Source organism: Pseudophryne corroboree, chromosome 1 (genome assembly GCF_028390025.1).
Source record: "Pseudophryne corroboree isolate aPseCor3 chromosome 1, aPseCor3.hap2, whole genome shotgun sequence".
Classification (NCBI taxonomy): domain Eukaryota; kingdom Metazoa; phylum Chordata; class Amphibia; order Anura; family Myobatrachidae; genus Pseudophryne; species Pseudophryne corroboree.
The window spans coordinates 264,670,905-264,742,993 of NC_086444.1; positions in this window are offsets into that span (position 1 = coordinate 264,670,905).

Genomic DNA, 72,089 nt, shown 5'->3' on the forward strand with positions numbered 1-72,089 from the left:
CTGACAAGACGGCCTCAGCCGAGGCTCAGATTTCGATCCTTAAGCAAGGGCGAAGGCCAGTTGAGGTTTACTGTACGGAGTTTCGGAGGTTGGCCCATGATACCCAGTGGAATGACCCAGCCCTGAGACACCAGTACCGAAGAGGTCTTTCTAACCAGATAAAGGACCAACTGGTACAACATCCCTTGCCTGATAGCTTGGATCAGCTCATGCAGTTATCCATCCGGGTGGATAGACGGCTGAGAGAGCGTAGGCTTGAAAGGGAGACTGAGATTTCCTTCCTTCCCAAGGGAACCTCAGACTCTGAGGAATTTTCCGAGGAGCCTATGCAGATTGGGGCTACCCGCCTCTCCTCGCGTGAGAAGATGCGGAGGAGACAGCAGGGGTTGTGTTTGTACTGTGGGAATAAAGGTCATGTGGTAGTATCATGCCCAGAAAAGCCGGAAAACTTCAGGGCCTGAGGGTGATGGGAAATATCCTGTCAGGCCAGAAGTCAGAATTTCCCAAGAAGACTTTTATCATTCCGGTGACCTTGAAGATCCTCGGTCAAACTGTCAAGACTGAGGCCTTTGTGGACAGTGGGGCCGACGGGGTTTTTATGGACCGCCAATTCGCCCTGAAACACTCTGTTCCCTTAGTACCCTTGGCATCGGAAATTGAGATTTGTGGGTTAAACGGGGAACCATTATCCCAAGGTAAAATTACCTCTTGCACTAGCCAGATTTCTTTGTTTATTGGAGCCACACACTCTGAAAAATTGTCCTTTTATGTGACTGTCTGTACTTTTGCCCCATTGGTGTTGGGGTTACCCTGGTTAAGGGCCCACAATCCTCAATTTGACTGGGTCTCTGGGGAGATTCTTAGTTGGAGTACTGATTGTTTCAGGAGTTGCTTGAGCCTTCCAGTCAGGTTCTCGCAGCTAAGTTTGCCAGGATTGCCAGGGTGTTATGCAGATTTTGCGGACGTGTTCTCCAAAAAAGTTGCAGAGGTACTACCTCCCCATCGCTCCTATGACTGTGCCATTGATTTGTTGCCAAATGCTAAGCTTCCCAAGAGCAGGTTGTACTCCCTGTCACGTCCTGAGACTCAGGCTATGGCAGAGTACATTCAGGAGAACTTGGCTAAGGGATTTATCAGACCTTCACAGTCTCCAGTTGGGTCGGGGTTCTTCTTCGTGGGTAAAAAGGACGGTTCGTTGCGACCCTGCATCGACTTCAGGGAATTGAACCGTATCACGATTAAAAACTCATACCCACTGCCTCTCATTTCGGTCTTGTTTGACCAGCTTCGTACTGCCACCATTTTTTCTAAGATTGACCTACGCGGTGCGTACAATCTAATCCGAATAAGAGAGGGGGATGAATGGAAGACTGCCTTTAATACCCACTCGGGGCATTATGAATATTTGGTGATGCCTTTTGGGCTCTGTAATGCCCCGGCAGTCTTCCAGGATTTCATGAATGATGTGCTCAGGGAATATTTTGATAGATTCTTAGTTGTATACTTAGATGACATCCTAATCTTCTCCCATTCCCTGGAGGAACATCGGAAGCATGTACGCTTAGTCCTCCAGAAACTCAGAGACCACCGGCTTGGGGCGAAGCTGGAGAAGTGCGAATTTGAAGTTCAGCAAATCGCATTTCTAGGATATATTATCTCCCCAGAAGGTTTCCAAATGGAGGGTTCCAAGGTACAGGCAGTCCTGGATTGGGTGCAGCCCACTAGTTTGAAGGCGCTTCAGCGTTTCCTGGGCTTTGCGAATTTTTATAGACGATTTATCGCTGGATTTTCGTCTATAGTGGCGCCCTTGGTGGCACTCACTAAGAAAGGGGCGGATGTTGCTCACTGGTCTTGTGAGGCTAAAGCGGCTTTTGCCCGTCTCAAAAGGGCATTTGTTTCGGCCAAGGTGCTGCGACACCCAGATCCAGAGCGTCCTTTTGTGGTGGAGGTGGATGCCTCTGAGATGGGTATTGGGGCAGTGCTTTCTCAGATGGGAGTGTCAGATAATCGCCTTCATCCCTGTGCTTACTTTTCCCGTAAATTTTCGCCTGCCGAGATGAATTATGACGTGGGTAACCGGGAATTGTTGGCTATTAAGGATGCACTCGAGGAGTGGAGACACTGGCTTGAGGGGGCTAAGTTTGTGGTCTCAATTCTCACTGACCATAAGAATCTGGCATATTTAGAGTCAGCGAAGCGTCTCAATGCCAGGCAGGCACGATGGGCTTTGTTTTTTGCTCGCTTTAATTTTTTGATAACATATCGCCCTGGGTCAAAAAACATCAAGGCTGATGCGCTCTCGCGGAGTTTTGCTCCAATCCAGGAGACCACCGAGGAGCCGTTGCCCATTGTTTCCCCATCATGTATTAAAGTGGGCATTACCCAGGACCTCTTATCATTAGTCCTTAGAGCACAGGAGCAGGCTCCTCCAGACCTTCCGGTAGGTCTTTTGTTTGTGCCTCCTAGGTTAAGACAGCGAGTGTTCCTGGAATTCCATGCCAAGAAGTCTGCAGGTCACCCGGGTATTGCCAGAACTCGGGAGTTGCTATCTAGGGCGGTGTGGTGGCCCTCGGTGGCTAAGGATGTGGATCAGTGGGTTCGGGCATGTGACATCTGTGCCCGAAATAAGACTCCTAGAGGGGTTCCTGTTGGCCCACTACATCCACTCTCTATCCCATCTAAGCCATGGACCCACATTTCAATGGATTTTGTGGTGGACTTGCCCAAATCCTCGGGGATGACAGCCATCTGGGTTGTCGTTGACAGGTTTTCGAAGATGGCGCACTTCGTTCCACTGGTTGGGCTGCCATCGGCCAGACGCCTGTCTGAATTATTTATGCTGCATGTTGTGCGTCTCCACGGGTTGCCACTTGATGTGGTCTCTGACCGCGGATCCCAGTTTGTGGCCAAATTCTGGAGGGCATTTTGTTCCGATCTCCAGATTTCTGTCAGCTTGTCGTCGGGCTACCATCCGCAGTCTAATGGGCAGACTGAAAGGGTGAACCAGTCCTTGGAGCAGTTCCTCAGGTGTTATGTCTCCAAGTGTCAGACTGACTGGGTTGCTCATCTGTCCATGGCGGAGTTTGCCTATAACAACGCGGCTCACTCTGCTACAGGGATCTCTCCCTTCCTTTGTGTGTATGGGCATCATCCTAAGGCCAATTCTTTTGACCCCCTGGACTCCACGCCTGGTGGTTCCTCTGTGGTTTCGGTCCTTAGAGGTATTTGGCGGAAAGTGAAGAAAGCCCTTGTGTCTGTGTCATTAGTGACCAAAAGGGTTTTTGATAAGCGGAAAAGACCCTGCAGCTTCAAATTAGGAGACTTCGTCTGGTTGTCTACCAAGAATTTGAAGTTGAGACAGCCATCTCATAAGTTAGGCCCCCGGTTCATCGGCCCTTATAAGATCACCAGGGTTATCAATCCGGTGGCATTTCAGTTAGATCTGCCCCGTTCTTTGGGTATCAATTAAACATTTCATTGTTCCCTTTTAAAACGGGCGATTAGTAATCCTTCTTCCAGTGGAAGACCTTCCCCTCTTCTGATACGTGGCCAGAGGGAGTTTGTTGTTGAAAGGATTCTTGACTCCAAGGTGGTTCGGGGTCGGCTGTCATTTTTGGTGCACTGGAAGGGGTATGGCCCGGAGGAGCGGTCGTGGGTGCGCAGTTGTGATCTTCATGCCCCCAGACTGATACGCTCTTTCTTCTCGCAGTTCCCCGATAAACCCGGTGGTAGGGGTTCTTTGACCCCTCGTCAGAGGGGGGGTACTGTTAGGGTCTCCTGCCCTGTGCTGCCACGTCGTCATGGCAACCGGGAGACAAGTGCTAGCGGAGTAACCTGAGTGCAGCTGATACTCCGGTTCGGGTCTTTTGCTGTGCAGTGGTTATAGGCTCTGTGCATGGCAGGGGATCCGGTGCTGGTTTTTGTGCTCACAGTCTGTGAGGTCTGAGTGGGGCGTGGACAGCACCTGCTTTATAAGGCCTCTTTTCAGGGTAAGCAGATGCTGCTGAATCTTTGTTGGTTAGTCAGTTTCTGAAAGTTAGCCAGTACTGTGTAGCTTTGTATTTGTTTGTTGCTTACTGCAAATAGGCCTGGGGATTTGGTATTACACTCTGCCAATCCAGACCTAGCAGTAAGACTGGAGTCAGTCGTTTAGCTTGCTGGGGTTCTGTTACTACTCTGTGAACTTAGCAAGTTTGCGGCTGTATTCTAAGACTTGCCTGTCTAATCCTGTCTCACTGTGCTAGGTGTCAGGGGTCAGTTTAGTGGCAGTAAACCGAACCTGTGCACTGCAAGTGAGAATTAGGATTGTGGAGAATCTCCTTGTGTCTATCATTCCATCTCTGACCAAGGAGTTTACTGCCACACCCGTTGGTAACCCTTTAGGGTTTTGCTGTTGCCCTTAGCAACAGCATTTCGGGTTTTCTATGTATTAAAACACAACATCTTGCTTTTCACATCTGAGCAGTTCTAATACAAGGGAGATACCCAGTTCCTTAGCCTCTGGGCTTCTCTGTTCACGTTGTGTGTATTTTGTTACCCTACCACCTTCTGTGTACGTTATGTCATATTCCCTAGTCTGTCTGTGAGTCCATTTGTTTTGCATAACAGTTCAAACACCAGTACATTCCTGCAGGCACTGGAGTGCATAACAGTCCTGACACCAGTACTTTCCTGCAGGCACTGGTGTGCATAACATATTCAGCAGCCCAATACTCCTGTTGAAATTTTGTGGGAATATGGAGCATACCCCTCAAAATACGTTGCAACAGGTGGTTGATCAGGTGCAGGTCCTGACTCAAAAATGTAATGATTTGTCCATTAAAATGCACACCTCCCAGGCTGCTGGCGGAGCTCCCGCAGCAGCAGCACCTGCAGGGGTTAAGGAGCCGAAAGTAAATCTCCCGGATCGTTTTTCTGGAGATCGCTCGCAGTTCTTTTGTTTCAAGGAGAGCTGCAAGCTATACTTCCGGCTTAGGCCTCAGTCTTCTGGGTCGGAGATTCAGCGGGTGGGCATAGTGATTTCCTTGCTACAAGGAGACCCACAGGTCTGGGCATATGGGTTGCAGCCTGACTGTCCGTCGCTTAAAAGTGTTGATGCTTTTTTTATGGCACTGGGCATGTTGTATGATGACCCTGACAAGACGGCCTCAGCCGAGGCTCAGATTTCGATCCTTAAGCAAGGGCGAAGGCCAGTTGAGGTTTACTGTACGGAGTTTCGGAGGTTGGCCCATGATACCCAGTGGAATGACCCAGCCCTGAGACACCAGTACCGAAGAGGTCTTTCTAACCAGATAAAGGACCAACTGGTACAACATCCCTTGCCTGATAGCTTGGATCAGCTCATGCAGTTATCCATCCGGGTGGATAGACGGCTGAGAGAGCGTAGGCTTGAAAGGGAGACTGAGATTTCCTTCCTTCCCAAGGGAACCTCAGACTCTGAGGAATTTTCCGAGGAGCCTATGCAGATTGGGGCTACCCGCCTCTCCTCGCGTGAGAAGATGCGGAGGAGACAGCAGGGGTTGTGTTTGTACTGTGGGAATAAAGGTCATGTGGTAGTATCATGCCCAGAAAAGCCGGAAAACTTCAGGGCCTGAGGGTGATGGGAAATATCCTGTCAGGCCAGAAGTCAGAATTTCCCAAGAAGACTTTTATCATTCCGGTGACCTTGAAGATCCTCGGTCAAACTGTCAAGACTGAGGCCTTTGTGGACAGTGGGGCCGACGGGGTTTTTATGGACCGCCAATTCGCCCTGAAACACTCTGTTCCCTTAGTACCCTTGGCATCGGAAATTGAGATTTGTGGGTTAAACGGGGAACCATTATCCCAAGGTAAAATTACCTCTTGCACTAGCCAGATTTCTTTGTTTATTGGAGCCACACACTCTGAAAAATTGTCCTTTTATGTGACTGTCTGTACTTTTGCCCCATTGGTGTTGGGGTTACCCTGGTTAAGGGCCCACAATCCTCAATTTGACTGGGTCTCTGGGGAGATTCTTAGTTGGAGTACTGATTGTTTCAGGAGTTGCTTGAGCCTTCCAGTCAGGTTCTCGCAGCTAAGTTTGCCAGGATTGCCAGGGTGTTATGCAGATTTTGCGGACGTGTTCTCCAAAAAAGTTGCAGAGGTACTACCTCCCCATCGCTCCTATGACTGTGCCATTGATTTGTTGCCAAATGCTAAGCTTCCCAAGAGCAGGTTGTACTCCCTGTCACGTCCTGAGACTCAGGCTATGGCAGAGTACATTCAGGAGAACTTGGCTAAGGGATTTATCAGACCTTCACAGTCTCCAGTTGGGTCGGGGTTCTTCTTCGTGGGTAAAAAGGACGGTTCGTTGCGACCCTGCATCGACTTCAGGGAATTGAACCGTATCACGATTAAAAACTCATACCCACTGCCTCTCATTTCGGTCTTGTTTGACCAGCTTCGTACTGCCACCATTTTTTCTAAGATTGACCTACGCGGTGCGTACAATCTAATCCGAATAAGAGAGGGGGATGAATGGAAGACTGCCTTTAATACCCACTCGGGGCATTATGAATATTTGGTGATGCCTTTTGGGCTCTGTAATGCCCCGGCAGTCTTCCAGGATTTCATGAATGATGTGCTCAGGGAATATTTTGATAGATTCTTAGTTGTATACTTAGATGACATCCTAATCTTCTCCCATTCCCTGGAGGAACATCGGAAGCATGTACGCTTAGTCCTCCAGAAACTCAGAGACCACCGGCTTGGGGCGAAGCTGGAGAAGTGCGAATTTGAAGTTCAGCAAATCGCATTTCTAGGATATATTATCTCCCCAGAAGGTTTCCAAATGGAGGGTTCCAAGGTACAGGCAGTCCTGGATTGGGTGCAGCCCACTAGTTTGAAGGCGCTTCAGCGTTTCCTGGGCTTTGCGAATTTTTATAGACGATTTATCGCTGGATTTTCGTCTATAGTGGCGCCCTTGGTGGCACTCACTAAGAAAGGGGCGGATGTTGCTCACTGGTCTTGTGAGGCTAAAGCGGCTTTTGCCCGTCTCAAAAGGGCATTTGTTTCGGCCAAGGTGCTGCGACACCCAGATCCAGAGCGTCCTTTTGTGGTGGAGGTGGATGCCTCTGAGATGGGTATTGGGGCAGTGCTTTCTCAGATGGGAGTGTCAGATAATCGCCTTCATCCCTGTGCTTACTTTTCCCGTAAATTTTCGCCTGCCGAGATGAATTATGACGTGGGTAACCGGGAATTGTTGGCTATTAAGGATGCACTCGAGGAGTGGAGACACTGGCTTGAGGGGGCTAAGTTTGTGGTCTCAATTCTCACTGACCATAAGAATCTGGCATATTTAGAGTCAGCGAAGCGTCTCAATGCCAGGCAGGCACGATGGGCTTTGTTTTTTGCTCGCTTTAATTTTTTGATAACATATCGCCCTGGGTCAAAAAACATCAAGGCTGATGCGCTCTCGCGGAGTTTTGCTCCAATCCAGGAGACCACCGAGGAGCCGTTGCCCATTGTTTCCCCATCATGTATTAAAGTGGGCATTACCCAGGACCTCTTATCATTAGTCCTTAGAGCACAGGAGCAGGCTCCTCCAGACCTTCCGGTAGGTCTTTTGTTTGTGCCTCCTAGGTTAAGACAGCGAGTGTTCCTGGAATTCCATGCCAAGAAGTCTGCAGGTCACCCGGGTATTGCCAGAACTCGGGAGTTGCTATCTAGGGCGGTGTGGTGGCCCTCGGTGGCTAAGGATGTGGATCAGTGGGTTCGGGCATGTGACATCTGTGCCCGAAATAAGACTCCTAGAGGGGTTCCTGTTGGCCCACTACATCCACTCTCTATCCCATCTAAGCCATGGACCCACATTTCAATGGATTTTGTGGTGGACTTGCCCAAATCCTCGGGGATGACAGCCATCTGGGTTGTCGTTGACAGGTTTTCGAAGATGGCGCACTTCGTTCCACTGGTTGGGCTGCCATCGGCCAGACGCCTGTCTGAATTATTTATGCTGCATGTTGTGCGTCTCCACGGGTTGCCACTTGATGTGGTCTCTGACCGCGGATCCCAGTTTGTGGCCAAATTCTGGAGGGCATTTTGTTCAGATCTCCAGATTTCTGTCAGCTTGTCGTCGGGCTACCATCCGCAGTCTAATGGGCAGACTGAAAGGGTGAACCAGTCCTTGGAGCAGTTCCTCAGGTGTTATGTCTCCAAGTGTCAGACTGACTGGGTTGCTCATCTGTCCATGGCGGAGTTTGCCTATAACAACGCGGCTCACTCTGCTACAGGGATCTCTCCCTTCCTTTGTGTGTATGGGCATCATCCTAAGGCCAATTCTTTTGACCCCCTGGACTCCACGCCTGGTGGTTCCTCTGTGGTTTCGGTCCTTAGAGGTATTTGGCGGAAAGTGAAGAAAGCCCTTGTGTCTGTGTCATTAGTGACCAAAAGGGTTTTTGATAAGCGGAAAAGACCCTGCAGCTTCAAATTAGGAGACTTCGTCTGGTTGTCTACCAAGAATTTGAAGTTGAGACAGCCATCTCATAAGTTAGGCCCCCGGTTCATCGGCCCTTATAAGATCACCAGGGTTATCAATCCGGTGGCATTTCAGTTAGATCTGCCCCGTTCTTTGGGTATCAATTAAACATTTCATTGTTCCCTTTTAAAACGGGCGATTAGTAATCCTTCTTCCAGTGGAAGACCTTCCCCTCTTCTGATACGTGGCCAGAGGGAGTTTGTTGTTGAAAGGATTCTTGACTCCAAGGTGGTTCGGGGTCGGCTGTCATTTTTGGTGCACTGGAAGGGGTATGGCCCGGAGGAGCGGTCGTGGGTGCGCAGTTGTGATCTTCATGCCCCCAGACTGATACGCTCTTTCTTCTCGCAGTTCCCCGATAAACCCGGTGGTAGGGGTTCTTTGACCCCTCGTCAGAGGGGGGGTACTGTTAGGGTCTCCTGCCCTGTGCTGCCACGTCGTCATGGCAACCGGGAGACAAGTGCTAGCGGAGTAACCTGAGCGCAGCTGATACTCCGGTTCGGGTCTTTTGCTGTGCAGTGGTTATAGGCTCTGTGCATGGCAGGGGATCCGGTGCTGGTTTTTGTGCTCACAGTCTGTGAGGTCTGAGTGGGGCGTGGACAGCACCTGCTTTATAAGGCCTCTTTTCAGGGTAAGCAGATGCTGCTGAATCTTTGTTGGTTAGTCAGTTTCTGAAAGTTAGCCAGTACTGTGTAGCTTTGTATTTGTTTGTTGCTTACTGCAAATAGGCCTGGGGATTTGGTATTACACTCTGCCAATCCAGACCTAGCAGTAAGACTGGAGTCAGTCGTTTAGCTTGCTGGGGTTCTGTTACTACTCTGTGAACTTAGCAAGTTTGCGGCTGTATTCTAAGACTTGCCTGTCTAATCCTGTCTCACTGTGCTAGGTGTCAGGGGTCAGTTTAGTGGCAGTAAACCGAACCTGTGCACTGCAAGTGAGAATTAGGATTGTGGAGAATCTCCTTGTGTCTATCATTCCATCTCTGACCAAGGAGTTTACTGCCACACCCGTTGGTAACCCTTTAGGGTTTTGCTGTTGCCCTTAGCAACAGCATTTCGGGTTTTCTATGTATTAAAACACAACATCTTGCTTTTCACATCTGAGCAGTTCTAATACAAGGGAGATACCCAGTTCCTTAGCCTCTGGGCTTCTCTGTTCACGTTGTGTGTATTTTGTTACCCTACCACCTTCTGTGTACGTTATGTCATATTCCCTAGTCTGTCTGTGAGTCCATTTGTTTTGCATAACAGTTCAAACACCAGTACATTCCTGCAGGCACTGGAGTGCATAACAGTCCTGACACCAGTACTTTCCTGCAGGCACTGGTGTGCATAACAGTCGGAAGACCACTTGTACTACTTCCAGTAAGCAATTGACTGTCCAACAGTCCTTTGCGAGGAAGATGAAATATCACAGCAGTCATCCTGCTGCAAAGCAGATAACTCAGGCCTTGGCAGCCTGGGCGGTGAGAAACGTGGTTCCGGTATCCATCGTTACTTCAGAGCCAACTATAGACTTGATTGAGGTACTGTGTCCCCGGTACCAAATACCATCTAGGTTCCATTTCTCTAGGCAGGCGATACCGAAAATGTACACAGACCTCAGAAAGAGTCACCAGTGTCCTAAAAAATGCAGTTGTACCCAGTGTCCACTTAACCACGGACATGTGGACAAGTGGAACAGGGCAGACTCAGGACTATATGACTGTGACAGCTCACTGGGTAGATGTATTGCCTCCCACTGCAAGAACAGCAGCGGCGGCACCAGTAGCAGCATCTCGCAAACGCCAACTCATTCCTAGGCAGGCTACGCTTTGTATCACCGCTTTCCAGAATACGCACACAGCTGAAAACCTCTTACGGCAACTGAGGAAGATCATAGCAGAATGGCTTACCCCAGTTGGACTCTCCTGGGGATTTGTGACATCGGACAACGCCAGCAATATTGTGCATACATTACATCTGGGCAAATTCCAGCACGTCCCATGCTTTGCACATACCTTGAATTTGGTGGTGCAGAATTATTTAAAAAATGACAGGGGCGTGCAAGAGATGCTGTCGGTGGCCCGAAGAATTGCGGGCCACTTTCGGCATTCAGGCACCGCGTACAGAAGACTGGAGCACCACCAAACACACCTGAACCTGCCCTGCCATCATCTGAAGCAGGAGGTGGTAACGAGGTGGAATTCAACCCGCTATATGCTTCAGAGGATGGAGGAGCAGCAAAAGGCCATTCAAGCCTATACATCTGGCCACGATATAGGCAAAGGAGGTGGAATGCACCTGTCTCAAGCGCAGTGGAGAATGATTTCAATGTTGTGCAAGGTTCTGCAACCCTTTGAACTTGCCACACGTGAAGTCAGTTCAGACACTGCCAGCCTGAGTCAGGTCATTCCCCTCATATGGATTTTGCAGAAGAAGCTGGAGACATTGAAGGAGGAGCTAAAACAGAGCGATTCCGCTAGGCATGCGGGACTTGTGGATGGAGCCCTTCATTCGCTTAACCAGGATTCACGGGTGGTCAATTTGTTGAAATCAAAGCACTACATTTTGGCCACCGTGCTCGATCCTAAATTTTTAAAACCTACGTTGTATCTCTCTTTCCGGCAGACACAAGTCTGCAGGGGTTCAAAGACCTGCTGGTGAGAAAATTGTCAAGTCAAGCGGAACGTGACCCGTCAACAGCTCCTCCTTCACATTCTCCCGCAACTGGGGGTGCGAGGAAAAGGCTAAGAATTCCGAGCCCACCCGCTGGCGGTGATGCAGGGCAGTCTGGAGCGAGTGCTGACATCTGGTCCGGACTGAAGGACCTGCCAACGATTACTGACATGTCGTCTACTGTCACTGCATATGATTCTCTCACCATTGAAAGAATGGTGGAGGATTATATGAGTGACCGCATCCAAGTAGGCACGTCAGACAGTCCGTACGTATACTGGCAGGAAAAAGAGGCAATTTGGAGGCCCTTGCAGAAACTGGCTTTATTCTACCTAAGTTGCCCTCCCTCCAGTGTGTACTCCGAAAGAGTGTTTAGTGCCGCCGCTCACCTTGTCAGCAATCGGCGTACAAGGTTACTTCCAGAAAATGTGGAGAAGATGGTGTTCATTAAAATGAATTATAATCAATTCCTCGGTGGAGACATTCACCAGCAGCAATTGCCTCCAGAAAGTGCACGGGGACCTGAGATGGTGGATTTCAGTGGGGATGAATTAATAATCTGTGAGGAGGGGGATGTACACAGTGAAAGGGGTGATGAATCCGACGATGACGATGAGGTGGACATCTTGCCTCTGTAGAGCCAGTTTGTGCAAGGAGAGATTGATTGCTTCTTTTTTGGTGGGGGCCCAAACCAACCAGTCATTTCAGTCACAGTCGTGTGGCAGACCCTGTCGCTGAAATGATGAGTTTGTTAAAGTGTGCATGTCCTGTTTATACAACATAAGGGTGGGTGGGAGGGCCCAAGGACAATTCCATCTTGCACCTCTTTTTTCTTTCATTTTTCTTTGCATCATGTGCTGTTTGGGGACAATTTTTTTTGAAGTGCCATCCTGTCTGACACTGCAGTGCCACTCCTAGATGGGCCAGGTGTTTGTGTCGGCCACTTGGGTCGCTTATCTTAGTCACACAGCTACCTCATTGCGCCTCTTTTTTTCTTTGCGTCATGTGCTGTTTGGGGAGTATTTTTTTGAAGGGCCATCCTGCGTGACACTGCAGTGCCACTCCTAGATGGGCCAGGTGTTTGTGTCGGCCACTAGGGTCGCTTAGCTTAGTCAAACAGCTACCTCATTGCGCCTCTTTTTTTCTTTGCATCATGTGCTGTTTGGGGAGTATTTTTTTGAAGGGCCATCCTGCGTGACACTGCAGTGACACTCCTAGATGGGCCAGGTGTTTGTGTCGGCCACTTGTGTCACTTAGCTTAGTCACACAGCGACCTTGGTGCGCCTCTTTTTTTCTTTGCATCGTGTGCTGTTTGGGGAGTATTTTTTTCAAGTGCCATCCTGTCTGACACTGCAGTGCCACTCCTAGATGGGCCAGGTGTTTGTGTCGGCCACTTGGGTCGCTTTAAGCTTAGTCACACAGCTACCTCATTGCGCCTCTTTTTTTCTTTGCATCATGTGCTGTTTGGGGACAATTTTTTTGAAGTGCTATCCTGCCTGACACTGCAGTGCCACTCCTAGATGGGCCAGGTGTTTGTGTCGGCCACTTGTGTCGCTTAGCTTAGCCATCCAGCGACCTCAGTGCAAATTTTAGGACTAAAAATAATATTGTGAGGTGTGAGGTGTTCAGAATAGACTGGAAATGAGTGGAAACTATGGTTATTGAGGTTAATAATACTATGGGATCAAAATGACCCCCAAATTCTATGATTTAAGCTGTTTTTTAGGGTTTTTTGAAAAAAACACCCGAATCCAAAACACACCCGAATCCGACAAAAATTTTTCGGTGAGGTTTTGCCAAAACGCGTCCGAATCCAAAACACGGCCGTGGAACCGAACCCAAAACCAAAACACAAAACCCGAAAAATTTCCGGTGCACATCACTAGTTGTTTTACATTCATATTTGACATGACCTATATCTATCTGTTGTCTGTATTATTTCTATGCTTTCAGTCGTGTTATCGATATTTACTTTATACAGATACTTGACTTTATATGTTGGACATTCTGTTGTGACTGTTCCACTGTTTGTTATTGTATTTTCATTGTTCACTAGCATTATAAATAAATAGATTACAAAAAAAAAATATATAGGCAGTAGGAGTACCAAAATGAGGACTGCTAGATGGTGCTAGGAAAGGGGTGCAGGGTCAGAGGCGGAACTAGTGGCGGTAGTAGGGGGCATCAGCCAAAATCTTGCCTAGGGCATCATATTTGTTAGGTCCACCTCTGTTAGCATGCAACAAGCTGTAGTCTGCCTCATACAAAGTGCAGTATATGTAATACAGATGTGTCCACCCTGATCACATTGTGAGGGCGCATGAGTGACCGCATTGTGATTGCGACTAGCTGCCTCAGCCTGTAACCCATTCGTGGAAGCATACGCACCCATGCGATCCTGCGGATTGCGGGCATGCTAGTCATGGCAAATGAGTCATGTTTGCTGCGGCTTGAGCACTGACTCATATGTATGTCAGACATATAGAAGGCCAGCAACCACAGTAAGCTGTTGGATGCAGCAGTAGGGTCAGCCCATCTGAGCAGAAAGTTTCTTGATCTGGACACCATTCCACAATCCAAGTCCCCTGCTCTATGAATCATTGAATCAAGACCGGTAGTCTGGGGGAGCAGTAGGACTGGCCCTGGACATACAGTATGTACACATTCGTCCAATTCATACTTGCCTACCCTCCCGAAACCTGCAGGAGGCTCACGATTTTTAGGGTAGTCCCACGCAGCCCCATAAGTGTATGTAGCTCTCCTTCAACCTGCCTGCACCTGCCTGCTTCATAGTGAAGCGGCCAGGATGAGAATAAAGCAGAAAAAAACACAGCGATAATGTGAAGGTGGTGGGGCTAATAGATCCCCGGCTTCCCCCGGAGAGGAGGAGTATATAAAAAAAAATAGTCAGTATGGTCCCATTATACACTGGATAGTGCATGTAATACAGTATTACAATTTGATACTATAGATTAGATTTTGATGGCGGATAAGAACCACTTTGCCCATCTAGTCTACCCTAAACACATGTACCTGCACACACAGTTACACACCAGGGTTAATGTTTTTTGTTGGGGGGCCAGGTAACCTACCAGTATATTTTTGGACTGTGGAAAGAAACTAGAGTACCCGGAGGAAGCCCATGCAAGCACCATGAGAATATACAAACTCCACACAGTTAGGGCCCTGGTGGGAATCGAATCTATGACCTCAGTGCTCTGAGGCAGTAATGTTAGCCATTACACTATCAGTATTACCCATAGATGGTTTATAGTATATAGGCTGTAAGGGAGAGAGGCTAAAATACAAACTTTCTGAATCAGAGCAGCACACAATGCCATGGGCGTGTTATGGGAATGCCACATGTCAATGAAAGCAGCTTCGTACACAGATGCACATCTGCAGCCATAGGAGACTGTGGTCAGATGTAGAAACTGCACCTGCCATAGAGAGCTGGTGCAAGTTTCGATGGTACGACCGATGGTGGCGTACACTATAAGGATGCACTATTCAATATTACTGCATGTATAGACGCAGAATGTGGGCATCTCAGTACTTGCACATTTGGTAGACCAGGGACAGTTTAAAGAGGAGGGGGCCTGTGTGACGGCTCTGTGTGGTCTCCAGGAAAATGATGCCCATGCATATGTCTGCAGCCAGGGCCGGATTAAGCCTTGGAGGTGCCCGGGGCACTTAAAACAGGGGTGCCCCGATGGAAGGTGGGAATGTACATTAAATTGTGCATACCTCCCAGCATGTCCCATTCCGGGAGGGACACAATGCTCTCTACCTGGACTTCCCACTTAATATATGATTGGCGTCACCTGTGTTGAACTAATTAATAAGAAAGGTACTTTAACACAGGTGATTGCAATCATAAATTAATAAGAAAGTCCAGGTAGAGAGCATTGTGTCTCTCCTGGAATGGGTCATGGTGGGAGGTATGGATTGTGTATATTAAATTTAAACCAATGGTGTATATTAGTTTTAACTAATATTTTAATAATCCCTGGGTATTGTTTAAGGCTCCACCTAATTGAAATACAACTATTTTCAGACACCCAGGCAGGGAGGAGGAGGAGAAGCTGGGATCCCTGTGTCACTTACAGCTCTCTCCGCCCTTCTATCTCTCCTCTGGTCAGAAAGCTCTGTCGGTAGCTCATGAAACATGATACTCCTGTGTCTCTGCCTGTACTGCATACTGTCCTGCTCACATTCTGACTGCTGGTGACAGCTAAGGAAAGCTAGTGACGTCAGTGTGCTCTGGCCTGGGGCACCCCTGACAAAGGGAGGCCCGGGGTACAGTATGCCCTGTATCCCCCCTTTAATCTGGCTATGTCTGCAGCACCATCCAACATGGGACTCCAGAGAGTTAAGTATAATTATATGGGTGCAGCCATTATATATATATATATATATATATACATACACATATATATACCGCAAAAGTTCCAAAGATTTGGAGGTGCACTATCACAAAGAAAACTCTCGTATCGGCTTCTCATTGAATCACCAGTATTTTATTGTCGACGTTTCGGTCTGGTCACATGCCTTTATCAAGACAGGTGATGTAATGTGTCACATATTCAATGCTTTTGACAAATGAACGTAATCTGCAAATGGACAGTAATAACAATTACAAACAATAAGCCTCACCGGCCCCTATGGGAGCCAACTAATCACAGAAACAGACCCGCCACCAACATCCACCATATAGGTGATGAAAACTTCGAGTAAATAAATCGAGATCTCAAAGTGTGTCCACAATTACTTTGAGGACCTGCTGTTGTCCACACGTTCATGCAAAGGTCAAAAGGTCTCATACTGTTAAAATAGTACATGGATCAAAAGTCCATACTGCCAAAAAAGAACCAATAAAGAATTGCCATAGGTCACTATATGATTAACAAACCAATGCATGTATACCAGCATTCAACATAATTAGAGATGCTTATAAAATATTTTAAATACCTGGCTCTAGTGGCCTTGATGTATGGATGCAGCAGCTTAAGTAGTGAGGCTAACGAATGTAGCCATCCAACTACAGACAGAAAACCTATGCAAACAACAATAGCATATGTGTCTAATACCACATTTTATACTCATAAAAGCCTCACTCAAGAAAAATACTGTACAAATACTTACATCTGACAGGAGCCGCTAGCACGCACTGCTGCATGCTGCCTCACTGTCAGTGAGCTCTATTTAAACTCCCCAGACCGAAAGTGCCTTCCGTTTCCGGAAGTCACTATATTCAAAAATACAGACTCCAAATAACTACTCACTAGCCATCCCCCAAGCAAATAACATGGGTCAGGGCTCCCCCAAAGACTCAGCTATTACCGTGGGTCAAGTGCAGACAGCCAGTTAATACGGGGGGCGCTACACAACACGCACCCTTCAATTATTAACACTTCCGGGCGTGTCACTATGCGTTCCACCGATAATCAGCGGGGCGCGCTCACCATGTGTCGTCATGCGTTCCACCGCTAAACAGCGGGGACACGCTCAGCGGCGCACTGTCAAGGACTGTCTCTGTTACTCAAGCCATCAGCAGACTAGTACTTCCGTGCGTGTCAACACCCGGAAGTGCATGGCTATGCGTTCCACCTCACGTAGTGGAGACACGCTCAGCGAAACAACACCACTCAGTTTATAATCACTGTTAAATATGTGTGAACTATCGATCCCAATATTCAAGACAACCCAATCAATAATGTATACTTCAAATCTACAGAATACAAAAAACTGTAGCTACATACAATAGTGTGGAATTTAGGAACTCAAGATATTCATTAGTACTGGGTCAACCTATAGTCAGGCGTCCCATTTCTTTCCATGGACATCAAACAAACTCGTCTAAATTCCAGGATAAATGCGCTATACATATCAATTTTTCAACAGGATCTGTACTATGGAGTAGGTCCCCAAGGGGCCGGTGGGGCAATTACATAAGAGGTCCAAACATAACAACATAGTACATAACAACATACAAATTAAAAACACATGCCTGTACATGTGGGGTCCACGAGTACAGGATAAACCATCAATCCCTTGGGTGTAGGGAACACACGGCTCCCAGCCTTATTAAACACATTATATAGGATAAAGACAATCTAAATTCCTACGCTGGTGTTCCAATGAGGTCAACCCATCACAAAAAAATATTTAATGGATTGGCCTCATTGAGACCCCTAGGCGATACAGTGTCCAGAGTGTGGATCCAATAACACTCTCGTTGTCGAAGAGCTAAGGTGCGATCCCCTCCAGTCGCATTCGGGGGAATCCAGTCAATGAGTTTGCACTTAAGACTTGCCACTTGATGCCTGGCTTCTAAAAAATGATGGGCTACCGGCTTATCCGTCTGACCAGTAAGTATTGCCGTGTAAATGGACGACCTGTGATTGGCCATCGGGTCACGATATACCCGTATGGTGAGTACAACATAACACAAACCACATGGGCATTTTAGTATATATATATAACGAAATCAAGGCAGCAGTGCAAGTGGTATTTGAGTCGAATCACCTTTCCTGTATGAGGATGGTTAAACGTGGGTCCAATAATCATGGACCTACACGTAGTGCAACCTCCACAAGAGAAGCACCCCGGTTTGGCCCGCATCAAGGAGGTCCAGGGGGTCTTACTCTTCTCTTCATCGGGGAACATTCTAGGTCTCATAAGAATTTGTTTTAAGTTGGCCCCTCTCCTGTACGCCATCATCGGTACTCCCATCTGTCCAAAGGGCAAACTATCGTCTGTTTTGACGATGGGCCAATGACGGTGTAATGCCTTTCTCATCTGGGCTGAATTACCATCAAACTGTGTGGGAAAAACTAGACGCTCCTGAGTTTTTTTCTTTGGTCTAGTACCCATAAAGATCTGTTCCGCTTTTTGTAAACAAATGTGAAGCTGTTTATTAGAATAACCTCTCTCTTGAAATCGTGTAGTGATCTCTTGACATTGTTCATTTCTACATGTCACTTCTGAATTCAATCTCATTACCCTAAGGTATTGAGAGATGGGGAGACTCTCCTTTAAAGCAGGCGGGTGGTGGCTAGTGGCCTGTAACAACTGATTACGATCAGTGGGTTTACAGAAAAGCGTGGCGGTGAGCCGTGTCCCCGTGTTGATAAGGGTAACATCCAAAAAGTAAATTTCTGAATATGAACATGAGGATGTAAATCTAATAGGGCTAACCAATAAATTTAATTCATTAACCATTTGTTCAAATTCAACCTGTGTACCACTGCATAGTAGGAAAATTTCGTCAACGAATCTACTAAAAAAGACAATGTTCTGCCCATATCGGGAAAAATATGAGCAGCTTCGTACCATGCCATAAATAGGTTTGCATACGCAGAGGCCAAATTACACCCCATTGCAGTACCAGAGATTTGCATATAAAAGTCCTTTTTATACAAAAAGTGATTATTGGTTAGCACTAACTCTACTAATGCCAACAAAAATTCAGTGGGATAGCCAACACAGGGAGTCAATGCTCGTCATAACACTTCCACTCCTTCAGAATGAGGTATCACTGTGTAAAGTGAGCAAACATCAAGGGTCGCCAGTAAAGTTCCACTGGTCACCTGGATGTCCGACACACATTGCAAAAAGTCACCGGTATCTTTCAAATAACTGGGAATCAAATGGACCATAGGTTGTAATACGCTATCCAAAAAAATAGCCAGTGGTTGGAGTAAAGAACCTTCTGCGGCAATGATAGGCCGTCCTGGAGGGTTCGTAAGTGTTTTATGGATTTTCGGCAACAAATATATGATCGGGCATATATATATATATATCAATGCGCCCACGAATCTGTATCAGCATTTGCCCGATAGACAATAGATGCTGGTGAGTGTGAGTTTGCATTCACCTCTGAATCAGGCCCATTTTTCTCATATAATTAACAGTGTAATTTTATCTCCACCTCCTTCTTACAGATCCAAGATTTGTTGTATTCTTTTCCCATCCTGCCCACTTTATTACACAGTTGGAGGGATGCTGGAGAGCTGCATACTCATCCGAGGGGTGCGTGGGACTACCCTAAAAGTCATGTAACTCCCACAACTTTTGGGAGAGTAGGTAATTATTATTCTAACACCTCATGTTAAGAGGCCTTTCTCTCCATGCTGGCAGTTGCTCTCTGGTCCAGTGTGCTGTTTCTGTGCTTAGTTTCATACTCACAGCAGATGGTAGTAGTTTCTGCCACTGGGCATGTGTACCAGCTCCGTTCTGTCCCTTACACTGCATGTTGTGGCCACAGCTGCAAGAGCACTGCTGGATTTAGTATACAGGTCACTTTTGGTATATACATATACTGCATTATGTCCATAGACAGTAAAAACATTTCACCAACACACCCCTGACACACCCATAAGACACAGACAATCTCTGTGTGTCCTCTAAGACACCTCCTGTCACCGCCCAGGAACACCCACTACAATTTCAGTGCACTACTCCCTGCGTGTGCCTAAACTTACAACTGCGACTCTGCACGGATACAATCGGGATGCATGTGGGGTAATACTCAGATGCATACGCGGTAGGATAGCATCGCCCCACTATATCCGACATCAGCTCCGAAAGGACTGTAGAGTAGGTCCTGAGTAGGTCTTCCTGGTTGGGGGAGCTGCAGAAGGAAGATATGTGGACTTACCCGCAGTAGCTTTGGAGATCCATTTATCTAGTACATCTCCAAATAACGCCTCTCCTGTGAAGGGTAGGCCTTCCACGCCTTTCCTGGAGTCCGCGTCCGCAGTCCACTGGTGTAACCATAAGCCGCTGCGTGCTGACACTGCCATAGCAGTGGTGCATGCATTAAGCAAACCTACTTCTTTTATGGCTTCCACCATAAAGTTCGCAGAGTCCTGTATATGTTGCAGGAGTAACACAATCTCCCCTCTAGATAAGGAATCCTACACTTCAATAAGGTTACCCGACCATTTAGTAATGGCTTTAGTAATCCACGCACATGCTATAGTGGGTCTCTGAGCCACTCCAGCAGCTGTGTACAAGGATTTGAGTGTAGTCTCAATCTTACAATCAGCTGTGTCTTTCAGGGAGGCTGCACCAAGGGCGGGTAACACAATTTTCCGTGACAACCTGGACACAGATGCATCCACTATCGGTGGACTTTCCCATTTTTTCCTATCTTAAGGAGGAAAAGGAAAAGATGAGAGTAACCTTTTAGGGATTTGAAATTCGTTATCAGGATTAACCCACGGTTCTTCAAACAGGGTATTCAATTCCTTTGACACAGGAAAAGTGACTGAGGACTTCTTTTTTACATTAAAATAAGATTCCTCACACTCCTCTGTCACCTTATCAGGAATTTGTAGCACATCTCTGATAGCTTCTATAATAGCCTCTATTCTTTGTGACAGAGCAGCATCCCTCCCTTCTGAATCCACCTCCCCCCTCCTCCATGTCTGACCTCTCAGCGTCAGAGTCAGACTGCAGGATATGGGCCAGAGTTCATTTTTGTGGACAAATGGCAAGGGACTGAGACTCTGGTTTGGGTACTGAGTTCATAAACTCAGTCATAGATTGTCTTAAGTATTGCGTTTCTTTCTCATTGCGGGACAATTTATTAGAGATATTGGAAATAATTCCTTTGATGGAATCCAGCCACGCTGGCTCAGCCCCGCTAGCCTGGGAAGGTGCACTACACTGAGTACATAGTAGTGTCTGCCGTACATGAAACACACTTTTTGCCTGACATATTGTAAATGTGACAGCACACACACACACACACACACACACACACACACACACACACACACACACGAAAAGGTTAAAAGCACAATTAACCCACAAAGAGCTCTTCCAGGGAGACTCAGAGGTATTTCGGAGCCAGGACACAGCGCCCTTATTGCTAATGTCAAGCATAGCCGGGTCACAGACTAAGTACCCAGATTGGGGACTTAGTACACTAATAATCGCTTCTCCCCCAGCTATAACCTCCTGGTACTGCTGAGGTAATCTGGAGTCACACCGGAGGAGCTGCGCGTCCCTTTCAGTCAGCGTCTGTGTCCACTGCAGAGAGAAAATGGCGCTAGTGAGCTGCTGGATCCGCTCATAGTGAAGCACCGCCGCTTCAATGGCGCGCGGTCTTCCCGCTTCTTTTTTATACTGGCTGAGGTAAATTGTGCTTAAAATGGAAAGAGAACCGTTTTAAGGCTTTGTTTGCCAGTGTGGTTACTGTGTACAGTGTACTGAGAAGCAGTTGTCTACTGAGTCTGGAGACGCAATCCACCCTGGTTAGAAGCCGTACATCTACGTACCCTCATGCCGCCATAATGGCTGGTGACCTGCTAACTGGGACACCGACTTAGTACTCACCACTTTTCTGGCTCTGTTAGGGGTGGTGGCGTGCTGCAGGAATGTAAGCTTGCGAATAGTTTCTTCAGGAGCTAGTTTCCTCAGGAGCTAGTGTCCTGTCAGCGGGGAACAGGACCATTAACCCTTCAAGAGGTTGGCCCATTCCCCCCCCCCCCCCTCCCCCCCTAAGTCCCACAAAGCAGGCAGGCTGGTGCCATCTAGTCCTGCCTGAAAATAACAAACAGAAAAATAAATGCAGAAAACTCTTCAGGAGCTTCTATAAGCGTGACTGGCTCCTCCAGTCACATTTTCTAAACTGAGTCTGGTAGGAGGGGCATAGAGGGAGGAGCCAGCCCACACTATCAAATTCTTAAAGTGCCCATGGCTTCTAGTGGACCCGTCTATACCCCATGGTACTAAATGGATCCCCAGTATCCTCTAGGATGTAAGAGAAAATTTCTAGTCACCGCTGTGACTCAATTCTTGTTAGGATAAATTGCATACATTACTCATTAGCAGTACTATACTTCAATTAATGTCTGAAACAGCAAATCACAGGTTACTAACTTGTAAGGCACAGTAACAGTACATAAATCACATACAACCTCAAATGTTAAGGTTTGGGCCTAATTCTGAGTTGATTGCAGCAGCAAATTTGTTAGCAGTTGGGCAAAACCATGTGCCTTGCAGGGGGGGCAGATGTAACATGTGCAGAGAGAGTTAGATTTGGGTGGGGTGTGTTCAAACTGAAATCTAAATTGCAGTGTAAAAATAAAGCAGCCAGTATTTACCTTGCACAGAAACAAAATAAACCACCCAAATCTAACTCTCTCTGCAAATGTTATATCTGCCCCCCCTGCAGTGCACATGGTTTTGCCCAATTGCTAACAAACTTGCTGCTGCGATCAACTCAGAATTACCCCCATAATTACTAACTTCAAGTAGTTCAAGGCTTAAAATGTTCCAACACTAAGGGGGTCATTCCGAGTTGTTCGCTCGCAAGCTGCTTTTAGCAGCTTTGCACACGCTAAGCCGCCGCCTACTGGGAGTGAATCTTAGCTTATCAAAATTGCGAACGAAAGATTAGCAGAATTGCGAATAGACACTTCTTAGCAGTTTCTGAGTAGCTCCACACTTACTCGGCATCTGCGATCAGTTCAGTCAGTTTCGTTCCTGGTTTGACGTCACAAACACACCCAGCGTTCGCCCAGACACTCCTCCGTTTATCCAGCCACCCCCGCGTTTTTCCCAGAAACGGTAGCATTTTTTCGCACACACCCATAAAACGGCCTGTTTCCGCCCAGAAACACCCACTTCCTGTCAATCACATTACGATCACCAGAACGAAGAAAAAACCTCGTAATGCCGTGAGTAAAATACCTAACTGCATAGCAAATTTACTTGGCGCAGTCGCACTGCGGACATTGCGCATGCGCATTAGCAACTAATCGCTCCGTTGCGACAAAAAAATAACGAGCGAACAACTCGGAATGACCCCCTAAATTTGGCACAATGTCTAGGCTGTCCACAGGGTGGCACTGTGCGCAAAGTAATAACCAGTTTCTGCACTGTGCTTTCCATTTAGTATCAGTGTCTCAGATTAGTAAAGCTTGCACAGCAATGGTGAACTCCTGAGATAGTGTCAACGGACACCAGGTAAGTATTTGTAAGAAGTACGGTGGGTAACTTTAAATGCAACACAGCAACAATGGATAACAGTGCTAAAAGGTATTTGTATCAACAGAAAGGCAAGTCATTTAGCAGTGTAATGAGCCTCTATGTCCAGAAAGGTATTTGTATCCACGGAAAATGTAAGTCAAACGGAATAAAGCTGATCCGGGTAAAACGTCACTCCACACATGCAGTCACGTAGTGTAAGCCGGTGGGGTATAAACAATTCCGGCTTGCAGGAGGAGAACAGGGACTCACACAACTCCGTCTCTTAAAACTTGGTGAAGGAGTTAGCAAATATTAGTAATCACACTGGGTTTCTGTTTCAACACTATACTCGTTCAGTGCTATAAACCACTAGGCAGGCTCTGTTTAGGGTCTGGTGGGGTACTGTCAGGGTTTATCCCCGGGATTGGTGTTCGGTGAATACCGGACAGTCTGTTCTGGGGCAGTGGGCTGTTAAGGGCTGTGGTGTACTAATGTACCTGTATCAGTCGCTGGCTCCTGCCGGTCACCTCTCCTTGCGGCTACAGTCACTGCTCTCAGCTGGGATCCCTTGATCTGCCCCCTGTAGTGCAGCAGCGTCTCTCTCTCTTAGTGATCACGTGGCGGTGCTTTCTTCCTGCACCCGCCGCAGTTCTTATTCAGCGCCCACGGATGCCAGGTCTGCCCTCACCCGGAGTGTAGTGGAAACCGGCAGTGCTCGTCCTGGCTAGCCGCGTCTTCACCTACTCCCCCTAGTGCAGCCGCCGCTGGCTGCCTTGCACTTCTGCCAGCCGCGTACTCCAGCGCACACGCATGGGGCGGGCCTCTGCTCTCCCTCCCGCACTCCTCACCCGGCGCTGGTGACTGCCGCGTCTCTCCTGCTTTCCGGGTGCAGCTGCAGTGAAAACTCCTCACTCTGAAGCAAATAAATAAATAAAAAATAACAGTAAACAAGTACAAATGAGTCAAGTATAAGCATACATTGGAAACAGTGTACATTTTACTCTCTATACCTTAAAGGCGGGATGCCTTTCATGCTACATCCCTACCTTCTGGTTTCGACCATCGAAATGTCACTGTCGCTAGGAGCGGTAACTAGGCTAGGCCGATCCTGGCCCTCAACAGGCCCATTGATCATGGGGTCTGGAGCTACAGGCGGTGCTGGGTACAGTGGTGGTGGACCGCCCATAAACACTAAGAACTCCATGGGAACATGTAAGGGTATGCCCCCAGGGTTCCCTGCCCCTCTGCCACAGGTGAGTCTGTACTCTTTGGTGGTAACTCTACGGTACAGAGCTTGAGTTGGTCTCTGGGCACAATGCTGACTGGAGCTTCTGGGCCTTTACGGATCTCATAGGTATATCGCTCGCCCTCAGGAACACTGACCATGATGTATGAACAACTTTCCCACATAGCGTTGAGCTTGCTGGTACAGTGGTTACATTTCTTCCAGACAAAGTCTCCAGCTTTCAGTGGCTCAGGTCGGAGGATGGCATTGTAGTTCCTCTCTTGGCGATGCTGAGCGCTCTCTACTCTTTTCGTTACAATCTCCTGGGCAGCCTTTATTCTTTGCTGGTGCTCACGGACCCAGGTCGGTCTTTGGGTCAACGGGCAGAATCACTGCGGGGGCCAATTCCAGGTCTTGGGGTAATTTGCCTCATCAGCCGAACATGAGGTAGTACGGCATGAAGCCGGTAAAGCAATGTTCAGTGTTGTTGTAGAGATAGGTTAGTGTGGGGAGTACAGTCGGCCACTTGGTGTGGTCTCTGTCAGCAGGCTTCGGAGCATCCTGATGAGGGTATGGTTAACTTGTTCGCACAATCCATTCCCCCGCTGGTGATAAGCCATTGTTCGAGCTTTCTGGCAGCCGTAGTAGGAACAAAGTTCATGAAACAACTGCAACTCGAAGGCAGGGCCCTGGTCAGTCACGATGCAGTCTGGATACCCATAGGGTCTGGCAAAGTGTTTCAAAAACTGTTCGGCAGTGGATTTAGTAGTGAGGTCTTTAACTGGAATGGCTACTAAGAATTTGCTGTGATAATCCGTTATTGTGAGGGTATACAGGTACCCATTGGTGCTCGGCTCCAGTTTCACTGGGTCCAGGGTGACGATCTGTAGCAGATGATGGCTCTTAATGGAGTGCAGGGGATCTGTTTGAGTAGCATCGGGTGTCTTTTCTTTGTACATGGGACACAGTCACTGTACCATCTTTCCACATCTTCGCACTTACCCACCCAGAAATACAGTGTGCGCAGGATGGCTTCAGTCTTTTGGGTGCTGAAGTGTCCGGATTTGTCATGGTAAGCTATGCGTAAGAGAGCGGCTTGATCCTTAGGGACAATCGCTTGAGTGACTGGTTGGTGAGTACTTGGGTCTACGCTGGTACGCACTAGGATACCTCCTTCCAGGTGAATGCATTCCCTGTGTCGCAGTAGCTTGATTAGCTCCGGGTCAGCTTCGGCCCGTTGGGTCAGGGTCAACTGGCGTCATTGACACACCAGGGCTACGAGTTCTATCAGCACCAGGCTCCTTTGCTGTATCCCACTCCAATCGACAATGGGGGCGTCAAGTAGGGTGTTTTCCGCTCGTGACCCGATTGGCCTCTGCGCAACTTGTGCAATGGAGCTGCCACTTTGGCGAATTGTTCTATGAAGCGTCTATAGTAGCCCACACATCCCAAGTAACTTCGGACATCTCTGACGGTCTTGGGGACTGGCTAGTCCTGAACGTCTCTGATCTTTTCGGGGTCAGGCATCAGGCCCTCCATGCTGATGACATGTCCTAAATACTGGACTTTGGGCATGAGCAGTTGACATTTGGTCAGTTTAAGCTTCAGGCCACATTTGGTCAATTGCTGGAATACTTCTTCCAAATGTCGCAGATGGTCCTTGTAGTTTCTTGAGAAGATTATCACATCGTCAAGGTATAACAGGACCATCTCGAAATTGCAATGTCCGAGACAGTGTTCCATGACGCTCTGAAATGTGGCGGGGGCACTGCAGATCCCGAATGGTATCCTCTCAAACTCAAGCAAGCCCATCGGTGTAGTGAACACCGTTTTCTCAATGTCTGGTGAGGTCCAGTGTGGAGAAGTATGCTGCGGTCTTTAGAGCTGTCAGGGACTCCTCGATTTGAGGGAATTGATCCTTGTGGGTTGCAGCGTTGAGCTTGCGATAATCTATGCAGAAGCATAGACTACTATCTTTCTTCTTAACTATCACGAGTTGGGCGGCCCATGGGCTATGGCTTTCGCGGATGACTCCAGCCTTTCATTTCCACAATCATGTTCCTCACTGGCTGATACATAGCTGGAGGAATGGGTCTGTGTCGCTCTTTGATAGGAGGGGTCATCCCTGTGGGAATGCGGTGATACACCTTGCCAGCTTTTCCAAAGTCAGACGGGTGCTGACTGAATGCAGTAGCGTTTTGTCGCACAATCTGCAGCACTCCTTCCCACTTGTCGACGGGGGTGTCAACATCGCCGATCTGGATATCGGCCCACCATGGAGGTTATTCGCTAGTCAGCGATGTCTCTTCAACTGCCTCCCCTTGTTGAGCTGTGGTCACATCCTGTCCTACAATGTCTTGGAAGTTGATCCAACTGACTTTCGCCACTGGGCAGTATTTGTAGAGTCTGATAGCATACGAGTGTGGGTTCAAGAGGTGGATGGGTACCCTTCCGCGTACCACTTTGGCTAACATCCTCGCCACAGTGAACGGCTGTTGTCCATTCCACTCACAGGGTTCCACCAGCGCCTCGCAGTCTCTTCTTCCAGGACCAATTCTCGTTTTGCACCACAACACTTGTTCAGAGTTCAGTTTCAGTAGAACAGGTTGACAGTTGGTGATTCGGGACTTTCCAATCTCACCCCGACTATTAACAAACTTCCTTTGACCCTCTAGCAATTTGGCAGTCTGTTGCAGGGCCTTTCGTTCTATAGGGGCTGCTGTCTTCATCTCCTGCTGGAGAGCTTCGACTAGTTCCTCTGGACAGTTTCTCAAGATGTTCATGCCCAGAATGATGGGTGACAAGTGTACATTGGGCACAGTGGTGACGAGGTATCCCTGGCGGGTCAAGGCGGCTTTTGCTACTTTCACATCAGCTTCCCAGTAGCCCTGAAAGGGATAGGCTGTCCATTGCTGGCGAGCAGGTGGAGCCATGTAGCGGGTGAGAACACAATGGCGGCTTTGTCCCAGTGTTGAAGAAATTCCGTTAGCCAGATGGTAGAGACCTGTGATCCGCTATCCAAAAAAGCTGGTATCTTAATCCCATTGATACGTATATTCAGATAGGGGCACTCTCCCCTATCTGGGGTACTGTTAGGGTTTATCCCCGGGATTGGTGTTGGGTGAATACCAGACAGTCTGTTCTGGGGCAGTCCCTGAAGGAGCAGTGGGCTGTTAAGGACTGTGGTGCACTAAAGTACCTGTATCAGTCGCCGGCTCCTGCCGGTCACCTTTCCTTGAGGCTCCAGTCACTGCTCTCAGCTGGGCTCACTGCTGGAATCCCTTGATATGCCCACTGTATTGCAGCAGCATCTCTCTCTCTTTGTGATCACGCGGCGGTTCTTTCCTCCTGCACCCGCTGCAGTTCTTATTCAGCGCCCACGGACGCCAAGTCCACCCCCACCCTGAGTGCAGCGGTAGCCGGCGGTGCTCATCCCGGCTAGCCATGTCTTCATCCGCTCCCCCTAGTGCAGCTGCCGCTGGCTGCCTTGCGCTCCTGCCAGCCGCATCCTCCAGCACACACGCATGGGGTGGGCCTCTGCTGTCCCTTCCGCACTCCTCACTCGGCGCTGGTGACAGCCGCGTCTCTCCTGCTTTCCGGGTGCAGCAGCGGTGAAAACTCCTCACCCTGAAGCCAGGCACGCGTCTCCTCAGCACGCCACTGCTCTCTCTTTTTTGTAGGTCAGGTAGGCCGTGTCCTCCTTTCTGCAGCGCCCTGGCCCGTCCAATGGCTGTGTCCGCCTGGCTTCCCGCATGCTGTCCTCATGCTGGGCTGCTCTGGGTCTTAATGCATCTCAGCTCCCTCCGTGTCAGGCAACCGCAGCAGTACATTTTTTTTTAACCCTGTCAGTGCCTTTTTGAGAGTCTTTCAGGCAGCACTGGCTGCCATTTAGGGCTGCAATAGCATGCAGCAGGGGTACCCCAAACATGGGTATCACACATGCAGAGTCACAGTTGAAAGTTTAGGCACACGCAGGGGGATGTGCATGGACATTGTAGTGGGTGTCCCTGGGCGGTGACAGGGAGGTGTCTTAGTGTACACATAGATATGGTCTGTGTGTTATGTGTGTGACAGGGTGATAAAGCTAATTATTTATCTTATAACATTCACTATATATTGGTAAGAGACTCAGTACGCAATGGGCGTACGGGGTACCGTAAGGGTACGCACTTAGCGTAGCAGACGCTAGGCCGTGGTCGAGACGCACGAGCGGCACGTTCGCTCACGGCTTACGCTGGGTATCGAGCGGTCCGAATACCGTAATTCTACGCTACTAGCGTAGCGGACGCTGTGCCCACAAGAAGAACATGAGCAGCGCAAACGCTCACAGGATGACACACAGTAAACCTTGTATGCAACACAATGTAACGCTGATTAACCTCTATTATATAAAATCTGCTTGAGCGATTGAGACACTCCGAATACCCTTAGCAATGTAATGATAAACACACAATACCTTGTAAGGTTCCAAAACCTTTGTCTAGATGATTTTAGTATGTAAAAGGGGAAAACAGTTACAGCTTATACACTACAGCACTAACATGAAACACCTAAACAAAATAACTGAAATTATACAATATACAACAGCGTCTTAATCCTAAACAATAACAGAGAGAGAGAGAGAGTATGGCAAATACAAACAGAGAATAAGTTGGTTACAGAGAAAAACTTACACACTGGGGAATGATCGCTGCGCAGTCCTGGAACCAGCTCTCTAGTTAGTCAATGATGAAAACCGTTGTGGAGAGTAGACTGAGCTGGGCCAGGCTGGCTGTTCTTATATACACTACATACAGTACACTACAAAGGGCCCTACAATCTCATTGTTCATTGGACACAGGAATCTGTCTTCACATTATAACAAAAGGTCATAGGTTGATTCGAACAGGTGGGTTGTGACTATTTCATACTGCTCAGGTGGGAGGGAATCTCAGGATTCCCGCCGCATGGATAATGAACTGCAAATATAGTAAATGTCCATAAACTTCTTTTAAACATAACTATTCGCAGGAGCGATTAATCTCTTTCAAACCAATACCGGAATGTTTCTAATAATGTACTCTACCGTTGCATACTAAACACCACTGCTCAAAACCTGTCTGACCCTTTGTATCATGTAAAGAGGGATCTCTCTGTCCATGAACCAGTTACACTAAACAAACTTACTGATATTATTAAGGGGACCATAACCTATAAAATATACTATTTAGATTAACTATGTAACGATTGAGTCGCCCGCCAGACGCACACAAACTCTACCGTAAATGCGCATACCACGCGCCTGAGCGCACGACCGTGGAGGCGCCGTCACGCAACTGCGAATATGCGCACGCACGGGAGAGAATGTGCACGTGCAGTGGGCAAGCGCATGGGGTTAGTACAAGGCATCATAGGTCGCTATATTTTTCGACTTTGACAGTCCACCCTTTGGCAGTCACCAATAACTGCCACTTCCTAAACAGTTCAAACAGAAAAATATATGTCATCATGTAAATACCTTTTTATGATTGGGTAAAGGGAGGAGAGGAGAAGGTGGGAAAAGTATGACCTAGTGAGACAGTAAAAGCATGTGTGTATGAGATCCATGTTTGAGGGGTCATGTATCATCGTGCCGTACGTGTTCTAAATCAAGCTTCGAGGTATTGCGAAGTATACATTGAATCCTTCTTATCCCTTATCAAGGGTCTGTGGATGGGCTGTCAAACTCTACCGAGCTCTTTTCGGCTTTTGGTTGCAACAAATGGGGGAGCACATTTAGTTGATGATGCATGAAGGGGGGGGCGGAACATGTGAATGCTAATATGTGAGAATCACCTGTCGACTATGTGATATACTACCTGGAGTTTGTAGAGATGAAGATAAGAAACAATTGTTATAAATGCAGTCGTAAACTATGTGAGTTTAAATAAACAGTCGCCGATTGAGGTCTTGTCTGATGTCTTGTCTGATGTACATGTTGTCTGATGTCTCTCGGTGCTTTTGTTGTAAATAGCGAGCAAAAGCCGTTCCAGTGTCCATAAAATTACAGTCTCTAAAGTATTGGGCTTTCGTAAAAAGTCAAAGTCACTAGGGATATTGGGGGTCTGTGACATAGTTCATCAATGGTCTGTATAAAAGAGGTTGTCAAATTCTTCTTCCAAGCGGATGTCTTTGTACCTTGGAGGAAAACAAAGGAGAAACGGGTGAAAGAAACGGACCATGGAATAACATTTTCATCACAACATTGTCTCTATCGTTGGGTCATAAATCAAATTAGTTGTTGTTATTACAGTGTCCTCGCTCCTCAGACTCATCACTCTGGTACTACCTTTACACTTCGTTAAAGTCCGAACGCATCTAAATATCAGACCAACCAATATGACGACTCCCAGAATACACAAGAGAAATTTCCCTACATCCATTATAATACCATGGGCCCATTCTCCTAAACCAGAGAACCAATTTCGTGGGTTCAACCATGACACCCAACTGGTCAGCTCATTACCCACAGCAGCGAGTGTGAGATTGTGTTTCCTTCGGAACTCCCACTTCAATTGCAAAATGTCATCCATCTTTTGGTCTATGACCTCAGCCGGGTCCTCAGTGCTGTTTGTAATAAACGTGCAGCACTTTACTCCATATTGAGTTGCTAGGGTAACACAATACCCGCCTGTCACTGCTGTGAGGTAATTGAGAATCATCCTATGCTGAACCAGCTTTGTTTTGTAGGCTTGTAACTCTTTCCCAGTGTACCTGAACGTGTCGTCATACATTTCGGTGATATTGTCTAACAAGTTTGCTAGCGCAGATATATATCTATAATTTATCACTCCTCTGGCAGTACGAGTGATATCTAACGCGAGTAGGAATTGAATCCCGGTGGATTCATGGATCAGATCAGAGGCCGGATGCTCTGTCCTTTCAATCAGGTGCCGTTTAACGACGTGCTCGTAATGAGTGTGAGTATAAGGAGCTTGGGCACCGCGGTGAATGTCTTTCATTTTGTTATGAGATACAGTCATTACTTCAGGCAGTACTTTTCCAATGTAACACAATCCCTCTGAGTTTGGGGCAAGCCACTTATACGCCTTTCTCCCGCATATGAAATATGCATCATCGGGGAGAACATATGGGACAGAGTATGACATTACCATGTTACAAATTTTCCATGTGAAATCTCCTAACCCTAACTCTCCCATCTGTCTAGTACACGTATCAGGTTGTACGATATGTGCACAGTATCCTGGTGATACTTCTCCAACTCGCATGGTCCTACTTCCTAGAGTGTACCTATACCGGAAATATTTTCCACTGTTGGCTATCTGGCGTATAAGCTCTGTGTCTATGGGCATTCTATCGGCTCTATATGAAAATGTCATGGTTTGATTACTCCATGACACTTCCCAATTTCCCGGCTTTCGGGGATTGGAAATGTTAAAGCATACTAAGGACCTATCCACATGATATTGGTGGAGCTTCAAACTAGGAGGACTAGAGATATTAAATCTCTTGTCCACCGGCCTCCCACCACTTAACTCAAGTACCTCTCCTACAGTTAAAGGGAATGGTACTAGTCCTGATTTGCTATGACCTTGAGGTACTTGAGAGCATACCCAACAGTCTGTCTGGTTTAACACTTTACCCACTAAGGAGTGATAGTCACTCAATGGATGCCGGTCCATGTGGACATTAAAACTGGACTGACATTTCTTGATGCACCCATCCTCAACTATGTTGTCACAATGCCTACATATGCAGTTCTCTTCAGCTAACAATCCTTCACAATTCCTTCTATTGTCAATGCTACCAGATCGTTTTCTGATACTCACCTTTACTCGGTGATTATGTTGCTCTTGGAAAACTACGCCTCCATCCTGGTCATCAGAACCCATTCCAGATCCTTTCTCGACCTCCATGGTACTCTTACCGAAACAGACTGCTCTGGTCAACATCATGGTCAACAGGAAAATCCGGATCACAGTCTCTTGGGGCAAGTCCATCTTACAGGAGAAAAAGGAGAAAAATAAGAAGGGGGGAGGAAAATAGGAGGGAGATGGGAACTGGAGAAAATAACAAAAGGGAAAAAGAAATCTGGCTCGACAAACACCTCCGGTCTTATTATTCTCAGCGCTCAGGTGTCGTCTCAACCTTCCCGGAACAGACACTCTAGTGATACAACCTCTACCGTCTGTTCTTTATCACGGGACCTCTCTGGGTCAGCAACCTTTTTACAATGAGACGAATGGACCCAAGTCTCTCTCTCGGCAACCTTCAATGCTGTCGTGCTGGTCAATAAGACTTGATATGGTCCTTCCCATCTGTCAATAAGGCAACCTGAGCGTAGAAAATTCCGTATCATTACATAGTCCCCAGGTTCAATGTCATGACAATTACTGTCTGGCAACTCAGGAATCACCAACTTTAGATTATCATTCTGATTCCTCAATTGCTTACTCATCTTTACCAAATACTTTACAGTTACTTCATTGTTACATTTCAAATCATCCTGGGGGTTAATCATAACATGGGGTTGTCGACCAAACAGAATTTCAAAAGGAGACAGATTAAGAGGGGACCTGGGAGTGGTTCTGATGCTGTATAATACGATTGGCAAAGCTTCGGGCCACAACAATCCTGTTTCAGCCATTACCTTGCTTAATTTGTTTTTAATAGTGCTGTTTACTCTTTCCACTTTCGCACTCGCCTGGGGGCGGTACGGAGTGGGCAGCTTACTATTAATTCCCATCAACTTACACATTACTTGAAAATCTTCACCTGTAAAATGGGTACCCCTATCACTCTCAATGATTCTAGGGATACCGTACCTACACACAAATTCCTGCACAATTTTCTTTGCAGTAAACACAGCGGTATTTGTGGCTGCGGGAAATGCTTCAACCCAATTTGAGAACACGTCAATACAAACCAATACATACTTTAAATTTCTACAAGGTGGCAATTGTATGAAATCAATTTGTATTACCTGGAAAGGGCCATCTGTAGGAGGGATATGGGATGGCTCTGTTGGTATTGCCTTTCCGATATTCTTCCTCAAGCAGGTGAGACATGTCATCGCTCTTTTACCTGCATGGGAAGAAAATCCTGGGGCGCACCAATAAGCTCTTACCAACTTACACATTCCTTCTTTGCCTAGATGAGTCAGCCCATGTGCCGCTTCCGCTAGACTTGGAAGGTATGCTCTGGGTGCCACTGGCTTACCCTGTCCATCTGTCCAGAGTCCTGAGGACTCCTGGCCATATCCTTTAGACCTCCAAACTGCCTTTTCTTCTGGTGAACACAAATTTTGCATTTTATATAATTTCTGTGTGTTTACAGTATTAAATACCATCAGTTGTGTGCTGTCTGTCTGTATGGGGGTACTGACTGCTGATTTAGCAGCTTCGTCTGCTCGGCTGTTACCAAGTGATACCGGGTCTAGGCTATACGTGTGAGCTTTACACTTGATAACAGCCACTCTGTCAGGTTCCTGTATCGCTGTTAGAAGTCTTTTGATGTGGGCTGCATGTGCTACGGGTGTGCCAGCTGCCGTCATGAAATTTATGAGGCGCCATAGGGCCCCGAAATCATGGACTACTCCGAAGGCGTACCTAGAATCTGTGTAGATATTGGCTGATTTGCCTTTAGCCAATTCGCATGCTCTGGTTAGGGCAACCAGTGCAGCAACTTGTGCTGAGTGTGGTGGGCCTAGGGGTTCCGCTTCTATGGTAACTTGGTCATCTACGACTGCGTATCCAGTACACAAGTCTCCCGAGTCCGTCTGTCTGTGACAACTGCCGTCAGTGTAGAAAGTAAAATCTACATCTTCCAGTGGGTTGTCACTGATGTCAGGCCTTGCCGTGAAATTTTGGGTCAAATATTCCATACAATCATGTGTGTCATTTTCCTTACTAAATCCTCCTTCACCATCACTCTCATTCTCCACCCTTTGTGCCTGTCCAGGCACACCTGGGAGATATGTTGCAGGATTTAATGCACTGCATCTCCTTATGGTGATGTTTACGGGGGCCATCAACGCCAATTCCCATCTTGTAAACCGCGCTGATGAGACGTGTCTGGTTTGGGCAGAATTCAGTAAAGCTGACACTGCATGTGGTGTATGAATTGTGAGGTTGTGTCCTAGCACTACATCTTTGCTTTTACTTACTAGCAATGCTATTGCTGCAACGCTTCGCAAGCATGTGGGGAGGGATCGCGCTACCGTGTCTATCTGAGTGCTATAGTAGGCTACCGGCCTGCTGGCATCACCATGCTTCTGGGTTAAGACACCTGCCGCGCACCCAGCACTCTCTGTTCCGTACAGCTCAAAGGGTTTTCCATAATCTGGCATGCCTAATGCTGGTGCCTGCGTTAGGCACTGTTTAAGTCTCTCAAATGCCATCTCAGACTCGTCTGTGTGCGAAATCCAATCAGGTTTGTTTGATGAGACCATCTCCTGCAAAGGCAGGGCCAGTATAGAAAACCCTGGGATCCAGTTACGGCAATACCCACACATTCCTAAAAACGTTCTTATCTGTTGCTGGGTTTGTGACAGGGTCATGTCACGAATTGCTTGAATTCTATCAGCGGTGAGGTGTCTCAGTCCTTGTGTCAGACAGTGTCCCAAATATTTTACCTTGGTGTGGCATAATTGTAACTTATCTTTGGAAACCTTGTGTCCGGTGTCTGAAAGATGAAACAGGAGTTGTTTCGTATCTCTCAGGGACGATTCAAGTGAATCTGAACACAGCAGTAGGTCATCTACGTACTGTATTAATATTGATCCACTCTCAGGTTGAAAAGACTGTAAACAATCATGCAAGGTCTGCGAGAAAATACTTGGACTGTCAATGAAACCTTGTGCTAATCGAGTCCAGGAGTACTGAACTCCTCTGTATGTAAATGCGAATAAGTATTGACTGTCAGGGTGCAGAGGTACCGAGAAGAAAGCGGAGCAGAGGTCAATAACAGTGAAAAATTTGGCAGTGGGAGGGATTTGCATAAGGATGACAGCTGGATTTGGCACTACGGGGAATTGTCTCTCAACTATTTTGTTGATTCCTCTTAGATCCTGCACTAATCTGTAACCCCTCCCCCCACTCTTTTTAACAGGGAAGATGGGACTATTGGCAGTGCTGGACGTCCTTACCAGAATGCCCTGTTGTAGCAAGCGCTCTATTACAGGGTAAACTCCTAACTCCACCTCTGGCTTCAGAGGGTATTGTGGGATTTTTGGAGCTATCCTACCATCTTTTACTTGTACAACTACTGGGGCTACGTTTGCCATTAATCCAGTGTCTTGTCCATCCTTGGTCCAAAGTGATTCCGGTATCTGGGAAATCATTTCCTCTACCTTGGACGGACACCTATTTACAACAACAGTGTGTGACATTAATCTTGTTGGGGAATCTAGCATATCCTGCACTGCCTGAGCGTGGTTTTCGGGTATGTCCAAGAACACACCTTCAGGAGTACAATATATGACACATCCCATTTTGCACAGTAAATCTCTCCCTAGGAGGTTAGTCGGAGCCGATGCAGCCAGCAGAAAAGAATGCTTGGTATGCAACGGCCCTATCGTAATCTCTGCAGGTTTGTTTAAAGGGTAGTGTTGTACTACTCCTGTTACTCCCATGGCTGGAATTGTTTTACCAGTGGTTCTCATGCCCATGGTCGAATTTATCACTGACTTGGCCGCCCCCGTATCTACAAGGAAATTTTGAGATTTACCAGCTACATCAATTGTGACCTCGGGTTCACTTCCAAGGCTCGCAATTAATTTCACTGGCTGCAGACTACAGGTGTGGCCCCACCCCTATTGTATGTGGTGACCTCCCTGCATTGCACTGGCAGCTATTACCTGTGAAGGGGGTAAATGGGAACTATCAGAGACTTGCCAGTCTCTTCTTGGGGGATACCTTTTTGTTTCCCCTGCGTGTGGCTCATAACTCCGTCTCTGCAGTCCTTGATCCCAATTTCGTGTGTCATGTCGTTGTCTAGGGGGTTGATATGATTTTTGTGCATTTTTCAATCTACAGTCTCGTGCAAAATGTCCCTCTTTATGACAGTAATAACAAGTTACCACATTTGACTTACCCACAGGGGTCTGAGACTTATGCTGAGTTGGCCTTGTGGTAAGGGCCTGTATACTTACGGCCATCAGCTTATCACTCTGCGACTCCCTGTGTCTGGTGATGTTCCGATCATGATCAATAGCGGCCTCTCTCAAAGTAGCCACCGACAAACCTCGCCAACATGGTTGGGTGGTCTGTACCCTCGTCCTCAATACTTCCTTTAAACCATCCATTAACACAGATACTGCTACTTCTCTATGATTCACATTTGTCTTAATGTCTTCTATCCCTGTATACTTAGCCATTTCCTGCAGTGCCCGATGAAAATAATTAGCAGCTATTTCTCCCTCTTTTTGCTTGATGGAGAAAATTTTGTTCCATTTAGCAACAGCTGGGAAATATACTCCTAGCTGCAAATTAATTATTTTCACATTATCTTGATTGTACTCCTCAGTAAGGGGTACCTCTTCATCTAGTCTACAGTCAGCTATAAATCTCGCTGAGTCGACATTGGAGGGTAAACATGCCCTCAGCAATGTCCGCCAATCTTTGTTATTGGGCTCCACAGTATTTCCTTGCTCTCTAATGTACTTCTGGCTTGCAACTAGATCTTTCCTAGGATCAGGGAATTCAGACACCATTGATCTTAATTCCGTTCGGGAAAAGGGGCAATGCATGGCGATGTTTCTGACAGGAGTGACTCCTGAAGTGTCAGTCTTCCCATTTGGTACTGCAATTACCCTAACGGGATTAAGTTCAATAACATCATTCTGAGTAGATTCTACAACATGTGGTGTAATGGTTTCTGCATAGTGTACAGTGCCGTACTTACCAGTTGATACGACCTCACCTGTCCCTCCACTAGGGGCCTTTGATACTGCTCTTACTGGTTGGGCCGTGCCCACTGTTGTTTCTGCTATGGTGGCTGCTAGAGAGAGTGCCGATATTGTTGTGGGCTCATCCTCTTGGTCACAATCCTGGGGAAAGTTTAAAACTGGGTACAGCTTGCACGGGTTAGTATTAGCATCAACAATCTTAGTTACATTATTCTTAACATCTATACAGTTACTAAGTGCATGTTTATCATACACCAGTGTGCCATTCTCTGTAACCACTTTCTCTCCTGTTATGTATGATGGTGGTGGTGCGGTGGCTATCAGTTTCCTGATAGGGTTAGATCCAGCCGCTTGAGCCAATCCTCTTTGTATTTCACCTTCCTGTTGCCATAATTGTACATAATCATAATGTTTGATCCGTCTCTTTGCAGATTTAATGAGACATATCCTTCTCCTTAGATTTTGTAACACCTCGGGGCTAAAACTGCCTACCCGTGGGAACTTTTCCCCGTCATGCACAATCATTCTTTCCCATTCATCGCACAAAACCTCTGTGTGTGAACCGTATTTCTCACACATGATATACCTTGCCGACCCTATTGGCCGGTTTACTAAATCAACCTGAACCAGGGTTGATCGCCCCCTACCTGAACAACTGGCCCCCATCTTTGCAGGTGTTGCTTTCACTACCTATGACCTTCAAATCAGGGTCTTCAGCGAACCCTTACAAAAACCAAGATGTCCGGGGTAGGCCGACGGTGAAAGTTTCAACCGAGTGCTTTCACACACTTCTCGCCCACGTTGGCCAGTACTGCAATCACTGACTCAGAGCTGCTGTACCCAACCTAGGGCCCCTATGAACCTTTATTTACTGGGGCGTTGTGGGAGTAGGTTACCCGACCCCAGCAAGTATCGGTTGTTAGAGAATTCCTGAGTGACCAACGAACCTCCCTTAAAATAATTTTTTTTTACACAAATCAGGTTAGAATGTACAAATAGCGTTTATGACCCCTCCAGCGTACGCAAATGGTACTGGGTCAAGTTACAAACTAATGCACACAATTACATGCGGTACAATCGTTCTGCACATAAGCAACTAATCTTATGTGCGGAACGACCAACGGAATCGAAAATTGTGGCTGCGAATTCCTTCAGCCAGAGCTTGATGGCCTATATGGGTACCGCACCAACCCTCCTGGGGTTGTGCTTCTTGACTTTATCTTATAGCGGACTTCCTAGTCTGCTGCACCTAGACCTCCTGGTCTGTCTCTGGACCTCCTGGTCCGTGACCTCCTGGTCTGTGTCTACAGTAGACCTCCTAATCTGCTATACTCTAATGCTCTTATTTCAATATTTAACAAGGGATGCCTCCCAAGCCACCACGCGCCGTCACTTTCACGGATGTACCTCACGAGAACTCGACTTCCGGGGGTTCCAACCAAAAATGAGAAACTTATATATATATGCACACACTCTTTCACCTCATATACTCTTTACTTTCGTTTCTGTACAGAAATCCCTTTCATTCAGTATCACAGTCTAGTCCCGAAAGGAGTTACAACTAGAGAAGGATCTTTACGCTAAAATTTAGGACACTGAGATTGACTTGCGCTATTATCGCGTTGCTTCCGTATCGCCTACTAAAACAATACTATCGTGTGATTTGTATCATGTGGGCGTACCCATACGCTCCGTTGCGTAATATACGCTACGTGTGTAAGCCCTTGCATCGCGTACGCTTGTCCCGCCCTTTGTTAGGGACACGTGTACACAGGCCAGACACGTCCACAGTAACACAAGTAACACGTTTCTATCAATGCAAATGATATTTAACTGTAATCATTTACTGAACACCACACAGATTTCCCTTGTATCTTAGGCAAAGCCGTGTGCGTGTTTTACAAATTACTTCCTTACGTATTAATTTTACTTTTAACTACCAATAGTAACAAATCTTTCTCAGCACGTTATCAATGGTAAATGGCAAACAGGAAGGCGTGATGTGAAATTACACAAATGAAAAATGCAGGTGTGCGCGTGTGTTGCGTACGCAATGTGTATCAAACAGAAATAAAACAGTTTTAAAAGACAATAGCGTACTGTTCTTACCTTCCGGTTCCGGATTCCACCAGCACTCCTACAGCGTAGCGATGCAGACGCTTATCTAGTCAGCACTACCGTATCCCTCACCACCAACACGGATACGAAGGGATACACCTTCCCGCCCTTTGCTGACAGATAAAGTCTGCTTGTGTTCGCTAGAGCGGATATGTGGAGGACGGACGAGCCGCCAATTGATAAAGCTAATTATTTATCTTATAACATTCACTATATATTGGTAAGAGACTCAGTACGCAATGGGCGTACGGGGTACCGTAAGGGTACGCACTTAGCATAGCAGACGCTAGGCCGTGGTCGAGACGCACGAGCGGCACGTTCGCTCACGGCTTACGCTGGGTATCGAGCACGCTATAGGCGGTCCGAATACCGTAATGCTACGCTACTAGCGTAGCGGACGCTGTGCCCACAAGAGGAACACGAGCGGCGCAAACGCTCACAGGATGACACACAGTAAACCTTGTATGCAACACAATGTAACGCTGATTAACCTCTATTATATAAAAGCTGCTTGAGCGATTGAGACACTCCGAATACCCTTAGCAATGTAATGATAAACACACAATACCTTGTAAGGTTCCAAAACCTTTATCTAGATGATTTTAGTATGTAAAAGGGGAAAACAGTTACAGCTTATACACTAGAGCACTAACATGAAACACCTAAACAAAGTAACTGAAATTATACAATATACAACAGCGTCTTAATCCTAAACAATAACAGAGAGAGAGAGAGAGAGAGAGAGAGAGAGAGAGAGAGTATGGCAAATACAAACAGAGAATAAGTTGGTTACAGAGAAAAACGTACACACTGGGGAATGATCGCTGCGCAGTCCTGGAACCAGCTCTCTAGTTAGTCAATGATGAAAACCGTTGTGGAGAGTAGACTGAGCTGGGCCAGGCTGGCTGTTCTTATATACACTACATACAGTACACTAGAAAGGGCCCTACAATCTCATTGTTCATTGGACACAGGAATCTGTCTTCACATTATAACAAAAGGTCATAGGTTGATTCGAACAGGTGGGTTGTGACTATTTCATACTGCTCAGGTGGGAGGGAATCTCAGGATTCCCGCCGCATGGATAATGAACTGCAAATATAGTAAATGTCCATAAACTTCTTATAAACATAACTATTCGCAGGAGCGATTAATCTCTTTCAAACCAATACCGGAATGTTTCTAATAATGTACTCTACCGTTGCATACTAAACACCACTGCTCAAAACCTGTCTGACCCTTTGTATCATGTAAAGAGGGATCTCTCTGTCCATGAACCAGTTACACTAAACAAACTTACTGATATTATTAAGGGGACCATAACCTATAAAATATACTATTTAGATTAACTATGTAACGATCGAGTCGCCCGCCAGACGCACACAAACTCTACCGTAAATGCGCATACCACGCGCCTGAGCGAACGACCGTGGAGGCGCCGTCACGCAACTGCGAATATGCGCACGCACGGGAGAGAATGTGCACGTGCAGCGGGCAAGCGCATGGGGTTAGTACAAGGCATCATAGGTCGCTATATTTTTCGACTTTGACAAGGGGCGTGTCGGTGAAAGTGGTTGCATACACAGGCACTCGAGGGCTCACATGGGAAGCCATACATGGACAGAGAAACTGCATCCATAGGGCTGATGTAAGTTTCAAAGGTGCGACCAATATTGGTGTCTAAGGATGCACCAATTGGTACTACTGTGTAGAACTCTGAATCAGGGCCAGGATCTCAGGATGTCATACAATGACTTGTTAAGGCATCTGAAGACCCAAAAAATTATGCAGGTAAAAATATTGAGTATGCAGAATTCAGCTGTAATGTTGCTGATTATAAATGATGTTACCAAAATAGATCCATATCATATATAATTTAAAATGCACGAGAGTGCGGATGTGGTAAGTATTTCTACCCTCCATCGTGGTGCCACTGTGGTGAACCCAGGACTTGGCATTAGTCATCACTCTCCTAAACCCACCCTCAGACTCTTGTTAACTATCCAAAGAGAGCTTGGGGGCAGGCTTAGAAGAGTGAAGCCTAATGCTGTGCCCCTGGTTTTGCATGGCAGCTGTGATATACATGTATGCTTATATGTGCTTAGCGCTCCCCCCCCCCCTCGTGCACTAGGTAATAAGCACTGCAGCCACAGCTCCTGATACTCTCAGAGAGGGAGGCTATGACATAGAGATGCTGGCAAGATATGCTATTCACAGGGATAGAGTGGCAGTTGAAATCCTAAATAAGAAAGCACTGTTATAGAATATGAGGGCAATTTGGTCACATGTCGGGTCCTTCAGTTGGCACATGAGAGCAATTTTCTGATCCATGTTTATGGAGCCTTCAATACACAGAGTTATCTATACTGTGTAATGGTACTGGCTGGTGGAGTGGATCTGTATGCTTATGTGAATGAGACCTTAGAGCTGGACCTCATCACAATAAAAGATATGGTGGCGGGACTGGTTTGTGGTTTGCAGCTCACTCTTTCAAGAGGAATTATTCACTAAGACATGAAATTGGATAATGTTTTGATGATCACAGGTGGCCATGTTAAGATCACTAACTTTTTTCTTTCCCTATTGAGTGTGTATGGAGAAAATGATACCACAGACTTTGGTGGGACACCTGGCTATAATGCTCCAAAATTGATAAAGTGCCAGTCATAAAGTGCAGGAGTAGACTAGCTCACATTTTGTGTTATTCCATATGCACTCTTCATAAGATCGTTTCTTTCCCTGGAGAGTCAGCTTCAAAGGTAGAGGCAATAATTGTTGCAGATGTACCAACTTACAAAGGTCTTACTGATCGTGTGACACTGGACATATTACCTTAGCTCCTATGCAAGGACCAGTCCCTCTAGCTCGGGGTGAATGGCAGTGTGTGAGAAATCCCTTTATTCTCTTCAATTAACTGTGCAGAGCTAGAGACTCCATGGATCTAGCTAAAAAAAACAGTAAATGCCTGTGCCCCATATTGAACTTTTTAAAGAACCAATTCCTGATACGAACAAGAGGCATTTTGATGACATACAATCTGCGTGCCCAAATGGGGCGAAATTATATGACAATGGAAGTAGATACTGCATTATACCATCAGATGAGGACTGGAATTAATGCATAGTATGAAGATCTGCAATACTAAAATCATCTTGCTCCTGCTGCCTGCCCTGACCTTGGCTATGTTCTTGGAGATGCACTTTTGCTACCTGCCCTGACCTCGGCTATGTCCATGGAAATACGCTGTCTGCCGCCTGCCCCAACCTTGGCTACGATCCTGGAAATGCACTGTTTGCAGCCTGCAATGATCTCAGCTATGTCTATTGAGGATAAGAGGGGCCCCAAGGATACGCCACTTAGTACCCGGTAGGGATGTGAGCCATCTTGTCCAAATAGGGAAGCGAGCTGTAGGCAGTGTGGGTGCAGCCTCAGAGTGACAGGAGCCTCTTACACACAGTGACTGTGCGTGGGATACCAAATCCTTCTATACAGTGTATTGTAAGAAAGAACATTGGTAGAATTCATATGCAACATTATATCAGTCAAGCCTGCATATGTTATATCTGGCTTTTACCAGGACCTAATTCATATTTCTATGCAAATGCATTTTCAATTGTGATTATCTAGGCTACATAATTGCTAAAGTCAGCAGTGAAGCTGCCGCCCAGAAATAAAAAGAGACGCCCATTGGAGCTATTGAAAACTCATTTGCAATTGCGTACACGCTTGCAGACGATAGTTGCCTACCCTCCCTCATTCTGCAGGAGACTCCCTGAAATAGCAGCAATCTCCCTCAGTCCCTGAATAGACCAGCAATCTCCCTGATTGCACTTTAACCCCATTATGCAGCAGTAACATTCTTGGGGGGGAAAAGAAATCAGACATACATACATTCAAAGGTGTCTCGTGGCCACTTACTGTATATAGAACCTCTTGTAAAACACAATATCCGAGCAAATTCTGCAAAATTTGCTGCCCTGCGATCAACTAGACGCCGCCTATGGGGGAGTGTATTTCTGCTTAGCAGGGCTGCGAACGCTTGTGCAGCCCTGCTATGCAAAAAAAGTTTCCTGTAAAAGAAGACCAGGGTAAGAGTTACTTACCCTGTGCGATCGATCCAGCGATGCAGCTCCCGGAATTGACGTCAGACATCCGCCCTCCAAACGCCTGGACACGCCTGCGTTGGACTCACCACTCCCTGAAAACGGTGAGTTGCCGCCCGGTTCTGCCTTCCTCCTGTCAATCTTCTTGCGGTTGCCACTGCGACTGCTTTCTTCGTTCGTGGCATCGCTGCCTGCCGCCGGCCGTCGCCGGGCAACGACACGCATGCACAGTGCGGCCGCCGTGCATGCGCAGTTCCGACCCGATCGCACGGCTGCGAGGAAGCGTAGCGTGCGATTGGGTCGGAATGACCCCCATTGTTTCTACTTGCACCACTGGTGGTGTATATCTGTTGTGAGTGCTAGAAGGCAGGTGTAATGATACACAATGATGATCACTATAAGCAGCACTAGCTAGTCACTACTAATTGGTTAAATCCAAATAGACCCCTCCAAGTGATAGTACTTATTAGGGCCATGTGTCATATTAACGTCATAGTAAGACTACCTTATCATGGGGGTCATTCCAAGTTGATCGCATGAAGCTACTTTTTGCAGCCCGTGCGATCAACTAGATGCCACCTATGGGGAGGGATTTTTTGCATAGCAAGGCTGCGAACGCTTGTGCAGCCCTGCTATACAAAAAAAGTTTTGAACAAAAGAAGACCAAGGTCAGACTTACTTACCCTATGCGATGGATCCAGCGATGAAGGTCCCGGAATTGACGTCAGACATACGCCCTTCAAACGCCTGGACATTCCTGCGTTCGCCTCACCACGCCTTGAAAACGGTCAGTTGACACCGCGAAACGCCTCCCGCATGTCAGTCTTCAAAGTTCCTGCTGCGATCAACTCAGAATTACCCCCATGGTTTTGCCCATCTGCTAACAAATTTGCTGCTACAATCAGGTCTGAATTAGGCCCTCTGTCTCTATTCCCTTTGCAAGTTCTTAGTGGACTCCACGCCAGAGTTCTCGCCAGAATTGGAGATGGACACAGCCAGGGACGGATTGGCCTATGCGGTTACCGGGAAGGATCCTGGGAGGCTGACCGTACTGTGGGGCCGATTGCCGCACGTGGCTGCGCCCCCCGCATAGCGTGTCCCTCAGCACTATATCTGGCAGCCGCCAGCACCTATCAGAGGCCGCAGCTTGGGGGAGCTATGACACTGGATAGTCTGTCATCTCACGTGACAGAGCTCCTCCAGTCCGCAGTAACAGTACCCAGCAGCCCCACAGCGGTGCACACAGGGTGAGGGACTTCTCTCCTCTCCTGCTCTCTCTGCTACACTCCCGGCCCCTTCTCACACACACTCCCCCCCATCTGTTACCTTCCCCACCCGCGGCACCCCCCATCCCCCACTCGCGGCACCCCCCCATCCCCCACCCGCGGCACCCCCCTCCCTCACCCGTGGCACCCCCCATCCCCCACTTGCGGCACCCCCCTCCCCCACTCGCGGCACCCCCTCCCTCACCTGCAGTACAATATGAGTAACGTATGTCGATGTGCGCTGTAATGTGACGCAGCTGTGCACTGTAATGTGACGCCGATGTGCGCAGTAATGTGAGTAACGGTTGTCGCTGTGTGCTGTAACGTGATGCTGCTGTGCGCTGTAATGTGATGCCGATGTGCGCTGTAATGTGAGTAACGGTTGTTGCTGTGCACTGTAATGTGACGCCACTGTGCGCTGTAATGTGAGTAACGGTTGTCGCTGTGCGCTGTAATGTGACGCAGCTGTGCGCTGTAATGTGACGCTGATGTGCGCAGTAATGTGAGTAATGAATGTTGCTGTGTGCTGTAATGTGATGCCGCTGTGCACTGTAATGTGAGTAACGGTTGTCGCTGTGTGTTGTAATGTGAGTAACGGTTGTCGCTGTGCGCTGTAGTGTGACGCAGCTGTGCGCTCTAATGTGAGTAATGGTTGTCGCTGTGCGCTGTAATGTGACGCCACTGTGCGCTGTAATGTGAGTAACGGTTATCGCTGTGCATTGTAATGTGAGTAACGGTTGTCGCTGGGCGCTGTAATGTGACGCTGCTGTGCGCTGTAATGTGTTGCCGATGTGCGCTGTAATGTGAGTAACGGTTGTTGCTGTGTGCTGTAATGTGACGCCGCTGTGCGTTGTAATGTGAGTAACGGTTGTCGCTGTGCGTTGTAATGTGAGTAACGGTTGTCGCTGTGTGCTGTAATGTGATGCCGATGTGCGCTGTAATGTGAGTAACGGTTGTTGCTGTGCACTGTAATGTGAGTAACGGTTGTCACTGTGCGCTGTAATGTGACGCCACTGTGCGCTGTAATGTGAGTAACGGTTGTCGCTGTGCGCTGTAATGTGACGCCACTGTGCGCTGTAATGTGAGTAACGGTTGTCGCTGTGCACTGTAATGCAATGCAGCTGTGCGCTGTAATGTGACGCCGATGTGCGCAGTAACGTGAGTAATGAATGTTGCTGTGTGCTGTAATGTGATGCCGCTGTGCGCTGTAATGTGACGCCACTGTGCGTTGTAATGTGAGTAACGGTTGTCGCTGTGCGCTGTAATGTGACGCAGCTGTGCGCTGTAATGTGTTGCCGATGTGCGCTATAATGTGAGTAATGGTTGTTGCTGTGTGCTGTAATGTGACGCCGCGGTGTGCTGTAATGTGAGTAACGGTTGTCGCTGTGCGCTGTAGTGTGACGCAGCTGTGCGCTGTAATGTGAGTAATGGGTGTCGCTGTGCGCTGTAATGTGACGCCACTGTGCGCTGTAATGTGAGTAACGGTTATCGCTGTGCATTGTAATGTGAGTAACGGTTGTCGCTGGGCGCTGTAATGTAACGCTGCTTTGTGCTGTAATGTGTTGCCGATGTGCGCTGTAATGTGAGTAACGGTTGTTGCTGTGTGCTGTAATGTGACGCCGCTGTGCGTTGTAATGTGAGTAACGGTTGTCGCTGTGCGTTGTAATGTGAGTAACGGTTGTCGCTGTGTGCTGTAATGTGATGCCGATGTGCGCTGTAATGTGAGTAACGGTTGTTGCTGTGCACTGTAATGTGAGTAACGGTTGTCACTGTGCGCTGTAATGTGACGCCACTGTGCGCTGTAATGTGAGTAACGGTTGTCGCTGTGCGCTGTAATGTGACGCCACTGTGCGCTGTAATGTGAGTAACGGTTGTCGCTGTGCACTGTAATGCAATGCAGCTGTGCGCTGTAATGTGACGCCGATGTGCGCAGTAACGTGAGTAATGAATGTTGCTGTGTGCTGTAATGTGATGCCGCTGTGCGCTGTAATGTGAGTAACGGTTGTCGCTGTGCGTTGTAATGTGAGTAACGGTTGTCGCTGTGCGCTGTAATGTGACGCAGCTGTGCGCTGTAATGTGTTGCCGATGTGCGCTGTAATGTGAGTAATGGTTGTTGCTGTGTGCTGTAATGTGACGCCGCGGTGTGCTGTAATGTGAGTAACGGTTGTCGCTGTGCGCTGTAGTGTGACGCAGCTGTGCGCTGTAATATGAGTAATGGGTGTTGCTGTGCGCTGTAATGTGACGCCACTGTGCGCTGTAATGTGAGTAACGGTTATCGCTGTGCGTTGTAATGTGAGTAACGGTTGTCGCTGGGCGCTGTAATGTGACGCTGCTTTGTGCTGTAATGTGTTGCCGATGTGCGCTGTAATGTGAGTAATGGTTGTTGCTGCGTGCTGTAATGTGACGCCACGGTGTGCTGTAATGTGAGTAACGGTTGTCACTGTGTGCTGTAATGCGACGCCGCTGTGCGCTGTAATGTGAATAACATAAGTGGATGTGCGCTGTAATATGATGCCGCTGTGTGCTCTAATGTGATGCTACTGTGCGCTGTAATGTGACGCCACTGTGCGCTGTAATGTGAGTAACGGTTGTTGCTGTGCACTGTAATGTGAAGCCTGCTGTGCGCTGTAATGTGAGTAACGTTTGTCGCTGTGCGCTTTATTGTGATGCGCTGTGCACTGTGTTCTGTAATGTGAACAAAGGACATTGCTGTGCGCTGTAATGTGATGCCGCTGTGCGCTGTAATGTGAGTAACAGACGTCGCTGGGTGTTGTAATGTGATGCCGCTGTGCGCTGTAATGTGAGTAACAGACGTCGCTGTGTGCTGTAATGTGATGCCACTATGCACTGTAATGTGACGCCACGGTGCACTGTAATGTGACGCCACTGTGCACTGTAATGTGACGCCACTGTGCACTGTAATATGAGTTATGGACATCGCTGGGCGTTGTAATGTGAGTAACGGATGCTGCTGGGCGGTGTAATGTGATGCCGCTGTACGCTGTAATGTGAATAACAGACGCTGCTGAGCGGTGTATTGTGAATTGGAACTATTCTGTGGCCACAACCCCATATTTATAGGGCTTCCCGCGGTGCCGTCTGATGTGGTGGCCGCGCTGCTGCTCTTGCTTTGAGAGGTTGAACACCTCAAAGCAAGAGCGGCAGCGCAGCCACCGCCTCAGACGGTACCGTGGGAAGCCCCAGTCACTATGCCCAGCTTTACCCACTAGATCACGGAGGACGCCGATCCCTGCACGTGTGGAGCGTTCCCTGTTAGTCCGCTATGGCCCTGTGAAATATGGTGGCGGTATTATAGCTGCGGCCGTGACGCGTGCTAGTCACGGCCCTATTACTGCTCTTGCTGAGGGGGCCGGGGTTCCGCGATGTAGCCGTATGGTGGCGGGAGAGAGATGCGGTGTACGTTATTGCTGTGAGGGGTGCCCCTGGCTGGGGGGGGGAGGGGGGCTGGGACTGTGGCTGGCTGTGTTGTGTTTTTTTTTTCTGTTACCGCTGTGTGGTTCCGCAGGTGGAAAGGGGGGGCTGGTGATTGGAGGCAGCTGACTATCGCTTTGAACGCAGCTGGGGTTTGCTGAAGGGCCTGGGGGGAATCACTGTGTGGCTTGATTGTTTTTGCTGACACTATGTTAATATGCTGCAGGGTTTAGCTCCGAGTGGGGCGGATTACTGTGGATTTGGGCAGGCGCTGGCATGCACTAAATTTTGCAGGGAGTGGGCATCTGAGATGCTGGGCATGTGTAATTGGATATAGTGAGCCTCTGCACAGTCACTGGGGTGTCATGTGAACAATGTTAATTATGTTCTGCACAGCCATGTGAGACGTACCTGTTGCAATGTTTGTATGTGCTCTACCTTGCGCAATGTGTATAACGTGCTCTACCGGGCGCATTGTGTATAACGAGCTCTGCCGGGCGCAATGTGTATAATAAAGTGCTCTGACTGGCGCGATGTGTATAATTACGTGCTCTGCCTGGCGCAATGTGTATAATAATGTGCTCTGCCTGGCACAATGTGTATAATAAAGTGCTCTGCCTGGCGCAATGTGTATAATTACGTGCTCTGCGTGGCGCAATGTGTATAATTACGTGCTCTGCCTGGCGCGATGTGTATAATTACGTGCTCTGCCTGGCGCAATGTGTATAATTACGTGCTCTGCCTGGCGCAATGTGTATAATTACGTGCTCTGCCTGGCGCGATGTGTATAATTACATGCTCTGCCTGGCGCAATGTGTATAATAATGTGCTCTGCCTGGCGCAATGTGTATAATTACATGCTTTGCCTGGCGCAATGTGTATAATTACGTGCTCTGCCTGGCGCAGTGTGTGGTGTAATGTGAATTGGCACTATTATGTGGCCACGCCCCATCCCCATGAAGCTACGCCCCTAAAATTTTGCAACGCGCCTTCGCGCGCACTGCCTATGCTTTGCAGTCTGGGAGATGGAACACCAATTCACTTTCTGCCTAAGGGCACCAAAATGTCTAGTTACACCTCTGGTGCAGGGTGTCCTGCATGCTACACAGCCCAGTAGCATTGTCACCCCATCCCCCACCTTGCAACACTTTTGTAGTGTCCAAACAAGATTAATACGAACCTTCATTCCGATGGGACCCAGAACAAGACCGGTAGGACCCCAATTTTTACAAGTGAGGGGTCCCTGGGACCCACTTTTTTTTGGGCTCAGCACGATCACTGATAGGTACACTTACAGGTGCAGGTCTGGAGGCACATGAAAAAAAAAGTTTAAATTCTAAGGCACAGTAGCAGTGCTGCCCCCAGGGGCCTTTCGTGATGGCACTGCTCGCAACCCATATTTATGGCCCTGTGTACTGATCCCGCCTACTTTAGTGTTGGTTCCACCTACCATTGATTTGGTGTCGCCCACATGGGGCCACTTCTAGAAATTTTTTCAGGGCCACTTTTAGTTCCCAATCCGCCCCTGGACACAGCCATGATAGTTTGGATCAAGAGATTGGTCAAACACAAACTGAAAGCAAGCCTGTGATCATATGATGCTCTGAGCCAATCCGCAGTCATCCAGGGATATAAAGATCCTGCAAAAGCCCTGCTTTGTTGTCATCCACAAATCTGCAGGGATTCTCTCTGTTAGCTACCTGCTTATGGATTCCTGTGCTGTGTCATTTTAGCACTCACTGACTCCGGTTCCAGCAGGTCTCAGCATATACCGGTTCCAGCTCAGACACAGTATATATCAGTTCGTTCTCAAGTTATGCTGCCGTGTCCTGGCTATCCTGCAAACTGGTCCTGCTCCACAGTCCAGTTGTCAAGTGTTGCAGCTGTGACCCAGCTATCCTGTAAACCGGTCCTGCTACACAGTCCAGTTCTCAAGTCCTGCAGTTGTGTCCCAGCTATCCTGCAAACTGGTCTTGCTTCATAGTTCGGTTCTCAAATACTGGAGGGGCATGGCTTAGCTGAGGGGCGCGGTCAGCGGGCCGAACCTCTGTTTTCGGCATTTCCCCCGGGTTTGGCGGAAACGGCTGCCTCCGGGGGGTACTGTGGCTGCAGTGTTGGCTCCTACAAGGTGACAGGAGCCGGGTGCTGCACTTAATGTTACAGTGAATCACACGGGTCCTCTTATTGAGCAGGAGATGGCATTATTTTGGTGTCACCATTTACGGGTGATACCTGGGTGCAGGCCGCAACCCCCGCAGCCCCCTTATGACACCACTGCTGCAACCGTGTCGCAGCTATCCTGCAATCTGGTTCTGCTCCACAGTCTGGTTCTCGAGCACTGCAGCCGTGTCCTGGCTATCCTGCAAACCAGTCCTTTTCCAAGCCACAGTATCCAGTATCCAGGCGTACTGCAGTTCGTGTTTTCAAGCCACAGTTAATTATTATCCAGCCTTCCTGCAGTCCATGTTTTCGAACCACAGTTGATTATTATCCAGCCTTCCTCAGTGGCAAACGCAGGATTTACTTGGGGGGGGGGTTTCCGTATTTTAAGTATATATGTAAAATATACAATATATCGCAAGCCGTATTGGCGGCACTCAGGTAGTGAAAAGACTTTTCAGTACTTGAGTGCCGCCGACACCACTTGCTATATTTGGGATCACCGGAAGGTACCGGGGCTGTTATTTACATATGGCAATGCTGCCTCATGGACTGTATATGTATGTATGTATATATATATATATATATATATATACATACATACACAAACACACACACACACACACACACACACACACACACACACACACACTACACAAATCAGTCCTTGCACACAAAGTCCTTCAGCCTCCAGATTTTAAAATGTCCAAAATGCCGCTCTGATCCCTCCAAGCCACTGGAGTATCGCAAGAACAACTGGTAAACAAATGGAGAGCGCACTTGTATGTGGTATAAAAGCACAATCTTTACTTAAAACATATGCTCACGTACATTCCCCCTGACGAGGTCCCCCATTGGACAAAAAGCGCTGGGCGTGGCCTAGACGTTGACGCTGTGATGTCATCTGCCAAGACCAGAGCGGACGCTGAGACAAGTCTGCCTTACAACCGGAGCAGCTAAGTTGCAGCGATCCATTCATGCTGTTCATTTTAAATTTGAATGTACGTGAGCATATGTTTTATGTAAAGATTGTGCTTTTTAACCACTTAAAAGTGCACTCTCCATTTGTTTACACTTTTAGCATTAGGCCTGAATTTTGTTCCCACGGTTAGACATGATCCTTTTGAATTTTGTGTTGATCAATTTAGGTTTGCTCGTAAATTACGCTTAAAGGAGGTTTTTGGAGATAATGCCCAGGAGACTCAGATTGTGACCGATAAATTAAAAAACCCCAGCTTATTTGACCCTCCCTCATTGAATTCAAGCATAAAAACATTTGTTAGAGCTATGGAATATGATGTTAAAACTAATATGTCGCCTAGTAGGTATGATAACCTTTCTAAGGGGCATTGAAGTCACTGAAGGAAAATGAGCATGTAATAATACACCCGGCTGACAAGGGTGGGATGATTGTCCTACAAAATTGGGCCAATTATGATAGAGAGATTAAGAGACAATTGGCTGACACCACTGTTTATAAGATCTGTGTCTCAGACCCTATGATGAACATTAAAAGTAAGGTGGATTCATGTATCAATAGGGGTTTACAAAGTGGGTGGATTGACAGCCAGACTGCAGCCTATCTGATGGTTGAGCACCCTAAGTGCCCATTCCTTTACACCTTACCCAAGGTCCACAAGACCTTAGTGGACCCCCCGGGGTGTCCAATAATCTCGGCCCAGGGGTCGTTGTTACAACCCCTAGCAAAATTCATTGATCAATATTTACAACCGGTTGTCCTACAGATTCCCAGTTGCTTGACACTAGTGACTTCCTTGAGAAAATTAAGCAAAATACTCTTGTGAATTATGATTACATCTTGCTAGTAACATTAGATGTTAATTCACTGTACACAATTATGCCGCATGAAGCTGGTATGAGTGCAGTACGTGATGCACTTGTACAATTTGGACATTCAGGTCCGCTGATAGAATTCCTAATTGAGTTAATGAGTATAGTTCTGCAGGAGAATCATTTCTTGTATGCGGGTAGATTTTATAGGCAGGTGTCAGGGACCGCGATGGGGTCGAACCTGGCACCTGCCTATGCAAATATCTACATGTACTGGTTTGAAAATACATTTATTATGCCGAGATTTGGTGACCATCTCGTACAATACCATAGATTTATTGATGATGTTTTTGCACTATGGAGAGGGACTGAGATTGAGTTCCAGCAGATGGTGGTGGTGCTTAATGAGTTGGATACACCAGTTAAATTTACAGCAAAATGTGACAGAATGAAGCTGGACTTTTTGGATGTTACAATTTATAAGTCTGATAATGGTCTAGGTTCTACACTCTTCAGGAAAGAAACGGACAGAAACTCTCTACTATATGCCACTAGCCATCACTCTCCAAGTCTGAAGATGAATTTACCAATCTCACAGTTTATACATGTCCTAAGGATCAATACTGACCAGAGACTGGCTGAACAACAAATTCTGGAAGTGAAGGCACGTTTAAAAGAGAGGGGTTATGCATATAAAACGATTGAGAGTTGTCTTGCTAAAGCACGCCGGAAGGTTGCTATGCCCACGGTAAAAGCAAGACAAAAGAACAACAATCGGATGATCTACGCAAGTAGATATGATGACAAAGCTAAATTGTGAAAGATGCATTTAGGCACAACTGGAATATCATTGCATCTGACTCAAAGCTTAAAAAACTAACAGATCGGCAACCGATGCTAGGGAATCGTCGTGGCGCTAACTTGAAGCAGCTCCTAATGAGACCACTGATAAATCCGATGAAGGATAAGGGTGGAACCTGGTTAAGATCTACTAAATAGGGCTGTTTAAGTGTTTGGACTGCACAACCTGTAGGTCTCTGATCCCAGGATCAACTTTCCCACACCCACATAGTGGTGTGCAAATACCAATAAAACATTGCCTGCACTGTCTGATGGACCATGTTATCTATTTGATCACTTGCCCTTGTGGGCTGGCCTATGTAGGCCTTACAAAAAGGCGGTTTAGAGATCGGATGGCCAATCACAGAAGTACGATTCGCCAGGCGATTGAGACCGGAAGCTCGGATAAACCAGTGGCAAGACATTGGATGGAACTAGGGCACCAAATACCGACTCTTCGCTGTAGAATCATCGATTGGATACCGCCAGCAATAAGAGGTGGTGATCGGGTCCTAGAATTACACAAACGAGAGGCTGAGTGGATATTTAGGCTGGACACAATTGCCCCTAGGGGTTTGAATGAGCAGCTAGTTTTGAAGAATTTCCTGGGTTAGACCCGTATAATTAGCCCCACCACATTTGTTTTTAATTTAATTTTATCACATATATATATGTGTATATAGATACTTTCTATTTTGATATAATACTGTGTGTTTATGTATGTTTGTCTTTTGTATACTGTATTTGGATTATGCAATAATGATGTCGTTATAGCCTTTGGCTATACAGGTTGAGTATTCCTTATCCAAAATGCTTGGGACCAGAGGTATTTTGGATATCGGATTTTTCCGTATTTTGGAATAATTGCATACCATAATGAGATATCATGGTGATGGGACCTAAATCTAAGCACAGAATGCATTTATGTTTCATATACACCTTATATACACAGCCTGAAGGTCATTTTAGCCAATATTTTTTATAACTTTGTGCATTAAACAAAGTGTGTGTACATTCACACAATTCATTTATGTTTCATATGCACCTTATACACACAGCTTAAGGTCTTATAATACAATATTTTTAATAACTTTGTGTATTAAACAAAGTTTGTGCACATTGAGCCATCAGAAAACAAAGGTTTCACTATCTCACTCTCACTCAAAAAAGTCCGTATTTCGGAATATTCCGTATTTCGGAATATTTGGATAAGGGATACTCAACCTGTAATACAAGTAGCCTCTTGATACCCCGTTGCTAGTGTGTATAATTGCGCGCACTAAGAAAAATATCCTTTCATATAATCCCCTTCCAAATATATAATAATAGAGTGATACTTATACACTGTCTAAAATATTGATAAGGGACATTCCGGGTGTGTGGAACGCATTTGCGTTCCACACTGATTAGCACATCAGCTTTACATCCGGATCTGGGGGGTGATTGGCGGTGGAACGCATATGCGTTCCATAGCCGCTTGTAGTGTATCCTGAGCGGAAGCGGAAGTGATGCGCTACAGCGGAAATCCACTCAGTGGAGCGCTCACCCGTGCGAATGGAATGCACGCCGCGATCGCGCGGCACACACATGCGGGGATACTTAAGAGGCTCTTGTTGAACAGGTATGCTAATTCCGCTGCACTAACTCTGCTTTGTTGCTACTGCTGTTGGCTTATAATGTTGAAAAGCTTGACAAAGGTTATTTATTAACCGAAACGTTGCACAATGTCTGTATGCAAACCCTGTGAAGCCTTGCATTTATTGGTACTGTGAGTATGGTATAAAAATGTTCTAAGCAAATTTCAAAGTGACTTGGAGAGTAGTGATGTGCACCGGACATTTTTCAGGTTTTGTGTTTTGGTTTTGGATTCGGTTCCGCGGCCGTGTTTTGGATTCGGACGCGTTTTGGCAAAACCTCACCGAAAATTTTTTGTCGGATTCGGGTGTATTTTGGATTCGGGTGTTTTTTTTCAAAAAACCCTAAAAAACAGCTTAAATCATAGAATTTGGGGGTCATTTTGATCCCATAGTATTATTAACCTCAATTACCATAATTTTCACTCATTTACAGTCTATTCTGAGCACCTCACACCTCACAATATTATTTTTAGTCCTACAATTTGCACCGAGGTCGCTAGATGGCTAAGCTAAGCGACACAAGTGGCCGACACAAACACCTGGCCCATCTAGGAGTGGCACTGCAGTGTCAGGCAGGATGGCACTTCAAAAAACTTGTCCCCAAACAGCACATGATGCAAAGAAAAAAAGAGGCGCACCAAGGTCGCTGTGTGACTAAGCTAAGCGACACAAGTGGCCGACACAAACACCTGGCCCATCTAGGAGTGGCACTGCAGTGTCAGGCAGGATGGCACTTCAAAAAAATTGTCCCCAAACAGCACATGATGCAAAGAAAAAAAGAGGCGCACCAAGGTCGCTGTGTGACTAAGCTAAGCGACACAAGTGGCCGACACAAACACCTGGCCCATCTAGGAGTGGCACTGGAATGTCAGGCAGGATAGCACTACAAAAAAATTGTCCCCAAACAGCACATTATGCAAAGAAAAAAAGAGGCGCACCAAGGTCGCTGGATGGCTAAGCTAAGCGACACAAGTGGCCGACACAAACACCTGGCCCATCTAGGAGTGGCACTGCAGTGTCAGGCAGGATGGCACTTCAAAAAACTTGTCCCCAAACAGCACATGATGCAAAGAAAAAAAGAGGCGCACCAAGGTCGCTGTGTGACTAAGCTAAGCGACACAAGTGGCCGACACAAACACCTGGCCCATCTAGGAGTGGCACTGCAGTGTCAGGCAGGATGGCACTTCAGAAAAATTGTCCCCAAACAGCACATGATGCAAAGAAAAATGAAAGAAAAAAGAGGTGCAAGATGGAATTGTCCTTGGGCCCTCCCACCCACCCTTATGTTGTATAAACAGGACATGCACAATTTAACGAACCCATCATTTCAGCGACAGGGTCTGCCACACGACTGTGACTGAAATGACTGGTTGGTTTGGGCCCCTACCAAAAAAGAAGCAATCAATCTCTCCTTGCACAAACTGGCTCTACAGAGGCAAGATCTCCACCTCATCATCATCCTCCGATTCCTCACCCCTGTCACTGTGTACATCCCCCTCCTCACAGATTATTAATTCGTCCCCAATGGAATCCACCATCTCAGGTCCCCGTGTACTTTCTGGAGGCAATTGCTGCTAGTATATGTCTCCACGGAGGAATTGATTATAATTCATTTTGATGAACATCATCTTCTCCACATTTTCTGGAAGTAACCTCGTACGCCGATTGCTGACAAGGTGAGCGGCTGCACTAAACACTCTTTAGGAGTACACACTGGAGGGAGGGCAACTTAGGTAGAATAAAGCCAGTTTCTGCAAGGGCCTCCAAATGCCTCTTTTTCCTGCCAGTATACGTACGGACTGTCTGACGTGCCTACTTGGATGCGGTCACTCATATAATCCTCCACCATTCTTTCAATGGTGAGAGAATCATATGCAGTGACAGTAGACGACATGTCAGTAATCGTTGCCAGGTCCTTCAGTCCGGACCAGATGTCAGCACTCGCTCCAGACTGCCCTGCATCACCGCCAGCGGGTGGGCTCGGAATTCTTAGCCTTTTCCTCGCACCCCCAGTTGCGGGAGAATGTGAAGGAGGAGCTGTTGACGGGTCACGTTCCGCTTGACTTGACAATTTTCTCACCAGCAGGTCTTTGAACCTCTGCACACTTGTGTCTGCCGGAAAGAGAGATACAACGTAGGTTTTAAATCTAGGATCGAGCACGGTGGCCAAAATGTAGTGCTCTGATTTCAACAGATTGACCACCCGTGAATCCTGATTAAGCGAATTAAGGGCTCCATCCACAAGTCCCACATGCCTAGCGGAATCGCTCTGTTTTAGCTCCTCCTTCAATGTCTCCAGCTTCTTCTGCAAAAGCCTGATGAGGGGAATGACCTCACTCAGGCTGGCAGTGTCTGAACTGACTTCACGTGTGGCAAGTTCAAAGGGTTGCAGAACCTTGCACAACGTTGAAATCATTCTCCACTGCGCTTGAGTCAGGTGCATTCATCCTCCTTTGCCTATATCGTGGGCAGATGTATAGGCTTGAATGGACTTTTGCTGCTCCTCCATCCTCTGAAGCATATAGAGGGTTGAATTCCACCTCGTTACCACCTCTTGCTTCAGATGATGGCAGGGCAGGTTCAGGAATGTTTGGTGGTGCTCCAGTCTTCGGTACGCGGTGCCTGAATGCCAAAAGTGGCCCGCAATTCTTCGGGCCACCGACAGCATCTCTTGCACGCCCCTGTCGTTTTTTAAATAATTCTGCACCACCAAATTCAAGGTATGTGCAAAACATGGGACGTGATGGAATTTGCCCAGATGTAATGCACGCACAATATTGCTGGCGTTGTCCGATGTCACAAATCCCCAGGAGAGTCCAATTGGGGTAATCCATTCTGCGATGATCTTCCTCAGTTGCCGTAAGAGGTTTTCAGCTGTGTGGCTCTTCTGGAAAGCGGTGATACAAAGCGTAGCCTGTCTAGGAACGAGTTGGCGTTTGCGAGATGCTGCTACTGGTGCCGCCGCTGCTGTTCTTGCTGCGGGAGGCAATACATCTACCCAGTGGGCTGTCACAGTCATATAGTCCTGAGTCTGCCCTGCTCCACTTGTCCACATGTCCGTGGTTAAGTGGACATTGGGTACAACTGCATTTTTTAGGACACTGGTGAGTCTTTTTCTGAGGTCTGTGTACATTTTCGGTATCGCCTGCCTAGAGAAATGGAACCTAGATGGTATTTGGTACCGGGGACACAGTACCTCAATCAAGTTTCTAGTTGGCTCTGAATTAACGATGGATACCGGAACCACGTTTCTCACCGCCCAGGCTGCCAAGGCCTCAGTTATCCGCTTTGCAGCAGGATGACTGCTGTGATATTTAATTTTCCTCGCAAAGGACTGTTGGACAGTCAATTGCTTACTGCAAGTAGTACAAGTGGTCTTCCGACTTCCCCTCTGGGATGACGATCGACTCCCAGCAGCAACAACAGCAGCGCCAGCAGCAGTAGGCGTTACACTCAAGGATGCATCGGAGGAATCCCAGGCAGGAGAGGACTCGTCAGACTTGCCAGTGACATGGCCTGCAGGACTATTGGCTTTCCTGGGTAAGGAGGAAATTGACACTGAGGGAGTTGGTGGTGTGGTTTGCAGGAGCTTGGTTACAAGAGGAAGGGATTTAGTGGTCAGTGGACTGCTTCCGCTGTCACCTAAAGTTTTTGAACTTGTCACTGACTTATGATGAATGCGCTGCAGGTGACGTATAAGGGAGGATGTTCCGAGGTGGTTAACGTCCTTACCCCTACTTATTACACCTTGACAAAGGCAACACACGGCTTGACACCTGTTGTCCGCATTTGTGTTGAAATAATTCCACACCGAAGAGGTGATTTTTTTAGTATTTTGACCAGGCATGTCAATGGCCATATTCCTCCCACGGACAACAGGTGTCTCCCCGGGTGCCTGACTTAAACAAACCACCTCACCATCAGAATCCTCCTTGTCAATTTCCTCCCCAGCGCCAGCAACACCCATATCCTCATCCTGGTGTACTTGAACAGTGACATCTTCAATTTGACTATCAGGAACTGGACTGCGGGTGCTCCTTCCAGCACTTGCAGGGGGCGTGCACATGGTGGAAGGCGCAAGCTCTTCCCGTCCAGTGTTGGGAAGGTCAGGCATCGCAACCGACACAATTGGACTCTCCTTGGGGATTTGTGATTTTGAAGAACGCACAGTTCTTTGCTGTGCTTTTGCCAGCTTAAGTCTTTTCTTTTTTCTAGCGAGAGGATGAGTGCTTCCATCCTCATTTGAAGCTGAACCACTAGCCATGAACATAGGCCAGGGCCTCAGCCGTTCCTTGCCACTCCGTGTCGTAAATGGCATATTGGCAAGTTTACGCTTCTCCTCAGACGCTTTTAATTTTGATTTTTGGGTCATTTTACTGAACTTTTGTGTTTTGGATTTTACATGCTCTCTACTATGACATTGGGCATCGGCCTTGGCAGACGACGTTGATGGCATTTCATCGTCTCGGACATGACTAATGGCAGCAGCTTCAGCACAAGGTGGAAGTGGATCTTGATCTTTCCCTTTAACCTCCACATTTTTGTTCTCAATTTTTTAATGTGTGGAATTATATGCCAGGATCAATAGCAATGGCCTACTACTATATTTACTGCGCACAACTAAAATGCACCACAGGTATAGAATGTAAATGGATAGTATACTTAATGGATGACGAGTGACGACACAGAGATAGGTACACAGCAGTGGCCTACCGTACTGCTATATATAGTATACTGGTGGACACTGTCAGCAAACTGCTAAACTAGTCTAAAATGCACCACAGGTATAGAATGTAGATGGATAGTATACTTAATGGATGACGAGTGATGACACAGAGGTAGGTACACAGCAGTGGCCTACCGTACTGCTATATACAGTATACTAGACCTGGTGGACACTGTCAGCAAACTGCTAAACTAGTCTAAAAAAAAGGCACCACAGGTATACAATGTAGATGGATGGATAGTATACTTAATGGATGATGAGTGACGACACAGAGGTAGGTACAGCAGTGGCCTACCGGTCTGCTATATACAGTATACTGGACCTGGTGGACACTGTCAGCAAACTGCTAAACTAGTCTAAAAAAAAGGCACCACAGGTATACAATGTAGATGGATGGATAGTATACTTAATGGATGACGAGTGACGACACAGAGGTAGGTACAGCAGTGGCCTACCGTACTGTTATATACAGTATACTGGACCTGGTGGACACTGTCAGCAAACTGCTAAAAAAGTCTAAAAAAAAAGGCACCACAGGTATACAATGTAGATGGATGGATAGTATACTGAATGGATGATGAGTGACGACACAGAGGTAGGTACAGCAGTGGCCTACCGTACTGCTATATACAGTATACTGGACCTGGTGGACACTGTCAGCAAACTGCTAAACTAGTCTAAAAAAAAGGCACCACAGGTATACAATGTAGATGGATGGATAGTATACTTAATGGATGATGAGTGACGACACAGAGGTAGGTACAGCAGTGGCCTACCGGTCTGCTATATACAGTATACTGGACCTGGTGGACACTGTCAGCAAACTGATAAACTAGTCTAAAAAAAAGGCACCACAGGTATACAATGTAGATGGATGGATAGTATACTTAATGGATGACGAGTGACGACACAGAGGTAGGTACAGCAGTGGCCTACCGTACTGCTATATACAGTATACTGGACCTGGTGGACACTGTCAGCAAACTGCTAAACTAGTCTAAAAAAAAGGCACCACAGGTATACAATGTAGATGGATGGATAGTATACTTAATGGATGACGAGTGACGACACAGAGGTAGGTACAGCAGTGGCCTACCGGTCTGCTATATACAGTATACTGGACCTGGGGGACACTGTCAGCAAACTGCTAAACTAGTCTAAAAAAAAGGCACCACAGGTATACAATGTAGATGGATGGATAGTATACTTAATGGATGACGAGTGACGACACAGAGGTAGGTACAGCAGTGGCCTACCGTACTGCTATATATAGTATACTGGACCTGGTGGACACTGTCAGCAAACTGCTAAACTAAAATGCACCACAGGTATAGGAATGTAGATGGATAGTATACTTAATGGATGACGACACAGAGGTAGGTACAGCAGTGCACTCTGCACTGTACTCCTCCTATATAATATTAATTATACTGGTGGTCCCCAGTCCCCACAATAAAGCAGCACACTGTGAGCACAGATATGGAGTGTTTTTCAGGCAGACAAACGTATACTGGTGGTCACTGTCAGCAAAACTCTGCACTGTACTCCTGTTATAGCTGCTCCCCAGTCCCCACAATTAAGCAGTGTGAGCACTCAGCACAGATATATCATGCAGCACACTGAGCACATATATGGTATGGAGCGTTTTTTTCAGGCAGAGAACGGATAAAAACTAAACTCTGCACTGTACTCTTCCTAACAGCTGCTCCCCAATCCTCCCCACAATTATAGTAATAAACAAGCAATCAAATCAACTGTCTTCTACTAAACGGAAAGGACGCCAGCCACATCCTCTCCCTATCATCTCCAATGCACGTGTGAAAATGGCGGCGACGCGCGGCTGCTTATAGAATCCGAATCTCGCGAGAATCCAACAGCGGGATGATGACGTTCGGGCGCGCTCGGGTTAACCGAGCCATACGGGAGAATCCGAGTATGGCTCGGACCCGTGTAAAAAAGGTAAAGCTCGGGGGGGGGGGGGTTCGGTTTCTCGGAAACCGAACCCGCTCATCACTAGTTTTTTTCAGGCAGAGAACGGATAAAACTGGTGGTCACTTATCAGCAAAACTCGGCACTGTACTCCTCCTAATAGCTGCTCCCCAGTCCTCCCCACAATTAAGCAATAAAGCAATCAAGTTCAACAATAAACGGAGAGGACGCCAGCCACGTCCTCTCCCTATCATCTCCAATGCACGAGTGAAAATAGCGGCGACGTGCGGCTGCTTATATAGAATCCGAATCTCGCGAGAATCCGACAGCGGGATGATGACGTTCGGGCGCGCTCGGGTTAGCCGAGCAAGGCGGGAAGGTTCGAACCTGCCTCGGACCCGTGTAAAATGGGTGAAGTTCGGGGGGGTTCGGTTTCCGAGAAACCGAACCCGCTCATCACTATTGGAGAGTGCCTATTTTTTGGACTTTGTATATATACAGTACATACACACACACACACACACACACACACACACACACACACACACACACACACACACACACGTGTATCGCATGCACATGGCGTCTTTAAAATAGAGAGTGCCCAGTAAATGGATTGGATATACATACGCAATGTGTGTGTGAGAGTGAGAGAGAGAAAGAGTGTGTGTGTGTGTATAAAAAAAATCTATATACAGTATGACACACAAATATACATACATAACACACTGCACACACTGTACATACATATAAACACACAGACAAACACGAACACATACTGTACCCCAGGCTGAGAGGAGGAGACTGGTGGCCGCCTGGTCCTTGCATATCATGATCATGCACAACAGAGAAGAAGCTGCTGTCTCTCTGAGCATGCGCAGCAGCTCCTGGCCGGGATACAGTGTTCTGTGCAGAGAGTTCTGACGAATAGAGCTCCCTGCAGCAGCAGAAGCTGTGATCGCGATCGCGGTAGCGCGATCGCGGTTTGTATTGAGACGGAGACAAAGCTGTCTCCGTCTCTGAAAGCAAGAATTTGCCCTAACACGGGGGGTTTCTGGGTACTCAGAAACCCCCCCTGCGTGCGCCACTGTTCCTACAGTCCATCTTTTGAAGCCACAGTTAATCAGTATCCAGTCTTCTGCAGTCCGTGTTTCTAGTCAGTTATTCAGTTCCTCATCTTCCACAATTCCTGTTTTCAAGCCTCAGCAATCCAGACTTCATTCTTCAGTAGTTCATGTTTTCAAGCCTCAGCAATCCAGTCGCTACAAACACCATACCATGCCCAGGCCATCCACACTCTTGGAAAAGCCTAGTGCACTTGAGAAGGAACTACAGCCCCCATTTATCAAGCCTTGGAGAGTGATAAATTGCACGGTGATAAAGTACCAGAAAATCAGCTCCTAACTGCCATGCTACAGGCTGTGTTTGAAAAATTGCAGTTAGGAGCTGATTGGTTGGTACTTTATCACAGTTCTATTTATCACTCTCCCAGGCATGATAAATCTTGGCCTATATTTGTCCTCCTTGCTTCCTCCCTTTAGTGGTCTCTACGTCTCCTTCTCTGATCTGCTCGTTGGATTCCTCTACCTATGGCTATGCAGACTGGACAAGGCAGTAGGGTCGCATGTGCCATATTTTGCACATAAACGATCACAGCTAACAGAAGACGCGTGCCCCATAAATGGCCATGACACGCATGTGTTTTTAAAACCACACCTCGCAAATACCCTGTTAATGCTCAGTTCCTGTCAATCACTTTCCATGAATCATCATTGCAAGCGAGATTGCAGCAGCACCTTGGCACATGCGCATTGTGATCATAACACATGCGGAGTCTGCCGATAATTGCTCACTTGTGTGAACATCGGTCATTTAGTACAAACATGAATTAGGCCCTCAATGTAGCTTCCGCAGTGTGACAGGTTTATGCTGGTTAAATGTTCAGGCTATACAGTTATCAGAAAGGAGCATATGATACATATGTGTAAATAGAAGAGAAACATAGCACTAAGGTGTACCATGTGTCAGGTGGCCCCTTATATTTTCTTATATTGCAGAAACAGATGCTCTGCAAGAGGGACACCCCACACTGAAGAAAGCTACCTGATGTGTGTGCAGAGTAATATCTCCTATTACTATTCATGAGTGTACACAGGACATGCGTTTCACCACGTAGGGCTTGAATTCCTGGCAGCTGAAGGGAGATCAAGCCTCAGGTTGTGATATGCCACTAGGGCTGTACTATGGGGCACACCATTAACTATGGCACTGCTATGAGGTCTAACATTAACTAGGGCACTTCTATGGGGCATAATATTAACTAAGACACTACTATGTGGCATAATATTAACTAGGGCACCAGTATGGGGTGTAACATTAACTAGGGCACTACTATGGGGCATAAAATTTACAACCTCTGTGGGGAGAGGTGCAGACCCCATGTGGCCCTAAGCAAGACACCAATTTGGAGCCTTCATTCCTCAAACCATCCTCAGTATCCCCCCCTTCACACCACCACTACCAATTGTAGCAGACAGGCTCATTGTTCCACCCTCCAGTCAGTGTATGCTCCCCAATCTGACCCCCGCCCGATTAGAGCAGGCAGGTGGTAGTTGTACTAGTGTACTTAGAAAAACTCACACTGTAGGCACTGTGCACAGGCAGGTGCAGGCAACTGGAACCTGGCAGCTATCTAGTCACTGGCAGCCTGTCAGGAGTATTCAGCAAGCCCAGCACTCTGACATTTTCATCGGAAATCAGATATGCCCTCCTGACTCAGTGATCTGTCGGCAAGCTAACTGGGACCTGCCGTGCCCTTACGGCTGCTTTGGTTGCCCAGTGGTACAGATGGAGCCTTGCTCATCTAGGCTTCTCTGCTGTGCCTAGGTGCACCAAGGCTTATTAGCATAAACCTTTCATCTATTGTTCTCAGCTCCAATACAATACAGAGAGAACAATACAGCAGGGGATTAAGTCATTTCAGCAGGGGATTAAGTCCGACTGCCCTGGCTCACTTAATCCTATTAAAAGGATAGATGAGGAGGGCTCCATCTGTAAGTCCCCCCAGCCATGATTGTAGCAGGTGGATGTTAGACCCAAAACTTAAAATAACACTGTCCAGCCGCCTACCCCACCCCCACTACTGACTTATTGGAATTTGAAGAAGTTCGATGTCATATAAAATTTAAAAAGTACTGTAATAATACTGTGCATATCCCGGCTCCTCTCTCTAAGCATCTGATGTCATACACGCATGTGTCATGACTGGTCACATGCACAGTACTGCAAGACAGGAGACACAGGCATGCGCTAGAGCTGGCACCCAACAGCTGTCTAATCACTGACAGCCTGCTGGGTGTCTTCAGCCAGCCCAGCTCTCTGACAATTTTGATGAATCTCGTATTCTGCCGGAAATGCCCTTTATACGGCCTTGTCGTCGGACCACCTGGGACCAGCAGGACCTCCTGGGACAAAGAGGGCCCTAAGCAGTCACTTTGGTTGCCTTGTGGTAAATTCTCCACTGGAGAGGTGTCATCTAGAAGCAGTAAGCAAGAAGTAGGGCTTCAAAATGTTGCTATGGGGCTCATAATGTTCTGGATACACAATTTTGGTACACATGTAATATTTGTGGGATCCTATATTAGGATTTTTTTAACCTTTTGACATAGTAATATTCAGTGCCGTAAGTAGACATTTTAGCGCTGTGTGCAAGAAACAGCATAGGCACCTCCCATTTTTAAAATAGGGCAGTGCACACCTTAGGCGCGCATCAAAAATATAGAGGCGTGACTTCATGGGGAAGGGGCGTGGCTACAAAATAATATCAATTCATATTATGCTGCACAGTAGTCTCCATTATTTAAATTACACCACACAGTAGCGTCACTTACACACATTACACCAGGTAGAGCCCCTTTTACACATTACGCCAGGCAGAGCCTCTGTCAGACATTATGGCAGGTAGAACCCCTGTCACATATTACAGCAGGTAGAATCCCTGTCACACATTATGGCAGGTAAAGCCCCCTTTTAAACATTATGGCAGGTAGAGCACCCTTTTACACATTACGGCAGGCAGAGCTCCCTTTTACACATTACGGCAGGTAGAGTCATGAGAGAGAAAGAAAGAGAGAGATAGGGTTGGGAGGGAGAGAGAAAGAAAGATGAGAGGTAAAGAGACAGAGAGAGAGTGGTGGGAAGGAGACAGAGAGAGAGAGAGGGGTGGGAGGGGGAGAGAGGAGAGAAATGGGGGGAGGAGACACACAAACAGTGGTACCTATGTGATGGCAGGAGTGCAGGCAGCCATGGTGTCGGCTGGGGAATGTCCGTGTGCTGGTGATGGCTGTAGCTGCACTACAAGATGGAATCAGAGCTGCTGCTTAAGCTGCCACCACTCAGTCCTCCCGACGTCCCCTGCCCAGCTCCCTTAGAAGTGGAATATAAAATATGTTCTGAGAATTATTTGGCTACAAGAAATAATATTTTTGTTGCACTTTATGGATATTCTGTAGATTTAGTGCTGATCGTTACTATGTATGTATATATATATATATATATATATATATATATATATATATATATATTGGAGAAGAGTTCGGCACTCTAAGTTTGTAATGAATAACAATCTGCTCCGGTGCCCTGCCCTCTGAAGTCAGTATGTAGCGGAGAAAATGAGCTGGCACTCACAGAGACTTATAATAAAACATACAAACTACATAGTTTGATGCCAACGTTTCAGGGTATTACCCCTTTTATCAAGACAACCATGTAATTAAAACATAAAGATATTTATACATTACCAAACACCGCGTGTGCAGCCCGTCCACGGCGCCCGCAGAGACCCGATGACGTCATTGGCGCTGGCCAGCGCCGGCGACCCGGCGTCAGAGGGGGGCGTGGCGGAATTGTAAACAGTGCCCCATCACCATGGATACCAAAGACGGCTATAGGAGAAAATGCAATAGAAGTCTGATTATGACCCTGTACTTCACTGTGTCTTGATAAAAGGGGTAATACCCTGAAACGTTATATCCAAATTTTTGGATTTTTTTTCTACAACCGCTTGTACAAGACCAGCCAATTTGTCTAAAAGACACGACTGCATTTCTGGTAGAGATTGAAAAATTATCTCCTCTACCTGCCAAATATTTGATGTGCACGATTGATGTAATAAGCCTATATACCAACATTCCCCATCATAGAGGTATTGAGGCTGTCAGGCGTTGTATTACAAGTTCCCAAAAATATACTGGTCCAGATGCAGATTTCTTTATTCAGCTTTTAGAGCTGACCCTGACCCATAATTATTTTTTGTTCGACGGGAAGATGTATAGGCAGAGCTCGGGCTGCGCAATGGGGTCTTGCGTAGCCCCGAGCTTTGCCAACATCTTCATGCGCGAAGTTGAAAATGACCTTTTTTTGTTTAATCCCAAGGTATCGGATAACATTAAGGCATATTACAGATATATTGATGATATCTTTGTCCTATGGTCAGGTACTGAAGAAAGCTTCCAGCAGGCTATGCAAGATATCAACATCCAGGATCTTTCCATCAAGTTCACCTTTGTTTCAAGTTTTGAAGAGATTCATTTCCTGGATGTGTCTGTCAGACAAGACATCTCTCATCAATTACACACTTCCCTTTTTGTAAAGGACACTGATAGAAATACCACTTTACATGCGAATAGCTATCATCCGCCAGCTATGAAATGGGGATTACCATATTCGCAATTCATTAGGATCAAGCGTATTTGCAGTGATCCTTTGGAAGCAAATAAACAAATGGATATCATGACCCGCAAATTTATCCTCAGAGGGTATAAATTAAAATTTTTAAGGAAAGCTAAAGAAAGAGCATTGATGCAAGATCGTTCAAGTCTATTATTAAAATCACAATCCGCTCAGAAAATTAACTGTATAGTATGGCCACAGGACTATTCTACATCAAATATGGAGGTCATGCGTAAGGCAAGACAAATATGGCCGATTGTAACCCAAGACAAACAACTAACGGCTCTCAAGGACACCTCCATTTTACCCTCCTATCGTCGGGGACGAAATATTAAAGATGCAGTGGTGCATAACGACATCACCAACTTTAGATCTACACAGGCCACACATTTTCTTACTCGGAAACCGGGCAACTTCAAGTGTCTCGGTTGTACAACATGTAGTAGCCTGGAACCAGGTGCTACCTTTTATCATCCAAGGTCGGGCAAGGAATTTAAGATCAAGAAAGCTTTCACATGCTCTAGTCGGTATGTGATATATTATATCAAGTGCCCTTGTGGTCTTCTTTACATCGGAAAGACTATCCGTCAATTCAAAGAAAGAATTGCCCTACACCGATCCAGTATAAGAGCTGCTATTGAAGGTCGAGGTGGAGATCAACCAGTGGCACGGCATTTCAAAGAATTTAACCACAGCATTTCTTCCATCCGATACAAAATCATTGAAGGGGTGCCAGAATCCTCAAGAGGGGGTAACAGAGGCCGTATCTTATTACAGAAGGAGGCCAATTGGATCCATACTCTGCAGACCGTCAAACCCCTGGGACTCAATGACTTACTTTCCTACACCTGCTTTTTATAATTTAATATAACTTTATTAGACTCTAGTGGGATAACTGGGTCTGATGTCCACTGTACAGTTAAAATGTAGTATAGAATTACGGGCTACATCCATTAATACATCATTGTTTAATTGATGGGGGTATACCTCTGTTAAAACGTTACAATAGACTTAGGATCCCTGGTTGTGGCACTACTTAGTACTATTCATTTAGGTCAGCCGGGATGTATATGGTTTAAATTATATAGAATCGTCGTTTAGCAGAGATAGAATTTTCCTTCCCATAGTAGCTGGTGATTACACAGTGAAGTACAGGGTCATAATCAGACTTCTATTGCATTTTCTCCTATAGCCGTCTTTGGTATCCATGGTGATGGGGCACTGTTTACAATTCCGCCACGCCCCCCTCTGACGCCGGGTCGCCGGCGCTGGCCAGCGCCAATGACGTCATCGGGTCTCTGCGGGCGCCGTGGACGGGCTGCACACGCGGTGTTTGGTAATGTATAAATTTCTTTATGTTTTAATTACATGGTTGTCTTGATAAAAGGGGTAATACCCTGAAACGTTGGCATCAAACTATGTAGTTTGTATGTTTTATTATAAGTCTCTGTGAGTGCCAGCTCATTTTCTCCGCTATATATATATATATATATATATATAAAAATTTTAAGACTCTGTGATAGTGTAGGACCTGCAAGACGGCGGGTACCTTGGCGACCGGTTTGCAGGCTTCCGTGCATTGGCCAATTCACTAACTAAACCCCCATCATTTATTTATTGATGTTGTGAGGATAAGTGAGCTTGCTATGGTGAGTGCTGAATTTTCTGTGTGTGTATATATATATATATATATTCATTAGGGAGTTAGCAAATTTTAATACCAAATTTTATAAGCAGGACAGTTTCATTCCAGCTGTGTAAACCATCCTATCTGTATCTATATCAGCAATCTTGCACACACTTCTTTCACAACGAAAGGCTGCTGTCCAGGAGAAGACCTCTGCATGTCAAGAAAAACTAATGATCAGAGACAGTAGGAAATCTGATTAGCTCAGACTACCTAGACTGCATACATAATATTTAATAAGTGATTGAAACAAATGTATCAATAACTATGCTTATGCATACAAAATGCTTGTCATTTACATGCACTAATTTATTGCACTGTGACACTGGGTTTTACATATTCCAATCCAGTCATGACTAATAGCAATAAAACAAAACAGGTCAGGCCAGACTATTAAAGATTGCCTTTCTACAGGCTGCTGCCCCTAAGTGAAGGGAAAAGCGGAACTTTTAAAACGTAAAAAAAATAAAACCAATAACCAAGAGATGTTGTCTATGAGACACATATTGACAATTAAAATTTAGATATGATAAATCAGTCACACGGCCGGTGAAAAGCTCAACACAAAAAAATAATATATATAATGTACATCAACATATACATATACTAAAAATCCATGTTTGTAATATATAGTATACCATATTACAGAAAAGTTAGTAAAAATATCCAGAAGCCTTAGTTTTGATGGTCAGAATACCAGCAGCGCCATCCTGATGGTCAAAATCAAAATCTCGACGCACTTTGGCGAGTAATGTAACCCTACCCCACCCCTCCTGCAGCCTAATCCTAACCATCCCCTTCAGCAGCCTAACCCTAGCCCTCCCCTAGTGCCTAACCCTAATCCTCCCCCTAGTGCCTAACCCTAATCCTCACCCTAATACTCACAGTTGGGATTCGTCAAGATTTTGACCGTTGTGATACTGCTGCAGGCATGTGGATGCTGACTACATCTCATTATTGTTCCTATTTATATAACCTAAAGCTGTTAGGCATGAGTGGTAGTTAATAGAGCAGAGTTCTAATTCAGATTAGAGATGAGCGGATTCGGTTTTACTCGGATTTACTCGGTTCTCAAAACGGTATCTGATTGGCTATCCAAAACACGTGACATCCGTGAGCCAATAAGATGCCGTTTTGAGAACCGAGTAAATCCGAGTAAAACCGAATCCGCTCATCTCTAATTCAGATCCAAATGTAACTATTCTAGCTGCAATTTTGCCAGTGCATGTAATAATGATCTTAAAATTGTTGATTTCAAAACCGAGTCTCATCCAAGCAAACAGCCTATGCTAGCACTGAAATCATTTTAAGAGGGAGGAATGCTAGGTCGTAGTGAACAGTCTGCATATGCAGGGGCATATTAACTGAAGAGGGGGCACGTGTGCAGTCTCTGTCCAGGCACCGCCTCTCTAGCCAGCGGCACAAGTGAGCTGGATCTAGTGCTGTGCAAGAGATTACTGTGCATGTGCAGGTCTTCATGAAATTAACGCAGCAGGCATTTTCCTTTGCAATTTATCTGCTGTGCATGTGCTGCCGACGTGGGAGTACAGAGAGGTAAAGTATTGTAGAACATAGGTGCAAGGTGTGTAGCATGGGCCACCCTGGACCCAGGGACCCATGTGCACATGATGCGGTCAATTTACCTACAATCAAAATCCCGACGATCAAACTACCGACAACCAATAACCGACGGTCAAAATCCCGACAAGGTAAAAATCCCAACATGGTCAAAATACATTTAAAATGTCGACAGGTCAAAAAGTCGACATGAGTTTTTCATGATTTTTTTCATTGAAACCGACTTGTTCATACTTTACCATCCTATTGGATGTGGAAAGGGAATATAATAGTGCCCGAGTGCAGCGATCCATGCGAGGGGACGCGGTAAACTTATACGGTGTCCATGTCAACATACACACAAAAAAACAGGATTTTTTAATACCTACCGGTAAATCCTTTTCTCCTAGTCCATAGAGGATGCTGGGGTCCACTTAATGACCATGGGGTATAGACGGTTCCGCAGGAGGCATGGGCACTTTAAGACTTTTCAAAGGTTGTGAACTGGCTCCTCTCTCTATGCCCCTCCTTCAGACCTCAGTTATAGGAACTGTGCCCAGGGAGATGGACATTTCGAGGAAAGGATTTACTTTAATACTAATGGTGAGATTCATACCAGTTCACACCTCAACCATGCCGCACAACATGGCATTCGACAGAACACACGCCAACAGGCATGAACCAATTACAGCAACATGCTGAAAACTAAGATAACACCACTTGTGTAACTCTAACAAACAAAACTGCAGGTAAAGTACGCACTGGGTCGGGCGCCCAGCATCCCCTACGGACTAGGAGAAAAGGATTTACCGGTAGGTATTAAAATCCTGTTTTCTCATACGTCCTAGAGGATGCTGGGGTCCACTTCATGACCATGGGGTTTATACCAAAGCTCATGTACGGGCGGGAGAGTGCAGCTGACCCTGCAGCACCGATTGACCAAACTTTAGGTCCTCATTGGCCAAAGTGTCAAAAAAGTGTCATAAAATTTAGCAAAAGTGTTTGACCCTGACCAAGTAGCTGCTCGGCAAAGTTGTAAAGCCGAGACTCCCTCGGCAGCCGCCCAGGACGAACCCACCTTCCTGGTAGAATGGGCCTTCACCGTCGTCGGTACCGGCAAGCCTGCCATAGAATGAGCGTGCTGAATCGTACCTCTGATCCAGCGCGCTTGGAAGCAGGACACCCAATCTTGTTGGGAGCATACAGGACAAACAGAGCCTCTGGTTTCCGTATTCGACCTGTTCTAGCGACATAAATCTTCAAAGCCCTAACCACATCTAGAGACTTTGACTGGTTGGTTTATGTGGAAAGATGAAACCACCTTTGGAAGAAAATGTTGGCGAGTTCTCAACTCCTCCCTATCCTCATGGAAGATCAGGTAAGGGCTCTTGTGAGACAAGGCCCCCAATTCAGACTCCCTCCTTGCGGATTCCAAGGCCAAAAGCATCACCACTTTCCAAGTGAGAAACTTCAACTCAATCTCCTGGAGAGGTTCAAACCAACTCGATTGAAGGAACTGCAACACAACATTAAGGTCCCATGGTGCCACTGGAGGCACAAATGGAGGCTGGATGTGCAGAATCCCTTTCACAAAGGTCTGAACTTCTGGAAGAGAAGCCAATTGTCTTTGAAAGAAAACTGATAAGGCCGAAATCTGGACCTTGATTGACACCAATCTAAGGCCCGCATCCACACCAGCCTGCAGAAAATGGAGAAAACGTCCCAACTCAAACTCTTCCATAGGAGCCTTCTTAGATTCACACCAAGATATGTATTTTCTCCAAATACGGTGGTAATGTTTAGACGTTACTCCCTTCCTGGCCTGCAGTGAATAAGAGTGGGAATTATTTCCTTGGGAATACCCTTTCGT